Source organism: Diadema antillarum, unplaced genomic scaffold (genome assembly GCF_040938485.1).
Source record: "Diadema antillarum isolate AM-2024a unplaced genomic scaffold, OU_Dant_1.0 scf00000022, whole genome shotgun sequence".
Lineage (NCBI taxonomy): Eukaryota > Metazoa > Echinodermata > Echinoidea > Diadematoida > Diadematidae > Diadema > Diadema antillarum.
The window spans coordinates 3,244,843-3,316,931 of record NW_027270911.1 but is presented as its reverse complement, the minus strand read 5'-3'; the positions used below and the strand labels follow the sequence as shown (position 1 = coordinate 3,316,931).

At 39.7% G+C, this 72,089-nt stretch overlaps 5 protein-coding genes across 6 annotated transcripts in view; all 5 read left to right on the top strand.

The window, feature by feature from the left end:
* The window catches only part of LOC139730545 (L-rhamnose-binding lectin CSL3-like), a 15,034-nt gene extending 5,847 nt beyond the window's left edge, over window positions 1-9,187 (top strand). Inside the window, exons 2-4 of the mRNA XM_071641401.1 lie at window positions 2,028-2,121; window positions 5,008-5,571; window positions 9,068-9,187. Of these exons, the coding sequence (XP_071497502.1) occupies window positions 2,052-2,121; window positions 5,008-5,567 (630 nt within the window). The 5' untranslated portion in view covers window positions 2,028-2,051 and the 3' untranslated portion in view covers window positions 5,568-5,571; window positions 9,068-9,187. The remainder of the gene's footprint in view (window positions 1-2,027; window positions 2,122-5,007; window positions 5,572-9,067) is intronic.
* A 9,455-nt stretch (window positions 9,188-18,642) lies between these two features.
* Window positions 18,643-41,445, top strand: LOC139731205 (calcium-activated chloride channel regulator 1-like). Its single transcript, XM_071642091.1, has 13 exons — window positions 18,643-18,931; window positions 19,362-19,657; window positions 21,944-22,180; window positions 23,446-23,673; window positions 24,665-24,955; window positions 28,503-28,733; window positions 29,703-29,834; window positions 30,668-30,815; window positions 36,578-36,709; window positions 37,246-37,467; window positions 37,958-38,345; window positions 40,286-40,454; window positions 41,152-41,445. Exons 1-13 carry the CDS (start codon window positions 18,643-18,645, stop codon window positions 41,443-41,445), a joined length of 3,057 nt encoding a protein of 1,018 aa, XP_071498192.1.
* A 5,919-nt stretch (window positions 41,446-47,364) lies between these two features.
* Window positions 47,365-49,335, top strand: LOC139731195 (uncharacterized). Its single transcript, XM_071642080.1, has one exon. The coding sequence runs from the start codon at window positions 47,365-47,367 to the stop codon at window positions 49,333-49,335; it is 1,971 nt and encodes a 656-aa protein (XP_071498181.1).
* A 1,754-nt stretch (window positions 49,336-51,089) lies between these two features.
* On the top strand, window positions 51,090-52,951 carry LOC139731185 (calcium-activated chloride channel regulator 1-like). Its single transcript, XM_071642071.1, has 2 exons — window positions 51,090-51,263; window positions 52,646-52,951. Exons 1-2 carry the CDS (start codon window positions 51,090-51,092, stop codon window positions 52,949-52,951), a joined length of 480 nt encoding a protein of 159 aa, XP_071498172.1.
* An 882-nt stretch (window positions 52,952-53,833) lies between these two features.
* On the top strand, window positions 53,834-70,346 carry LOC139730534 (calcium-activated chloride channel regulator 1-like). 2 transcript variants are annotated; one of them, XM_071641397.1, is made up of 10 exons: window positions 53,834-53,929; window positions 56,103-56,339; window positions 59,787-59,945; window positions 60,979-61,269; window positions 62,756-62,980; window positions 64,023-64,154; window positions 64,948-65,095; window positions 65,948-66,082; window positions 67,203-67,421; window positions 68,672-70,346. In XM_071641397.1, the coding sequence occupies exons 1-10, from the start codon at window positions 53,834-53,836 to the stop codon at window positions 69,223-69,225; spliced, it is 2,196 nt and encodes a 731-aa protein (XP_071497498.1). In that variant the 3' UTR covers window positions 69,226-70,346. The 2 variants fall into 2 exon arrangements, with proteins under 2 accessions (XP_071497498.1, XP_071497493.1); XM_071641392.1 differs by having other exon boundaries at window positions 59,718-59,945.
* The last annotated feature ends 1,743 nt before the right edge of the window (window positions 70,347-72,089 follow it).

Below are 72,089 nucleotides of genomic sequence, written 5' to 3'. Positions count from 1 at the left end.
ATGTAATAAGACTGGCGTTGGAAAATGATTAATAAATAATGTGCATTGTATTGTGAAAATGCAGATATCAAATCAAATCAAATCATATCATATCAAATCAAATCTAATCAAGTCAAATCTTCACTTCAACGAAGCGTACACTCATCGGTAACGTTTGACTCCTGTCAAGATTCTTCGGCTGTGTGTGCATACACAGAGATCAGTGATAAAGTTGTACAGATTTGTTACGGAGTCTCTCGAATATATCCGAGCCGGGCCAGCCTTCCCATCCCATGATGTCCCCGTGCTACACACATATGCAGTTTCTTTAAAGATTCACAGAGCCACGCCAATAAACCATTTCAATCACACCACACAGTTTCATAGATAATGAGCTTTAAATCTCCAAGTTATAAAACACTACCGTATGCCCCTCCTCCCCTCCCCCCCCCCAAAAAAAACCAAACAAACAAGCAAACAAACAAAAAACAACGGGACCCTTTGCAATGATAATTTTGAAATAGTGAATCAATTCAAATACAATTTCAGGGTATGAAACTATAACTTGTTATACCCACATCTTTGATAGAGAAAACCCCATCTGTTTTCCTTCAGTGGTCAAAGACATATAAGAGGATCTTTATAGAGCAAGCAAGGAATCCCTTCCCTCCAAGTTTTGTCCATTGCGTTCACTTGTTAAAATTCAGTCCAAATATAAGTTAGTCAGATAACAAAAGAGTAAAATTGTACAAGACCAACGGTAAAAAAATAATAAATGTGTGAAATTGGATGAAATACAAAGAAACTGTGACACTTTGAAGTATTATCAATTTCTGCAAAACAGTACTTGTACAGTGGATATGAACATGCAAATGAGTGGGCTAACCATGTCATAACCTCACATTTTCCAGTGTTCGTGTACAAAAATATGACGAAAATTCAGTGTTTCTGTCATTAAAGTCTGTAACATGATGTTAGTTCTGGTTGAATAACTTCAGAATAGTGATCAGCTAGATATACGAGGATCTGAGCCTCGGGCATAATTGCGTTTGAATGAAAAACTGGGAATTTCAAGATTTTATGTACAAACTATACATATGGCAAGCTGTGAGGGAGTGACGTGCTCACTTTTCTTTTTGAAAATGTCATAACTTCCTTATTTTTCATCTGATTTTGTTCAAAATTATACCGTAGAACTCACAATATTCTACTCTTTCTTATCAGACTAACTTATATTTGGACTGGACTTCGCCTAAAATAAAGGGGATGGCTATTAACTAATCAGTGAGAATCACTGGGAATCGCCCCGTCACTGTACAGGCATGCTTACCTGGAAACATTAAACTGCACATTACTTGAATATGAGACCATTCTGAAGTAAATAATTTTCACACAACAACAGATACATTATGTACTCTTAAATGAATCCCACTAAGATTGGAAAAATCATCCCCCATTAGCATTCCCACTGATCAGTTACTATCTTTTCTATTCAATATAAAGTAATCCAGTTGTAAAACAACAAATGTTCAATGAACATTAATTATCTGACCTTCACATGTTACTACATAGATTTCAGTCTAAATACGTTCACACACTCACACACACACACACACACACACAGTCATTTTGGTATAAATTCCGAAAATTGCTTGTTTGAAGCATTTTGGGGACAAAGTTATCTCTCATTAAAGTGTTCTCAAAGATCATATTGTATTTGGGGGTAATGCTGTTCCACGGTTGTTCCAGGAGCATCCAAGTGCCACACTTGCCGAAGTTTGCGTAAATTTTTCAACGGGGCAATCCGATTGTTTTTTTTTTTGTTTTTTTTTTAGGGGGGTGGGGCATACTGTATTTATTTCAGTTTTCAGTGCAGCAAATGAAATACATGTAAATGAAATGAATGAATGAATGCTCAGTATAAATCATATTATTGAATTTATAACTAAAAGACGAAATAAACGTATATTATCAACGTTTCTTACATTATGCCTTTATCATTCATTTACATTTTTCATTTACTCTTTTTTTCTCTCCCTCTCTCTCAGTCTAGCTACAGATATCGTCTAAAAATGAACGGTCTGACTGGGATTACCTTGTTCTTCTTTCTGGCGACTGTGTGTGTGTCTGCATTACGACGACGTGAGTGAACGGTTCCATGCCGAAACCACACTGCCATTTTCTTTGTCTGCATGTCTGTCTTTCAGTCTGCTCCTTTCAATTTCTGACTTTGTATGTGTGTGTGTGTGTGTGTGTGTGTGTGTGTGTATGTGTGTGTGTGTGTGTGTGTGTGTGTGTGAGCGTATGCACGCGCGTCTAGTTCATGGAGTTCGAAAATACTGAGTTACAACGGGTAACCTGGTATGTAGAAATGTATACACAGGTGCCATGTGCGGTATACAGTTCGTGTTTTTGAAGGTTTGATATTCCGAATTACGTGAAATAAAGTTTCGTTGATTCGAATGTCGAAAGGGAAACAAGCTTCGTTAATTCGAAAACGAAGTAAGGTTGGCTTGTACCAACATCTATAGGTATGAAGGAACTAATTTACAGTGTGTTACGGGATTAACGAACCTGCCGAATGACGAATCTTGTTTCATTTCAGAATTAACGCATCTTTAGAGTTTTGCGGATCACTACTCTATTCTCACCCACTATGTGTATACATGGGTTTATTTCTTGTTTATCATTAGAACGTAAATGGCAGGACAGTGGCTATCATATACAAGGTACGGTTACGGACAGTTGTTGGGAAGGAGGTATGGATAACCCTCTGCAGGGCAAGAAAGAAGGAAAATATTATAACAAACTGTTTTGGTGTATCTTCTGCAAGACGAAAATACTCGGGGGGGGGGATTGTAAGATGCTGCCAAAGTTTTGGGTAGAAGGGAGAAAAAGGAGAAATTTTGAGTGTTATACCCTATAGGTCAAAACTTGGATTATAATCATGAAATGCACTTGATAGGCCTACACAATGCATCTGCTACGGGAAATTGAGTATATGAATATAAGAACGACCCAAGTCCAATTTTTGGCCAAATTCAGTTTGACATGGGAAATTGTAGCTTATGCATGCACTCATCTTGTGTATAAATGATAAATCCTAATTACCCCCGGAAGTACCTGAAATAAATGAGTTAAATCTTATATGAATGTAAGAATGAAGGACTTGGGTCATTCTTACATTCATATTATAGCGCCCTCTCTCGCCCTTCTCTCATCTCTACAGCAGAATATCATTTATATGAATCAAAGAACGACCCAAGTCCATGTGAATAAAAAAACGACCCAAGTCCATCACACAAAATTGCCTCTCCACAATTAATGTTAACGTTAATTGTCATAATAATATATGTTCTAATTTGTATATACAATGTTGCCTTGCCATCACAGTTAAATAGAATATTATTGGACAAACAAAAAAGAGTTTACTCGAAATGGTTTTCCATGGACTTTGGTCGTTCTTATATTCATATACTCAATTACTACTCCAAACATAGGCCCCCTACGCGAATCCAGTGATTGCAGACTTGTTTTTAAGAATACAGTAGTATAAAGCTTAGGAAGAATTCGAAAAGTTATAAATCAACACGAAAGTTAGGTCACATCAAATAAAACGACAAAATATGACGTAAGTACATGTATTTTTCCAACATTCTCCTGAGAAGGTTGCCTTTTTCTATATGTTTTATGTATATTATTTTAATGATAATCTGTCATGATTTTACAGATGTGAAGTTAGTCGGTTGGGGTCATATCTCGTTGTTATTAAGGGTAAAAGTTGAACGTTAATTGCAATATAATTATCGTTATACCATATTGTGACAAAGTCCACAGAGAATTCACTTAACTATTTTAGCATTGCTACAATAGAAACGAGTCAAACAGGAGTAGGTAGTGAAAGCAGAAATTCTATCATAGCGGGACAAGTACAACGAAACCTGCTGCCATTTTGGTGTTGTTTGTTCATGAAGTTTCCTATTGCAATCATTCAATAGTCTTTCATGTTTGACTGTCACCTCAGTTGCGTTTTTGTTTTGTTTTTTTGTTAAGCGCATTCTTTGACATTGATTTATACTTTCATGCAATGGAAAGTGTTCTTTTTGACAGTATACAATGCAGGGGCCGCAGAACATTTTTCGGGGGGGGGGGGGGGCTGCAGGACGGCGGTCAATGGTACCTCCCCCCCCCCCCCTCCTCCGCTTTAGACCGGAAGAATCTCTAAAGGACAGAACCTTTGGAAGTTCATGGGTGCTGTGATTTTGTTTTCCATTTTTATTCCGACTTTATTTTTTTGACGAGCCAAAAAGGTGGGGGGGGGGCTGCATCTCTATCTTAAGCCCTCGCCCCATCCCTTATCTATCGATTATCGATAATCGATTATAGAATATTATGTAGCAACCATCAGCGGATATATTCGCAGATACAATCCTGACGGCGTACCATTTTGGCCAAAACTTGTATTTCGCATTTTCGTCATTACCCAACTGAAATCGTGATATCACACACTTTCTAATGCGTATGTGTCCATTCTGGCGAAAAAAAGGGGTTTGCAGGCGTATGGAAATTTGTTTAAAACCAAAAAAAATGAATATGGTATTTGACAAACCCATGCATTGGATAAGACGCGACATGAGATGAAATTGGTGCACGTCACGAGCTCGACAGCCACGAGTCATACACCCTACGTGTTATACAGTTCACGAGTCATACTGCCTACTACTATTACGGTCCATGAGCTCGACATCAAGGAAAATAGGAGCACGGGCTATACGGTCCACCAGCTCGACACTCGGCGGAAAAAAAGACCGACTTTTTGCCGAGTGTTGATCTCGTGAGCTGTATGCCTCATTGGTGTCGATCTCGTAGGATAACCCCGATGAAAACCTGGCATCCAAACTTACCCAACAAGCCCCCCATATATTTGCATTGATTGTAATGTGCCCTGATCTTGTTGATCTGTGGTGTTTGAACGTTTACATTACACAACCGATGGACAAAGCTCTCTCATTTTCATCTGACTTTCAGATGCACTAGTTTGCGAACATACGACAATGTATCTCAACTGCGGCGCAGGACGAGAGGTATACATACTGAGTGCAAGCTACGGTCGTCGGAGCGATCGCCTTTGCACGACTGGACGAATGTCCAATACCAACTGCCACAGCACGAGGTCTATGTCTGTCGTCTCAAATGCCTGTGATGGACGGTCTTCTTGCAACGTTCGAGCATCCAACTCTTACTTTAGCGACCCTTGCGTTTATACCTTTAAGTATTTGGAAGTCTTGTACACCTGCGCCTCATGGACGCAGAGGCGTGTCTGCGAGCACTCCACTCTCAGCCTGTCCTGCCCCTCTGGGCAGAAGCTCATCATTGGGGACGCCCTCTACGGGCGGCAGGCTGGTAGAAGTGTCTGTCCTCATCGATACATCAGATCGCAAAACTGCAGAGCATCTTCATCGTTGTCTGAAGTGAGGAACAGGTGCGAAGGGCGAAACTCGTGCTCAGTACCTGCCACAAACGGCGTGTTTGGTGACCCGTGCTGGCGCACGTACAAGTATCTTGAGGTGCAATACGACTGTGTGTGATTCGGTAAGTTTCTTTTTTTTTTAATGGAGAATTTCCGAAGCATCGATCTGACGCCTCGCAAAAATGACACATTTTCCAGGTATTTTCACCCGCACTCATTTGCTGCTTGCAGACTGTGTATTGTATTATACACACATGGCAAAAAGGTCCACTGTCATAAGTTTCTTTTGCTCAACAAACTAATAAATGGCATAATAAATGTGCCAAATAACCGTCTGAACAACAAGAACATTAGTTTGTAAATAAAGCGTTTTGGTGTTACGACTACATTCCCAGGATGTAAGTTTCCTTTTGGGGCCTACACCTATACTGATAGCACATTGGAGTGGCCGGCCTACCAGTCTGCAAGCTACATACAATCAGCGACCACTGGTAGCTGACAATGTACCCTAATTATATACGATAAATCAATAACAAAAAGATTGATCCATCTAGTGTTAAGGAGCTTTTTATCAACTTATTTGATAATTCTAGTAACAAACAACATTTTCAAGGCACGATGTTATTTTGAATTGAACGTTTCATGACCTTTCTTGGGAAAATGAAAGTACAATGTATATATAATGTTGAAAGAATAACTCACGGAAGACAGCGCGTATCGCGATTAGTACAATCAGGACAAAGGTTTTGACGATGCATGGGTTGTGCATCAGATATTTTGAATGGTGGCGCTGCTCACATTTCGTGGAGTACGGTTAAGCGCTTCTCAACAAGAATGTGGGGATGTTTCTCACTGGAACTTGTCTTTTTTTGTGTGTGTTTTTTTAGTAGACAAGTTAGAGAATGTTTAAGACGCCATATCTGCGATATACTCTTTTTGTCATTATTAATTATGTCTGGATACGTGCAAAAGTACAGTGTAAAAAAGAAGAGACACAAGGTCTTGCGCTCACCTGAGTGTTGCAAGTATAAAAGTTCACCTTCCATGCATTCTTGCAGACTCCTAATATACCTGAGAATTTTGGGAAACTTGGGGACAGCTTTAAGAGCTGGGGGCATGGTGTCCATTTGCATATTCATCACACTGGTCGCCCAAGAATAGCATGTTGCCCATTCAAACACTTTGAGATTCTGTAGGTAAAGAGTTCTGTAAACACATCCAAAAGTTGATTGTACCTGTGACAGTTTCGACGACGGGCTGCCATCTATCTCAAACGATGGCTAATTGGCAACTTATGATTTGACGCCAATCAGCAATCATCAAGGTGTGACATCCGAGTGATAGCGCCATCATAAATGCCAGACAGTTGGTAATACCGACTGTCTGACATTTACAACGGCACTATCACTCGGATGTCACACCTGGGTGATTGCTGATTGGCGCCAAATCATCAGTTGCCAATTAGCCATCTTTTGAGAAAGATGAAAGCCCGTCGTCGAAACTGTCACGGGTAAATAAACTTATGGATATGTTTAGAGAACTCTTTACCTATATTTATCAACCATCCTTATCAACTTAATTCGCAACTTTGAGATCCTGTTCCTCCAGGAAAGCTACTTGGCAAGTATGGTGGAAATCCATTATGCTGTTTTCAGCAAGACGATGAAAATGTGTGTTAATTTAGGTCTGCATTTTGCCCCCCCCCCCCCCCCCACCGACTCCGGGGGGGGGGGGGGGGGAGGGGGCAGCCCTGGATCTGCAAAGAACAAACTTGAAACTACAGTCATCAATGTATAACAAACTCATACAAATGTAGAAACTTTGATTTATCACTTCTGGTTCTAAAGAAAAATATCTTAATTTGGGGTAGGGGTATTGGGCCCTCTAGGGGCCCCCATGGGGAGCATAACAGTGCCCTGTTGGACAAATTAAGATCTTAACCCACTAGCGTGTTACCTGCCAGGTTTGGTAAATATTCATTACGAGATTTTCAAGAAAAATATATAAATGTACAATTCAAGTCCCCATTTGGGCCCATCCCACCCAACTCCCCTGGGTTCCAAGGGGGGGGGGGGACCATGCAGATTCTGCCATGAACAAACAACAGTCATAGTCATCAATAGACTGACTCATTGTATCAACTTGTTATTACCTCAATCACTTCTGCTTCCAGAGATAATCTTTAAAGATTCCTTGCGAGGGGATGGGTTTCCCTCGGGGGCCCCCTAGGTGGAGCATGTTACCCATTTTTATGGAATTGAGATTCTACGCCAATAGGGATGCTACCTGCCAAATTTGGTGAAAATTCAGAATGGGGTTTTCAAGAAGAAGATGAAAATATACAATTTAGGCCCCATTAGGAACCCCCCTCCCCTGGGTCCCCTGGGTCCCCTGGGTACCCTGGGGCATCCCTGATTCCACAATGAACTTCGGGTTTTGGGTCCCTCTAGGGGCCCCCAGGTGGGGCATGGTGCCCATTTGAGCAAAAGGGTTAATTGAGATCTTATCCCCCTAGGAATGCTACCTGCCAAGTTTGGCGAAAATCGATTATGAGGTTCTCAAGAAGAAGATGAAAATGTAAAAAAGTTTTCGCACTTCGCACGACGGACGACGGACGAAGAGCGATCGCAATAGGTCACTTGAGCCTTTGGCTCATGTGAGCTAAAAAGGAGAATGTTTTCTGATGGAGAGCAAAATTTTCTAAACTAATATCCATAATTGTCTGGATTGTGACCAACAGATACCAAGTTCGAGTATGGCCAGGCAAATGAAAGCATCTTTTGACAAGATGTTCTTTATCAACAATGGCCATTTTTACTCATGTGGAAGAATTCACACCTAGAAAAGCTGTGGTTGTAATAATGAAGGGGCCATCGAAAAAAGAAAATAGCGCGAATGGTGATAAAGAAACTGGTTTGGGAAGATAAAACCGTATTGTTATCATCGCATTTATCGCCATTTTTGATCCATCATCTTCTCTATCATCTCTGATGTCATTTTGATTTGGTAATTTGACATCAAAGAGAAATTAAAAAACAAACAAACAAACAAAAAACAACCCAACAACATTGTAGGGAATCAAGGTTTCATGAAAAACGTAAAATATAATATGATGAACCTCTATGGTTTTACGTTTTCATGTTTCCACAAATGGTGATTTGCCACAATCAATATGATTATAGATATGAACGTTTCTTGAGGTTGTGTCATCGCCTGAACGTAACTCTCACATTGTTTTTTTAATGTATAATATAAGTGAAATTTCTTCGCTTATATTGACCATTAACAAAATGAAAATAAATATTTGTTTCAACTGTAGAAACTTTCCTCCCTCAATCTGAAAACGGCTTCATCGCTTAATAAAGATAAATGTCGAATGATTTATTCCTCAATTTTCTTAAGTGTCATTTTTATCCTAATTTTTCCTTATAAATTAGGTTACTTTTCCTATTCACGAAAATACAGCTTTCACCTGTCGTACATATCTCATTTCCCTTTATCTTATCAATGTCATTATGACTTTAGAGTGGACTGCCACTTTGAAAAGTGATTGCAGAATAATCTGACGGAATACTACATAACCTACATTCTTTGAATCTTGTTTTTGTCTTTCTACAGCCTCCTATAATCGATGCTTTGCCGCACTGAGATGAAGGAATGGAATCTTCTTGACAGTTAAACGGTTTTAGTTCTTTTCTTACCCATGTCTTATATATGCCACTTTCTCCACGAATCGGCAAACTTATTACAGTTTTTAGAGTTAGAGATCGCAGTGCATTGTTGGCTACGGTTTTGGTATGACATGAACACGAACCGTATAATGATTCTCACATGGATTTAGATTAAAAGATCAGAAAGTAGCAGATGTATAGACAAAGTATCCAAAAGATCCTTCCCTTTACGTTGTTGTAAATTTATGATCATTACCAATTATTGCTCATAATTCCACCCGAGTGTCAAAAATAATGTTGCAGCACACACACACACACACACACACACTTACGCCAAAAATATTGCAGTATTTTAAGGTTTGTTTTTTCTCTTTTTCTCTTTTTCTGCAGACACAGCTGAGTATTTGAAATATTCCAAGAGTATTGCAATGTGTCATCGCATAACATAACATGTTTACACATAATTGTTTTAACCTTTTAATTAATTACTGTGAGGAATGTTTACATTTTTAATGAAAAATTATCTATACATCTATAATATAACATCTACAATGAGAACTGAAAATCCTTTGCGACTTCTTTCTCGATTTAGTTAGGCTTACAGTAAAATGAAACTTCATGTTTCCTTTGTTGAATCAAATCTGTTTCAGAAAAATGAAAGTAAAACATTTTTCGCTTAATCCAACTTCTGATAACGAGAAAAGATCATTTTAGTACATGTGACTCAAACTTATGATATACTAACTATCACGTCATGAAACAGTCGTAAATGGAAACAGTTATCAAGACTAGGCTCCAATAAAAACATTACAAATATCGAAAAGTCTGACATCCTCGTTATACTTCGATTTGTGTTCGTTCTCTGAACAAAATGAAATCATCACGCCTACAGTGCATTGTCGGTCATATCTCATTCATGAGTGCATGAAACAATAAATCTTTCAAGTCTATCAGCATACTGAATCTTATGTGTTTCAGGTAGTAACCCAGGGGCAGTCTGTATCAAGCGTTCGAGTTAGGATGTGTCTTGTCTACAGCCAGCTTCTTGAACTGTAGTCCTTACATGTGCACCCAACACATGGAGCCGTGCTACAATTGCATTATAACCCTTCAGTGTTCTTCCGGTTAATTTGGCATACATGTTACGTGTACGTCGGTTCTTAAAAGAAAATGTAGTTTTGCTTTTGCATTACACAGAAAAAGAGGAGAGGGAGAGAGAAAGAGAGAGCGCGAGAGACAGAGCATTAGAAGGACACAAAAATATGAAAATACACTCGCTTGTGTAAACATGAAGCACTGGAAATGCACAATGCATTAAGGCTCGGATTACGCAAGGAGGTATGGCCGGTTCTTATAGTACCTTACGTCACAAATAACGACATTGAGTGGAGTGGACAGAGGAAATTCTTCTGTAAAGAGGAAAGAATTTAAGAGTGTTTTCTTTAATATCTGTTGTACATTGTGAGTGCCTCTTTTGGAAATGGCCGGGGTTGACAAGTGCAAGTCCGATTTGCACGTCAAGAGCTCGACATCTACGAGTCATACAGCCTACGAGCTAGACTACAAGTGAACAAGGCCCACGAGCTCGCCATCAAGAAAAATAAGTCCACGAGCTATACGGTCCATCATCTGGACAAATCGAAAAAAGGGGCCCACTAGCTCGAAAGTTCTGGGGAAACAAGGCCCACGAGGCCGACACAAGGCAAAAAGGTCTATGAGACAGACATTACATCACGAGGCTTTATGTCATGTGTTCGACTCATGGATTTTTTCTACCTATACAGTGTCGAGCTCAAGGGCCTTATTTTTTTTAGTGTCGAACTGTGGTGGGTCTTTTGTCTTGTGTTGAGCTCGTGGAAAGTGTGACTCAAGGACTTCAATGCAGAGCTCGTAGGTTGTATGCTCGTGGGTGTCAAATCCGTGGGGGTGACCCCAAGTAACTGAATGGTATCCCTAATTAACACTGAAGCTACCAAACATATCCCCGCCTCAACACACACACACACACACACACACACACACACACACACACGCACACAAACACATTTTAGAACTGACACTATACATGTATACTCATCTTACAATCAGTCACAAAGAAATCATATTCATTTTCATATGGCGCAATACGTACATGAAAATAAAATCGACCGGACTGAGACTACATTGTATTCTCTCCGTCAACCAAAAGCTAGCCGCGATACATTTTTCATTTTTTGATGACTTTAAGGAATGATAATATTGGTTGAGGTGAGGATTGGGCTTTTAAATTTTTGTAGGATACCCAGAAAGTATTATAATTGTGAAAATAGTACAGAGCATACCACTTTAAGATGAATTCAAAGTTTATTCGATGAAAATCTGTTTTGGAATGGCTGAGACTTCCAGAAAACAAAGCAAAACAAAGGGATCGTAATAAAACGTGGGTCCTACCTTTTATAGGATCGCTCTGTTATGGATATCTCAGCCATTTTAATACCAACTTTCATCAAATAAATAATGAATTCCTCTCGAGTTACATGGTCTTTCATATACTAAAAGAGGTTTCTCATTATCTCACCGAAGAATGGTAAAAACCCGGAGTTAGGTCTCATCAACCAAAGCTATACGATCATAACACAGGGAATGAAATAAAACTCAGGGCAGTCTATAAACTTGATAGGCATCGTTATGGCAACTTATATTATGGTCATTACAGTTCGAAGGATACAAGATATAAGCATAAAACAACATGTATATTATATATTATATATACAGCACAACAGATATAAAAATATGGGAATTGTCATCACACATTTTTTTATGTATCTGTAGGTGAATAAGAAACCACGATCAAAATAGAAATTGTGCTTTTTATTTTGGTTCGTTGCGGTCTACACTTTTCTTTTCTTTACCTTAATTTCCAAATTTATACTTTTTTATGTTCCCCTATGAAAAACAAAACTATAAGATAATCGATATCGTATAGGACTTATGTGCATACATAAAGTAAACTATTTCTACCCAACACGTTCTAAGTATAGAAATCTATAGTAATTTTGTTTTCAATAGCCTTTTGGTATTCCTGCTATACGAACTATCATCAGCACTATAATTCTGTGGTAGAGCGTATGCGCCAGTACCCGACACAACAAGACTACATTATACACCTGCAGTGAATATAAATTCGATTGTCACATTAGCGTTTGATGGTAGTTTTGATTCACTAGTCATCAATTACACTTCTTCAGCCTGTGAGGTTGCTATATATACTAACCACATAATGCCACAGTCACAGAGAAACACACAAACAAACACAACCTTATAATGAAGTTATCAGCAATGATTATAATCGGATATCCTTCTTGGCAAGAACTGCTTACTTTCAGCACTGTCTTTTTTTTTTCTTTTTCTTTTTTTTTCTTTTTTTTTTGGGGGGGGGGGGGGGTGTTGAACCACCATAGTGATGGGGGATATTGATAATTATTCACTAATTGTGACCCTGCAAAAAAAAAGTTTGTACTCAAGCTCATTTGCACATTAGTATATAAAATGACATTTCTTTATGTTCCTCAGGTAGTTGGACTTTTCACTCGATTTTAAAGCAACGTTATATTATATGAGTTTGCCCGACTTTACAATTTGTAGAATTCACGTTCAAACAAAGAAGCAACTTGCATAAAGCATGGTGACCAGAATGGCCCGTCCACACAAATAAGGGGAAGTACATGTATCCCTTTCATTGTTTGCATAGAACGCATGAAAAACCTTTCTTTTCAAGTAGCGGGGTGGCATATACACTGCCACCACAGAACTTGAATATGTTTGCCGGTAGAAATTGAAAATGATCTGGGCCCCGTTTTATGAAAAGATAAAATCGATTTTAAATTTCCTTACCACACAGGCTGCCATAGACTTACAGTTGAAATCAACTATATAGTCAATTTTAACTCTTCATAAAACAAGGCCCTTATGCAATAAAAACATATAAACATGTATATCACACAGCATGAATGCCTAAAAATTAAGATATTTCCCCACGACCAACAAACCCAGAATAACGGCAACTTTTTCTATAGGTGATAAAAGGATTATCGTACAGCTGACTCTTAAATTCAAGACTTGATCATTTTTATTAATCATATTTCTTTCTTCAAAGCCTGCTGTTAAAAAAAGAAACAGCAAGAACAGTGTGTACTTGTAATGACATAACTGCGTAAATAGCAAAGTGTTGTGGTTATTTACTACACAGCGTATGGATAAAATAATACATGTAATTATGTTGACTAACAAAGTCAGCAAGCGCAACGAAAGAGTAGCAGCATTAATATTATATTCCCCTTGAAATGTACGTCAAAAATGACATGGGGAAGAAATACCTTAAGACAAAAGGTTTGCTAAAATGTTAGACACTGCAAACAAAGTGTCACATTAATTTCAATTACAGTATCACGACTAAAGTTCCAGCAAATATTTTCAGCACTTCGACCCATATCTTTTTTTAGCTACACCCCAAAAGCATGGTTAATAGTAACATCACGGCAAATAAAGTTACATTATTTTGTCCAACGTAATTCTCCAGGTCTTCCTAACTCTTCTAAGTATGATTGATTACATATCACATACTTTTTCCTTAGCAAAATTTGTAAGGACAAAAAAAAAAAAAGAAGAGGCTGTATATCACAAAAAACAAAAAGTCGCACGCACTGATTTAATGTGTCAAATGCTTTCAAATAATAAGTGTATAGAACAGAGCAAAAGATTTTCTTGAATTCTTGCATACATCGGAGTTTTGTTTGGCAAGGTAAATACTTGCTGGCAGTTGGACATAAGGTATCTCAACAGATTGATGGTCTGAACACGTCAAGAGCCTGTGGAATATTATAATCAGCCCTCCTTTGCTGTAGACCCGGAATCGGCCGCGATGAAATATAACAATCTTGTCTGGTGACGGAAAGGCATTAGACGGATGGGGATAACATCCTTCGCAAACAAAACTGACAATATTTTGTGGCAGAATGCCTTTTTGTGGCAGAATGCCGCCATTCGAGGACATCGCATCTACGTGACATATATAGAGCCCTGGCTGCCCAGGTACAAAATGAAAATGTGGTCATGTGCCTGATCTACTGCGAAGCTCAAGAATTCAACTCAATTCAATTCGTTTATTCATCTCATTTCTATTAAAACAAAACAACAGTATGGAATTTTACAATACAGAACAAAAAGGTAATCAATCATTTACATAATATATCTGTGAAAATGATAAAAGAGAACTTGAATAAAGCCAAAAAGGCCTTGTTAAGTAAGTTCCCTTATGTACGAGTATGCATAAACAATTGATTTTTACGGTACAAAGTGTAGACATGGACAGAAAACCAACAAATACAAGAACATAACAAACAAAAACATAAGAAAAATGACATCATAGATTGACTATGTGTGGTTTGCTAGAAGGATAATTTCAAAAATTTCTTAGATATGGACAGGCTATTGCGTGAAGAAATATCTGGAGGAATCGATTACCAGATTAATGGAAATTGGTAAGTGAGGTTCACACCTAGGTCCCTTTACCTTAAGGTTTTCTAAACCTCGAGGTTTTGTAAACTACGAGGCACTAAACTCCAAGTTAGCGTAGATGTATACGCATGTAGTTTAGAAAACCACGACAAAACCTTAAAGCGAAGACACCACGACAACACCCTACAGATTTCTTAGGGTGTTGTCGTGGTTTCGTCGTGGTTTTGGGAAGGCCCCCCACAGCGCGCTTAAACTATGACAGATGTGAACGGAGTTTTGTGAACCACGACGCTCAATTTTTTCCACAATAGCGCGCAACCCTATGTGCGAACTAGGCGCCCTTTATTTTCTATTGTAGTTTGCTTTACCTCGAGGTTTTGCTAACTGCATGTAGGTGTGAACGGCATCGAAGTTTTGTCGTGGTTAGGGGAAGGAATTTTTGCGCTCGTAGTTAGTATAACTACAAGTTTTTGGATAGGTGTAGACATGGCTATAGTTTAAGCGCGCTGTGGGGGGCATTCCTAAAACCACGATGAAACTACGACAACACCCTAAGAAATCTTATGGTGTTGTCGTGGTGTCTTCGCCTTAAGGTTTTGTCGTGGTTTTCAAAACTACATGCGTCTACATCTACGCTAACTTGGAGTTAAGTGCCTCGTAGTTTACAAAACCTCGAGGTTTTGAAAACCTTAAGGTAAAGGGATCTAGGTGTGAACCTCACTAAAGAGTGTAGAAGCGCACGCACAGTGCGCAGTGCGCTTCTACGCTCTTTGGTCCTTTATAGAGTTCTCTAGTTCTTCAGAGAATAACTTACAGAGAAGAATTTACGGTGTACAGAGCACTGATTAAGTCTCTTCTCGACATGGCTGTGAAGTCCATGAATCCGCCTCAGACATGTCAGAAAGCTCCAAAACACAACTGGATTCCATTCAATATCAGGCTCTTCGACTGTGTGCTGATGCAGCTGCCGCGACATCTTTAGAATCCTTCCAAGTGCAAATCGGAGAACCCCTCTTATGCATCAGAAGAAAGGTGCTAACCACAAAATACAATGCGTCTTTGTTTTTTGTGATTTTTTTTTTGTAACGCCTGGTATAACAAACACTGATGAGCATAGAGACATTAATCTATTTTTGTGATATGCGCCATATAAATATGGTTTATTATTATTTGAAGACGTATAACACACTTTTGAAAACCAACAGAACTATTGAAGAAAAAAAATACTGTGTCAAATGGTTTGCCTCCGCCATATCTCATTATTCTTCAAATGAAACTACAAAACATCTTACAGAAGACTATAATTTCAAATGACTGATGACAACCAAAAATAACATATTTAGAAATGTGATTGCACAATCCCAAAATATATTAACTAGGTATAAATGGATGGTCTATCAGATGAAAAGAAATATTTGCCAGAAACTTCTTTGTGATATCTGTGCTCATTCTTTATTCTGTTTACTGATCAGGCCATCTGTACCTATAGTCACGATTGATTCTATTTGCATAGTGATAAATTGCTTGTTGTTCCAAAAATTATCGTGGGAGATCGGTCGTTTGCACGACTGGAATCAGTTGCCTCGTATCCACTGTTCTGGGCAATATTTCGAAAGTTGATAACTATGTTGATTTTTTCAAATCAGCCCTCCATTCCCGTTTATTTGAAGCAGCTTTTGGTCTTTTCTTTAACTTAGAACCAGTTAAAGGGATCGTATAGTTTTGGTTGAGCCCTAACTTCAGGCTTCTAACATGTTTGTGTGTGTGAGTGTGTGAGATAATGAGAAACCTCCTATGCAATGTGAAAGAGCATGAAATTCCAAGAGGAATTCAACGTTTATTTGATGAAAATTGGCCGTGAAATAGCTGAGATATCGAAAAGAGACCAACCCTCATAAAAAAAAGACCACCTTTCATTACAATCGCTTTGTTTTACTTTGTTTTTTGATGTCTCAGCCATTCCAAAAACCGATTTTCATAATGAACTTTGAATGCCCTGTACTGTCATGAGGGGTTTCTTGATATCTCAAAAAAAAGTTTATAGCTAAATCCTCACCTCCACCAGTACTATAACTTCATTTCAGCATTTTCTGATTGTGTGCCAATTCTCTTAAATACATGTGAAGAGTACATTGTTTGTTGGTTAGCGATGAACATGATGAAAGTAGAAATGCGTGCATGAAGTGCTGAGTTGGAGCCAACTTCAGCGACTAGCAGCACAGCATAAATTTATACAAGATCCGAATCGCTACAATAGTTAAAAACACTAACAATGAAGACTATAGCAGTTATGAAAATCAAGGTAGAATATAATATCCAAGCCTAATAATTACTCAACCTTTAAAAAAGGTTGCTAATATCAACTGTCTTTTTATAGACAGTTTACTGTCACCTGTTATACAATGGATTTCAAGTGGATTTCGAAATATAATGCTAATGAAATGTCATCGGAAACGATAACTGTGTTTACATATTTACACACACTGTCAAAAGCATGTGCTTTGGATGTCAAGTCTTTAAGATTAAGTAGCATTGAATTGGTTCTTATTCATAACATAACAATTTATTCATTTAACGACCTTTTCTTGTCCTTACAAAAGTGCGTTGCAGAGAATAAAAACACAGCTATAAAAATCACGAAAAGACTTACAATACACTTACATCAGAATTACAGTAAAGCAATGCGAATAACATTTTCCTGGACAAAAAAGAAGAAGGACCGACTTGAATAAATGAGAGTTTAATGATTTTTAATGATTTCTTAAATGTATTTAAGGATTCATATTGGTTGGAGGTTGCGTAGGAGAATATTGAATAGTTTGGAATAACCGATCCACTGAGTATTAATCTTTTCTTTTAAACAGTGTTCACGAGAGTATTTAGATTGTCGTGATAAAAGCATACGTTTGAGTAATTGGGAAAGCACACAAACGAAGGGGTGATTTGCAGTGGTTATGATTATCTTATGCAATGTATGTACATATATATATATATATATCTTATATATCTTATATTACTCTATAGTGATACTATCTTTTCTTATATGATATATCCGTTATCTGAGTTTTCCGCATATTGTCTTGTCATGTCTGTATTGTTTTAATTGAATCGCGTATTGTATCTCCGCTTTTGAAATTTATGACTTTAGTTCGTTCGTTCTCACAAATTCGAATTCTTCATCCCTGTTATTTCTAAATTCAGAGCTTACTTTCTTTTTGTTTTTGCTTGAAGTTTTTCTTGTTGACTGATTGCAAGTTGGACTTCAAAGGCCAAGGAAGTTCGGATATCCATAGCTCCCAACGTACCTTTCTGTTGTGTACAGTTGGCTGATTCCGCATGAAATATCATTGTTCTTTTTTATATCAAGTGATACATTAATTTTAAACCATCAGTATTCATGTTATAACCACATAACCAGTGTTGATCGCTTTCTAGACGGGCTGGATTGTCTCGTGTACCTCATTGGTCTTTCCGGAAGGAGATAAGACTCATAGAATGCTTTGCTCAAAATTTCAATGCGTCACAATCGGATAAAGTCTCTGTAAAAAGTGTGAAACATATGTCACATGCGGTCAATCCTTAATTCCTACCATTCTATTTTTTTTAAATTAATCTCCCGTGTTCTTATACCTGTGGACGAAGGGGTTCTCATGTGATAATGAGCTTGGATAACCACTCGTACTGAGCACATTGTGTATTCGCTATTCTTCTCTACATAATGGTGGCATATTAATATTGTTAAAAACAGTTAATTTGACATATTTTGTCATAATTTGGAACAAAATACGCATCTCTAATAAAGAACAAGATATTCACATATTGCCCTCTACCTCTCGGAGCTGACCATGGGTTGGTCTCAAATCATGTGCCACTTGGTACTTTTGGTTAGATGTTTCCCTATACCTTCAAGCTTCCGTCCATCCATTACTTTTGATAAAGGATTATAGGTTCTCCTCTCCATCTCATTTTCCTGTCCTCTTACTCCTGTCACCTATACTTCAGGGAAACATCATGCTATTGTAGGAGATGTACACTTCGGCTTCAGAACTTCTGTATAACGCCAGCAGACACCACGTGTATTGGAAAGAGATCAAGATCCTCGTTCCCCCGACGTGGTCTCCACAGGAGCACTACGGCGTCGCCAAGACGGAGACACTTGAAACGGCTCACGTCACCGTGCACTCCGGGAGTCCACGAGGCGATGAGCCGTACGTGGATAACCCTTTCGGCTGCGGCCAACAGATCATTCTGACTCACATCTCGCCTGCGTTCATTTCCGACAAATTTTATCGCGAAGAAATATTTGGTCCCACAGGTAGGTGAAAGGTTGGATGTTAGAGTCATATAATTCAAAAGGTTTGTGTAGACCATACTCAAATGATTACCATACAATTACAAACGAATAATCAAATATCAGTTCCCAGGAATAATACACCTGTATCGCTAGAAAGAGAGAAAGGGAAAATATAGGAGATAAAAGTTAAAAATATTAGACAAAGAAAGTCTTGACCCACGGCACGGTAAAATCATGAATAATATTGGGATAAGCGAACTAAATACAATGTATAGGGAAACGCGGTAAAACCATGTGAAAACAAGGCTATTTTGTGAACATGAGTGTGCTGGGATGGGAGGCTTGTGATGTGATGATAGGATAACCACATTTTATTTTGCAATGTTGGTCGCAGCGAATATCGCCGTCAAACCGCTAATGATCACGTACCACGCATGTTTACTTTCTGCAGAGAGCGTCTTGGTGAGAATCTGGGCGTATTTTCGATGGGGTTTGTTCGAGGAACATTACGACGCTGCGCTCAGCGAAGCTGGCGTTGTACCGGCGTATGATGCCGGTGGCCGTTCGATCGGGACGCGTTGTTCGGCGAACATAGAGGGCGAGGTAATGTGGCCGGACTACACTCCATGCAACTATAGAGATGGGAACAACATCGGATATCCAACGGAGTGTCGCTTCATCCCTATTCGCGGACAGACTGTTACGTCATCACTCCTCTTCGGAACCAAGGATTTTCACATTCCCACCGTGAGTGCACATTTGCTAGTATTCTCCCCGTATTTCAAAGATATTCTCATGTATTTCTGGTAGATAATGAGCCTGTAGAGGGATGTTGGTATACACACACACACACACACACACACACACACACACAACAAAGTAGAAATTATTGTACTTGAATGTTCAAATAAACACATATGCAAATATTCACATAATATATTATGTACGTATCAATATATATATTGAAACAAAGAAAGGAAAACTGACCAGAAACAAATAATCGATGAAAACCAAACCCAATTACAAGGACATATTATTTAGGCGTTATATTATAACGCCTAAATAATATGTCGTTGTAATTGGATCATTTAGCCCATTTCACTGTGACGTCATCATCCGTGCAATTGCGGTTACATTTACCGTGCAATTTTGGATCCATAAAGGCCGTGTCACACCTTTCCGGGCAAGCTAAGCGGGCTTGTTGCGAGAAGGGATTTTCCAGCACGTAGGACATTTTTCTGTGGCTGACAAGAATGTTTGTAAGTTTCGCACTTGTGTCTTATCACCTACTAGACACCTGTTGCCTTCTCCTTGCGTGTATTCCGTGTGGCCTGCATAAGAGCTTTGAAACCGATCCATTTTCTGTTACGAGCGACTTGCGGGTACTGCAAAGTACCTGCGTTGGAGTTGCCTGCAAGGTGCTGCCGGTAAGGGTCTCCTACTGGTGTTCTGCTTGTACCTCTGCAGGCAAACCCCGCGTCTCACTCGGAACAAGTTTTGAGCATGTTCAAGGCCTTGTCATACCGTATCTAAGGAAGTTTTGCGGGTTGATATGCTGGGAAACAAATTTGCTACACGGAGCTCTCAGTTGGTCCGCACCTGACAATACTTAGCGCGTATCTCACCCGTAGTTGCCCGGAGGTGCGCACGCGAGTCCGATTTCCCCGCAAAGTTTTGAGCATGACCAAAACTTTTCCGGGTGAGTCGCGGGGATTGCCTGCAGAGGCCCACGCAGAACACCAGTAGGATGCCAGTAGCTGCCGCAAGTCACAAGAAGTTGACCCGCTTGAAGTACGTAGGTTGCCCGCGGATCTATGCATCTATGCATCTATGCAAGATAATGGCATTCTGTTGGAGTTCTGCCATATCAAATACTTTCAGAGGGATTCCTTCACAAAGTTGTCAGCCCTCACTATCCACGTACCCATGCGCCTGACACGCAGGTCACATGGAATGTACTTAGAACGGATCCAGCATGTAGGACGCACGCGAAACTCGCCCAAATTCTTGTCCGTCCGCAAAAATTGTCCAGCGTGCTGGAAAATCCCCATACACAACTGCTCGTATATAGGACCTGCGTGCGTTTAACTACGGTTAATTACGGGTGAGAAGAGTGCTAGGTACTGTCATGTGCGGCTCATCTGCAGGGACTTCCGGATACAAACATTGTTCTTCGCAAGTCGCACGCAAAGCTTGCCCGGAAATGTGTGACACGGCCCTTATGATTAGCTCCATTGCACGCCGAAAGTGCTGCACACTACGCGTGTATAACGCTTGCGTTTGCAGTGTGTGTTTGCGACAACGCGCTAGCGGAAAGCGCTCAGTGAGCACTCTCTCCATTTCATATTCACTCTCGCTTCTAAATCATTAAAACATCATAGGCCTATGACAATGATCTATTTTAGGCGTTATATTAAACAAATAATACATGTTTTTCATTCGCGCAATGGGCAAAATATTTCATTCGGTGCAAGATGAAAACTTTGATCCATTCAACTCATTTCATCTTTCACCTCAGAAAAATAATATATTCTGTCCATTGCACTCATAACCTTCTTTCGTCGTTAGAGGGCGTTAGTACTCCGGAGAAACAAAATAGTACATTCAGGCAGAAGGTATGGAAACCAGACTACACATGGCTGTAGGCGTATATCACCCCCCCCCCCCTCTCTCTCTCTCTCTCTTCCTTTCTTCCTGTGGCAATCTCTATAAAGGTTGACTTTATACCCGTAGAAGTACTAAAGATTTGAAATGGTCCACGCACAGTGCAGAATCTTTTCCCAATTCCAGCGATTACACCTGTCCACAAACCAAACCCCAACGAAGATACTTTATGGATAACCATTAGTATGATGACAATGCATGGTGTTGATACGCCACTAATTTTATTGTTCTTTCTACTACTACTACTACAACCGCTACTACTACTCTACTTCTACTTCTACTACTACTACTACTACTGCCACAACTGCTACTACTACTCTACTTCTACTACTACTCCTACTACTACTATTACTACTACTATTACAATAGATTAACGAATTTTGCGACGATGATCCAGAGAGCCCAAATTTCCACAACGCGGAGGCGTTAAATCTTCAAAACAAGCGATGCGGAAACCTCGCAGCCTGGACGGTGATGAGGGAAAAAACAAGCGATTTCGACAACGGCCCACAGGTGGTGACAAACACTAAGCCCATCTTTACGGTCATCCAAGCTCCGCTGTCTCGCAGCGTCGTTATCGTTCTCGACAAAAGTGGCAGCATGTCGGTGAGTGTAGCGCTTTTTAAATTGAGGTTGACGAAAGACGAATTAATCAGTAAACGAGCACGAACTGATAAAAAGAGGTAGAGAAGGAAGGAACAAAGTTATTGATTCAGTTGACCATCAGTCAATCACTCATTCAGTCCCGGAAAGGATAACATACATGTATAAAATGAATACATTTACGATTGAAATAATATAAAAGAGAGAAGAAAAGGGCACTGAGTTACTGAATCAACAGATAAATAATTGATACATTCGTTCAATAAACATAAAATTAGTCGATTTGATGTGGATAGATTTCTGACAGTCATGTCATTTTCAGGAATCACTTCAAATCGAAATACCAAGTAAAAGAAAAAAAACAACGAATTCAATTACTTACTTTATTTCCATCGAACAAAAGGCGAAACATAATACAAAGAATTCAAGCAAAAAGCGAGGAAGTACAAGCTGAAAAATATTGTTGTTTGTATCTGACAAACTCTTATCTAAGCTATCCCAGAATCTTGGTCCTGTATTTTGAGTATGTACAGTTCTCATTAAGGGGAAATGGAATTAACTGTGTACATGACTATTTCGATGAAATAAATGGTAAAAAATTTTTCGTAATTGATTGTGATTATAATTAAACATAGACTGTCCAAGTTGAAATAAATACAAATATTTTATTTTCAAAATTTTATAATAAAAAAAAGCATCAGTATTTTCTCGGGTACCAAAAAAAGGTAAACCTAAAAATTTAATGAAAGAAACTTCTCCTTAGTGTTGTCAAATGCAATACCATAGTATTGCCTGTGAGGCTGCCAAAAGAATTACTAAAGAGCGTATTATTTAGTCTTTCATAATTTATTCGCTTGAATCGACTGTATAAAATTTCTTAATTCATCATTTACTGTCCTTATCGAAATTTTGGGGGCAAGGTGAGAGTAGAAGAGATTGGAGTCATCCGTGAGTAATATAAATGAGAGATTGTCTGATTCAACCTTGGTAATAACAAACCACTTAAGAATTATGCCATTAATATCTGATATGTTTGCATATTTACATACGAAATGAAATAACGGTGATGCGTGACAAATAAACGCCCACACTCACGTACACGTGTCACATGTCTTATCATGCTATCATAAGGACAATATAAATGTCGAAAATATGTGTGTGTATGTATGTGTGTGTGGGGGGTGTAGGTGCGTCTTTGTGTGTTATCTCCTTTGGAGATGTATTCTCCTGATTGTTTTTTTCTGCTGTATTCTTTTGTACTGCGGTAGGGGAACGAACGTTTCATCAAAGTGATTTCAGCATCTACTGAATACATTCGAAATGTCATTCCGATGAAGAGTCGACTGGGCATCGTCTACTTCGACAGCAGCGCTTCTGTGGGCGCTGAACTCACGCGAATCGTCGACGACCAAACGCGGGAAAGCCTGGTGAATTCTCTGCCCCCGACCGAGGGGGGCGGTACGTCGATCAGCAATGGAATACAAAAGGGCATTGAGGTATTAACAAACAATAGTTACCTCTGCAGCCCAAGTCATTACGGATATATGGTTGAATGTCTCGCTAATGTCTCTTTCAAACTTTATTTCAATATTATGTTAATAAGCTGAGAAAAGTAGAAGGTACAGAGAAGACTGTCCCTTTGTTTCCAGTAAAAAACCGGCGGTCCCATGTTGAGATCAACTAAATGTAATGATACTGATCTCCTCAAAACTTTCTGTCATTCGAATAGTTATAAATCAGAACACTTCTTAATACATTCCAGAAGAGAAACTAGTGATTGATTCCTTTTTGAATAAGTACTTTATGTTTTCAATTCCATTCTTGCTGTCTGAAATGTCTTTACCGCCCGTTAAACTCCCACAAGATAAAACAGAACTGTCAAGAAAACGGAAAATACTGACCCCTCCTAGGCTCCTACAATCCAGATGCGCGTGATGCGACCTATACAGACACGAATTTGATGGGAATTGTGATTGGTACCCAGTATACTGTACTCATTTGGACCCATGTGCTGAGGAACCTTTTTTTTTTCTATTTGTTTGGTGTGAAGGAGCTGCCGGGGGGGGGGGGGGGGGGGGGGTTCATGGCTATAGTGCTCGTGATTGGATCAATGGTCACTAGTTCCCCCTCGCTTCGGCGTTAAGAATTATGATTCTATTTGCAAAACTTCCGGGGGATCAAATAATGAGCAAAACTTACTGTTAGCGAATGAATACCTGAATATAAGAAAGTCCATAAGAGAACATTTTCGAAAACATTACGAAAGAGCTTATTTTGTATTTGTCAGTTATAGCAATGTTATGTACATAAGTTGAGATGTAGACCAGTCATTCAAATGATACTCCGTTTTTTGCATTACTTTGCAAGGGGTCCCCGACGATGATAGCCAAATTTGGACTTGGGCCGTTCTTTATATTCAAGTAATCAAATGGCAAGTCGATGCAAGCATGTTCACTAATACTTAGATTCTCTTATAACCTATACAAGGTACTAGGTGAATATTCTCCTGGCGGCTATATTCTGATTCTCGGCGACGGGGAAGATCAAAGCAACTACGTTGAAGACAACCGACAGTTAATCGAATCATCTGGAGTTATTATCGATACCATCACGGTCAGTAGCTCTGGAGATTCGGATATGAGGATGCTAGCCGATATAACGCTCGGAGAATCATATCACTGTATCGATACTGACAGCGGGAACTGTCTTATTCAGGCCTTTCAGAGCACTATCACCAGCCGCCCAAGTAGTGTTGCTGGGCAAACCACTCCCGTACAGGTAGGTATACGACCTTCTGTCGTATCAAGTCCCTTTGCTTGAAGGCATGAAAAGTTACTTTTTTGTTTTTGGCTCACAGGACCCCTTTTCATAAAACTTGTTATAAAAAACAAGTGACTATAGTTATAAGCTACCGAAATCATTGCATCTGTTTGGCTGAGAGCAAATTTGTCATAAAAAATGTGGCAGTTGTTACTGATAACAAGTTTTATGAAACGGAACACTGAGCCAAAGGCTCAAGTGAGATATTGCGATGAGTCATCGTCCGAAGTGTGTCCTGCGTCGTCCGTTGTACGTAAACTTTTTGTATTTTCGCCTTCTTTTTGAAAACCCCATGGCAGGTTTTCTTTAAACTTTTCAGGTAGCATCCATAGGGGGATATGATCTCAATTTGTTCAATTGGCCAACACGCCCCCACCCCCGACCCCAGGGAAGCCCGAAAGCACCCAAATTGAGAAATCTTTAAAATGTTCTTCTCTCGAACCCTACAGGAGAATCCGGCTGATTTTCAGACTTTTACATTTGAAGAACTGTAAATTGGTTAAACTGGGTACAGAGTTTCAAAACGTATTGTAATTGGAATAAGGAATAAGAATGTTTTCAAAATTTACAAGAAATCACAATGAACAAGGATGATGACATACTAGCTTCACCATAAGAATGCATGAGCGGGGGCTCAAGGAAGTAGAACAACAGCAACAACAACAAAAAAGAGCATGTATAAATTCTAAACAGCTAACCTTGTTATGCAAACGGTATTGTAAAAGAATAACCTTGCTTCATTTTTGAAATATGTAAGCCTCCTGCTCGTGAATTTGTACGGTGTGCCCTGACTCATGCATTCTTATGGTGATGCTGCTATATCAGTGTAATTTGTTCTGGGTTTGTTGAAGTGTTGGTTTCTCTGTTCTAGCACCACAATTAATTCCACAAATCTAAACATGGAGCTGACGATTTATGTACTCTATGATGTAAAATTATGAAAATCGTTTGGACTTCCCCTTTAATTAATACAAGCTAATTGCATTTTATGGGGGGTTAAGTAGATTAGATCAGTACCTGTAATTTCAGGGTTTGTTCGTGGCAACGTGGGTTGAGGGAGGACACGAATTGGGACCCGTGAAGTTTCACATGTTCATCTTCTTATTGTGAACGTATGGGTGCCATGTCCCCACTCCCTGGGGATCCCATCCAGAAGCCCCCAAAATATGAGAATGTGATATATATATATATATCCTAGGTAATATTCTACTCGCCCCCTCCCCACTTTTTTTTTTTTTTTTTTTTTTGGTACTATACATAGGAATATAGGGTGTCACCACTTTGGGCGCCCCCACTTTTTTCTTCTTCTTCTTCTTCTTCTTTTTACCCCGAAAGTGGCACTAGAAATAGAATGAAACCTTGAAGTGTGAGCGCGGTAAGGCCTTTGTTTTTGGACTTTGGACTTTTTTTTTTGGCTTGTTAACTGATGAAACCCGGAAGTGCCCTCCTCACACTTTTGAAAACGTGGCGCCGGTCGTGTTCTGCAACAATGCATAGAAGGTGAACTTACGATAGTCCGGTGAGCGTTAAACCAAATAGTGTCTTGTGTTCTTTTTCTTGTGTTTTTGTGTGCCTTTGCAGTATTATGTTTAACATACAATGTAGTATGAGATGCAACATGCCAATGGCATCAAGTAAACTCAAATTTTAAAGATGCGGCTAGTTACAGGCGGATAGTTGCAGAGTGGTCTGCCCGTGACAGACCGCTAAAGGCCGTGTCACACCTTTCCGGGCAAGCTACACGGGCTTGTTGCGAGGAGGGTTTTTCCAGCACGGAGGAGAATTTTCCGCGTACGTACAAGAATGTTTGCGAGTTTCGCACTTGTGTCTTACCTGCTATACTCGTGCTACTTACATTCTACTTGTGTGTATTCCGTGTGACCTGCGTGAGAGCCTTGAAACCGATCCGTTTTCTGTTACGAGCGACGTACAGGTACTGAGAAGTACCTACGTTGAAGTTGCCTGCGAGGTACTGCCGGTAAGGATCTCCTACTGGTGTTATGCGTGTACCTCTGCGAGCGAACCCCACGACTCACTCGGAACAAGTTTTGAGCATGCTCAAGGCATTGTCATTCTGTAACTGTATGGGGAAGTTTCGCGGCTTGACTTACGGGGAAACAACTTTGCTACCCGGAGCTCTCCGCAGTTAGTCCGCACGTGACAGTACCTAGCGCGTATCTCGCCTGTGTTTGCCCGGAGGTGCCCACGCAAGTCCCATTTAACCGCAGCCAAGTTTTGAGCATGACCATTATTTTTTCCGAGTGAGTCGCGGGGATGCCCGGAGAGGTCCACGCACAACGCCACTAGGAGGTCCGTAGCGGCAACTACTTTTTCTTGGAACCTGCGTTTACAAGCTTTGCTTTTGCGGTTCCATCATATTTCACAACTTATAGAGAATTGTCTTATGTACATTATATATGCTGACACACTTTCTGTTCATGACCCGATTTATATAACATATTTTGTATCTTGCTTGGTTTGTATTCTTTTTTAATGTATCTCGATGAAATGTATCTCAAGTGAAAAATGAAAATAAACGAGCTGGAACTGTTTACTGTGTCTCGAGTGTAAGACCAGTGCAGTTTCAGTTATTCAATCAATTCAATCAAACCTATAGCAGCCAACTCCCATACAGGTACCTCACAGTTCCCGTATGCAGCCAAGATAATGACATTCTGTGGGATTTCTGCCATTCCTTCACTGAGTTGTCAGTACCCACGCGACACTGGTACACAGGTCACACAGTATACCCGCAGGTAGAATTAAAGTGGAACGCGTCCAGCAAGTAAGACACATGCACTGACTCGCCCAAGTCCTTGTGCGTCCTCAAAAATTTCTGGTATCCTCGAAAATCCCCACACACAACAAGCCCGCGTAGCATGCCCGGAAAGGTGTGACAGGGCCTAAACAAGGTTGCGGGTAAAAAGATTTGCGTGCGCACCTCCGGGCGACTACGGGTGAGATACGTGCTAGGTACTGTCATGTACGGCTCGTCTACGGGTACCTCCGGGTAGTCAAAATTATTCTTTGCAAGTCGCACATAAGGCTTGCCCGGAAAGGTGTGACACGGCCTTAAACTTTTCGCGTCTTACCGCGTCTCCCCAATTTTTAATCACTGATTAAAACTTGAACACGGATTATCACGTGTGTTTAACGTGTGTTGCACGTCTTTACCACGTGTGCAACCCGTGGTTGTCCGCGGAATAAAATTTTGAGCAGTTCAAAACTTTTAACCGCGTCCGACACCGTTCCAATTTTTCCCCGCGTCCTGCCACGTCCATAAATCGACCGTAGCTCTTCTTAAACTCGACATCAACTCGAACAATATCGTCTGCTTCACGGGAGACAACTTTTTGACGTGTTTTGGCCGTGATTAAGCCGTAAATCGCTGTGTGACCGGGCTTTAAGCTCTGCTAGCGTTTTCACGATGTATGCAAAGGCAGAGTATAGAAGAAGCGCACCGATCACTCTGAAAAATTACACATTTTTGTTTATGTCGAAAAAGATTTACAGCTCTGACGTTCAGATCCAGCAGAACGTCGAAAGGGAGATCGTTCCCCTTGTCATCGACTCCGCCCTGGGCAATGACACGGTATTCACGGTTACGTGGACAGGAAGTAACCCAGTAAAGGCAGTGGTGACCGGATGGGAGGGTACGCGGATTGACCACAATGATCCAAGATATCACGAGGATGCCACGAACAAGATTATTTCAGTCACATTGCCATCCGCTAAGGTAGGTTGCATTGCCTTGACACTCAGTGCCCATAAGGGATAGCTAACTTCCCACCTCATAAGATACGTCAGGGTGCATGATTGTGCAGTGGATAAGGATCCCGGGTAAGGCTGTCAGGGGTTACCGCCAACCCCCCCCCCCCCCCTTTACCCTCCCCCTTTAATTTTTGTTAAAGAAACTATCTTTGTGAGGCAAAGAGGCACCAGAAAAATGCGCTGAGTTCTTTTGTTGTTGTTGTTGCTTTTCAGTCGATGAAACGCTGAAGTGGCACGAGAAACTGAAAAAATTGCATGGGGAAGCCATTTTTTCTTTTTGCTGCTTAAACCTAAAAGTGGCACCAGAAATATTGTTACGCCCCCAGTGTGTAAAATTATCGAACTGAACATAAACTGGAACTAAAAATCTACACTTTTTCTAATTCTGAACTCTCCTATAAAAATCCTAGTTACAGGCCTGTAGGACCAATACAAGTCATAAGCTTGGATCAGCTGACCCCTTTGAGTAAACAAAAAAACAAACAAACAAAGATACAAAAACAGAACAAAGCAATACAAGAAATAGAGAGAATCAGAAAATCTTGCAGAACCCCCCCCCCCAAAAAAAAAAAAAAACCCAAAAGTAAACAAAACAAAACAGCAATAACCTTGGACAGGTTGATATGAGTACAGCACCAAAATATAACTTCAGAATAGCATTGACCGACTTTTTATTCACCTTTCATACATTTGATAACAAAATGTGAAAGTTATGCCATCAATTTTGATGGTTCTCTGGGAGTGCGTTTAGACAGATTAGTGAGTGTCTGCTGACATTTTGACTTAGTTGTCATGTCTATACAAATTAAAACCTTTTTGATCGCGCTGCGTTTGCTATTACGATGTAATAAATGAATGATTTGTTTACCGCTTTTACAATATTTTGGTTTTGTTCCCCTTAATTGAAATACGTATTTTTTATGCTTCCTTCTAGCCTGGTCAGTGGAATGTGACAATCATAAACACTCAACCGTCCAACCCGGCGTGCGCAAGTGTTGCGGTGACGTCTAAACCATCGTCAAGGGAATATTCACCTGTTACCGTGACAGCCATACTTGGATCTACGGTGAGATACTGAGTGAATGCAGGTGTTTTATCTTTCTGTTTAGTCGCTTAGAAAATAAAAAATGGACAGTCGTCTAAAAGGTAACTTCATAATAAGATAATCGCATCCACTTCACTGGGCAATGAAAAACAAAATCAACAATTCGACAAAAGGGCATGTATGATTTCAAACTTGTGGAGGCTACGGATTTACCAGTTGTGGGAGCACGAACATATTTTTTCTCTGTCGGGGAGGCGGTTTCTTTGAAGGATCTACTTCTTCAATTCTTCAAAGACTTCACTGGATTATTCCCTTCCGTTTCTAGACTTGAGACCAGGAATATCCACATATGTACACATGACATTAATGGCTACTGTGAATACAGTGGTCGTGAACAAGTTTATGACAGCAGAGAAGAAAACAAAACTCAAACAATTCCAATCAAAATTTAGCAGGAATACTGACACGTACTTACATCTACACCTAATTCCTTACGTATTAAGTAAAGGGATTATGATTTATAGAGTGCATAGATGAGGATTCTTTAGTGGTAGTTGTGTCTTATTTTTTCTTGAAATGTTCCATATAGAACTATGAATGAGCTCTTGTTGGATAAACTACTATACCTGCGCGAAAGTCTTGCTCAAAACATTTGTTCCAATGTCAGTTACCTACGCAAAAGCTAACTTTACTAAGGGTGTAATGCGTGTCAAATCAGGAAAGACTGTGTTAAGATTATACAGCATGGATAACACACACTGCTGTCAAGTCCTTTGTCAAGAAGTTTTGCTTACTTTACTTTTTTTTTCTTTTTTGTTATTGTTGTTTTCTGCTGTTCTTTTTTCTTGCCACAGGCTGTCGATTTTTCTACTACGCCAGCACTGGCAATCTATGCCCAGGTTCAGCAGGGTTACGAATCCGTTAGCAATGCCGACGTTGAAGCGATCATCACTGATGAGCAAGGAACGAAGACAACTATCTCATTGCTCGACAACGGTTCAGGTTTGATAAGAAGATGATACTCTATAAAGATTGAGATGCTATATCTCTAGACGATTACTGATGTGTGCAACAATTAGGGGGTTTCTGTGAATCGTTCAATTCTAGTAATCTACTCTCGAAATAGTTGTCCTTTAACAATCAATTGGCATTAATAATAACTTTCATCTCGTAGCAGTAAGAATTTTTCGGAGAGAACACGCTAGAAGCGCTTATTTTGAGTTGGTTTACCCATTTAAGATTACTGATTTATATCGACTTCAGCTGGGTCGTTTTATGTACAATGTAAAAATTAACGTTACCCCTACCTGCATTTATAAGGAAATGTTCCGATAGAAAAGTTATACATAATTACTCAACAAGTCAAGCGAATGATTATCATCTTCGTAAAAATAGAACTAGTTTTGGCGACATGAATTTTATGTATACTGGTCCTAAGCTTTGGAGTTCCTTCGATCATTCATGGAAAAAATGCTTAGCTTTAAGTATAAGGTAAAAAAATATAAACATTTCTTTATAAGTACTAATAATCGATTTCGTGGTAATTAAAAGCCTGTATATTTCATCCAATGTTTTCTAGAAGTACTTTCATTAAGTATACTCGGAAAGTTATCTTCTGTTTCATTCATTACTCTAATGGTATATAAATACACACTGTAAACACGTTGTACATAAACCTGTACTGTGTAACATTACATGTATATCAATACCAGGGTTCATAATTGTGCTCTTGTAAATAATGTATGTATGGTGTTTTCGTTATAGCACTTCGCCTTTTCTTTGATATTATTTTGTATTCTGAAGAGAAACTACATAATAACAAGCAGTGATTGTAAGTAGTCCCCTTCACATTTGTACATGTTGTCATTTTATCTAAAAATATCACGATATTTTTATATACTATACTCTGTATAGTTATGTTATAATGTCCACCATGTGTTATATTCTGTAAATTTATGATATAATATCCACTACGTGGAATATGAATAAATTTCATTTTGTTTCGTTTCATTTCATTTCGTTTCATTTCATTTCATTTATATACAGTTTATTGTTTTGTGTTGGATTACGAATGATACCACTTTATTATCTACCTCAACTCCTACTCAGATTGGTATTTTGTACGGTACTCAAAAGTTCGCTTTAGTTTCATTTTAGTTTCATTCCATTTATTCATTTAAGCACGGCAACAAGATTCATCTGATAGCTGTTATTCAAGATGTCAGTGCACGGATAAAAACACATAGAAATATGCAATACAGTACAAAAAAAAATGAAAAGAAAAAATCAATCAGATACTACAAACAAATACACTACATGGTGAGCATGGTTAGTAACGATATACAATGTGATGATTCAAACAGAAAATAGAAAAAATAGACCATAAAGTCTTACAATGAGTAAAAATATGTACTTAGTTTAGTATTGATAACAAAATAACGGTTTATATGCTCTTCAAAGCTTTCATATCATGTCGGTTTCAGTTTAAGATCAGTTCGTAAATCATCGTCCCGTCGATGCGTTAATGATAATCCAGCGAATGATATCCAGCTAGGAATCCAGCCCGTCACAGCTTTGACGTATAGCAATGTCCAGTGACATAAAATGGAGTCTGTCTCCAATGTAGGCAAATCCGTTCTCTGCAGGCAAAATGCCTTATCTCCACAAATATAGCAGGTTAGCAGGTAACACAAGACTGACTATAACAATTCGCTTCAGAGGCAGAAGTGAAGTAACTCTCAGAACAAAGATATTGGGTACTCTGCCTACTTCCCTGTGGCTTATATACAAGTGTAGGTCCATTCACCCCTTCTTGAATGGTCTATAATTTGCTCCAACCTGAGGTTACACACTTGTACATACTTGTGAGTTCAAGACTCTTCCAGAAATCTTATACTGACTCACTGTCTAACTATGTGCAGAACTACCCATCACATTAGGGTACAAGGACAGCTGTGCATGGATTACATTACATCATCCCCCCTCCCCCCAAAAAAGGAAAAAAAAGTGTACCAATCATATTAGGCTGCAAGTACAGTGCATCCTCAGCCAAATATGTAGGCACTTCCTAGATCATTCTAGATTGGGCGAACTATATTGTATTTCCTGTCACATGCATGTACTGTACAGCTGTAGCTATACCAAATAGAAAGTTCTCCACTAATTTGGTCAACCTGGAAACCTACAAACACTAAAGCAACTAGGCATACAGTACATCATACATTTACATCTACTAGAAGGTACATTCTTGACAATATTCATTATGTTTGTCACAACTGAGAGAGCTATAATAAATACTCCGAGGCATTTACATGTACTAACCTGATCTATGTTTGCGTTACCAATACAAAGATACAACATCTTGCCTCTAATTCTCTTTCTGTGACCAAATCAACATACCTTCACATTTCTTCGCATATAATGCAAGGCGATTACATTACAACCAGTCTGGAATATTCTGTAAATCCCTATTCAATTTTAAATAGACTCAATATCGACAGGTTTGTCACCAGGACAATAATGCACGTGTCGTCTGCATGTACTGCAACACTATAGTGGTTGAGACAATTAGGAAGGTCCTTGATAAAATAAATAGAAGAGGGCCTAGATTAGACCCTTGTGGCATACCGCACTTAATACGTTGAGGGAAAGATTCGACACCATTCACTACTGTGTATTGTTCCCGCATGGTTAAGTAACTTTGAAACCATTTACAGGCATGATCATCTAATCCATTTAGCCTTAGGTTATCAACGAGCATAGAATGATCTACCGTATCAAAGGCCTTTCGGAGATCTATTGTGGCCATACCAATCATTTTACCCATGTCCATGTTATGTAACCAGTCTTCTGTGATTTCCACTAGCGCAGTTAAAGTTGAGTGACCAGGTCTGAACCCGGACTGATTCACACGTATGATATTATTGTCATCAAGGTAAGTATATAATTGGTTAAATACACACTTCTCTAAAATTTTAGCTGTGATCGCAATACAGATATCTAGCAAATTTCACAAATTCGTCATTTGTGACCGATTGCCACTTTTATGAATAGGATGGAATGATACTGGAACCTCGTCGTATTCTATTTACGTATTGTTATTTAAACTAAGGACTTTAATATAGTGTCCACCACTGGTTTTAATTAGGATACAAGTATAATTTGTCTCTTATAACCCCATGATTTTTATCGGGTAAGTTCATCGATATATATTTCGAACATCTTGCTCACACACGGGTTCTGGACGAAATGTTGCCTATTTGCGTTTAACCAAGGAGGTTTAGGAGATGGAGTTCCAACTGGCTGTAATTATTCAAACAGCTGAAACATGGGATCAAACCTCGAGCTGACGTGCTGATATTGGCATGCTGTGATGTCTGCTGTTGAATTAATACTCAAATATCAACAACAAAAAATAAATTCATTAACAATTTCTTGTCTGTCGTTGGTGGACCATTTTCACCTTCAATAGAAATTACTCCGTCTTAGTCTTTTTTTTTTTTGCTTGGCATGAGAGTTTTCAAAGACTTTCAATTTTGTTGATTGTTATTTTTTCCTTAGTTTTAAACCTTTCGTTATGTAATCAACCTTTCCTTGGCGAATCTTTGAAGTTACTTGATTTCTCGACCGTTTGTAATTCTTCCAATCAGCAACCACCTTGAATTTTTTTTTACTGCAAATCTGTTCTTTAAATTTCTCTTGTGAATAAGATCCAGAATTATGTGGCCTGTACCATACTAAAACCAAAATATTTAAAAAAAATAAAAATATTAAAAAAATTTTTATGTGAGAAAACTGTAGGTTAAGTGGCAGCAATTCTAGACCATCAGCCATTAAATCTTGACGAACAATGAAATTTAAATCCCATTTGATATAGGCCGCTGCTCCTCCTACGTGCATTTCTCTATCTTTACGAACAAGATTATATCCTTCTATTTTCAATTCAGAATCAGTAATCGCATCATTGATATGTGTTTCACTCTTTGCAACTCTTTGCTTGGATACATCTCAACTCAGCAATATCTTCAGGAACTATGCGCTATCCAAATGAATGAAGTTTTAACCCTTGCATTCAGAAATCATTTGTATCCCTGTATCAGTATCTACACCATCAATATCATCAATCGCATCAGTAAGATGGAAGTGAGAGTTTGAAGCAGAGTCTGTCTCTCTACATAGAATGTCTCTCAGTTCATAACTGGTTAATGAGTCCACAGTCCTGTCAATACATGAAAACGGTAGCTCTTTAAACCTACAAATATCGCAAATCCAGTCACAGTCTGATCGAAATGAAACTTCTCTGTTTTTGAATACTTTATACATCACAGTAGACATCTTTCCACAAAGTAAGGCGTTCTGATTTGTCCTCTCTGAATGCTGACAAAATAACACTTGGAAAACGAATTGTCATAAAAATTATCTTTACAGTCAAATAATACCTTCACAATAATATAAAGCTGGCAAAGGCTCTCGGTGTCACTCAATGACGACATTCTCCTTTTCTCTTGATGTCACTCGAAGATCTTTCCGTCCTTGGACCAGGTCCACGCTATGGCTTTACTCTTTCTGGCCAAGAACAAGAGCTCCTGACGCCTACAGCTTCGATTACTCCTGGTACACTTTTTTGACGTGCGTTGTACATGGAAAACTTCACAATGATGCTTTTCTCCTTTACCGCTTCGTTGGGTGTTTTGTTTCTCGGCATGATTCTGTGGCTGCGGCCGATGTCACGGGGGTGGTGGGGGGGGGGGGGGGAGAGGTTGATGCCCAGACGATCACTGACGATGTCGCTTACCAATGTATCTGTGTTTTCTCCTTGAGCCTTCTTTATGCCATGGAACCTGAGACAATTTTGGCGACTGTATTGCTCCTGTTCATCTATGTTTCTGTTGATGTCTGATAAGTCTTTCTTGAGATGACTCACTTGCTTTTCTAGCTCTCTCATCTTGCTGTCATTTTGCTGAGTGTCCATTTTGATGGCCTCGTATACTTGTTGCGTCACAGTATGGAGACTGTCACGGCTTTCACTAATGCCTTCAGCACCTCTTCAGAATAAAGGGCCTCCTTAATCTTTGACTCAATGGTCAACGCTAGCTCAGTGTCCTTGTCCATTGACAATCTTTGGTCGGTTGACCAGCACGCACAGCTCTCTCACTTGACATGGACGTTTGACCTGCTGCCCCGTGAACTCTGCGACCGACATTTACTGGGCCTCCGTTCTCACCGTCTTTCTTCACGGTGCTCACTTCGTCATTCAGTTGTCACAAGATATTTCACAAGTTTACTCAAGTAGATAGTCAAATTCAGCTTTATTCAAATGTCCATAAAAGTGTTAGCATGGCGCCTCACCTGACTTGTGCATATCCTCAAAGTGTACAGTCTCACATATAGTACATGTATGAAAAAACTCAAGATTTTTGGAGCCCCGTATCAACGTGTTTATGACACGCCGTCTTTTTATTTAGTTATTTTTATTTATTTATTTATTTTATTTTATTCATTCAGTATTCTTTATCCAGGAAAGCCCCATCCGTGGGTTCTACACTTGAGTTTCAGGAGTTTCGCTTTATTTGAGTTTATGTAAACTTTGTTCTCTTTTTATACCCTCCTGAGTTTTAAAAAAGGAATTTGAATTTCTGCACAAGATAGATATGTCTCTATAATGCTGCTGATGACTGACGTGCAACATTTTGAAATTGAAGACAGTCACTCTTTAAACATTCCATTTCATCCATTTGTTCTTTTTTGTATACCTTTGTTCATAGGATCGGATTTACTGAAAGAGGATGGAGTGTTCTCTGGGTACTTCCTACAGTTTACCTCCAACGGAAGATACAACGTGAAAGTCAATGTAGTCGGATACGAATTAACAGAATCTGGAGACATCATTGGGATAGGTTAGGCCGCGTTACGTAGTATTGGTGTATTTTTACAATCATAATCACAGAAGTCGCAGTATGCAGTAGAAATCAGTGTTACATAATAATGTTACTATTTGACCATAGAGTATTACGCTGCTAAAGATTTGCTCGTGGAAAAAAACACACACCAAAAACCAGGAAGAAGTGTAATAATTATTGTGAAGCATGTGTAACTGAAGACTCATTTTACTGTTGACATAATGATAAAGGAAGTAAATAAAAAGCAATGAAATGGAGGTCACGTGTATGAGGCAATCACGACTCATGCAGGTAAAGATCCCGCTACATTCATTCATCGCAACGAGCAGGGTGCTTACCCGTATGAAGTGGTCCAACTATCCAACAACGGGCGAATGGTGTCGGCCCCTCGATTAGCCCCCAAGTGACTAGCTAGCAATAGTTAGCAAAATGATATCATCCAGGCACATTGTGCCATACAAAAACAGATGACGGCAGTATTTTTTTTAATGCACCTGCAGTAACGACCCCGATTTTCCATTCTTATTTACCAGTAAAACGAGATGTCACAGCCACGGAGGAGGAAAAATCCGTGCCGTCTTTCATGCGCACTGCATCTGGCGGCATGTTCGAAGTGGCGAACTATCAGCCCAACGCCCCTGATAGTATAGCGCCCTCTAGAATCCATGATCTTACCTACACGTCTTTCTCCTACTCCAACACCACCATCTCTCTGACTTGGACCGCTGTAGGGGACGACCTCGATCAGGGGAAAGGTAAATGGAGACTGACCATCATCAAATTTCCGAAGAAGCCTCTTGAGTGATAGCGCAGCTCTTCAAGAGGATTATGTCATGGGGGCAGTGTGATAAGTGGTTAAGGTTTTGGACACATGAACATGAGATTCTTAGATCCAGTGCTGCCAGGTGCTTAGGTGCCTACATCCTTGAATAAGGTGTTTCATCCATTGTGCCCCTCTCAACCCAGATGTATCATTCGGTGCACCACAATGTCTGGAAAATAACATTGGCCTGGACTAATGGGAGAACAATGTAGTAGGTCAAGAAGCTACACGGGATAAGTTAGGCCCAAATCATGTATGGCAATATGGCATTACTTATTTCAGGTTGTACGGTCATGTACCGAATGTGCCACACGATTAAGAATACCTTAGGAGTTGGCATTGAAGACTCTTGTGAATGATGCGTGCATGAGGGTTTTAAACATACATCACAAAACTGGTTTATTTTCTTTCCCATATTCTAGCAAGCAGCTACGAGCTCCGCTACACAACCACCTTCTCCGTGATCCAAAACAATTTCACCATGGCACAAAGCGTCTCCGAGAAGCAAACCATAATTGGGAATCTGTCATCGATCGCCCCCGCCGGAAATACGGAGTCGATCACGATCGAGCTTCCGGCTCGTAGAATGGACATCGTCTACTACTTCGCTATCAGAGCGTGGGACGAGGCGGATAACGTTGGAGATAAATCCAACATCGCATCCGTCTCCATCCGGTACATCCCAGATCCCACTCCACAACAACCTACCCAAACTGAGCCATGGAACATCGAAACGACGTCCAAAGGAGAGCACCAGACCTGTGCCCTCAATGTCGTATTCTTGGCCGCCGCGGTGGCTGTGGCGTGGTGGTGCAGCACGAAGTCCATTTAAAATGCCAACGCAAAGTCGTCCAACGGACATTCAATGGAGACAGACGGGACACGTCAATAATGCTTATTCCATTGAATAAGTGTCTTGGAGAGAGATTAAGAGTGAGAGAAAGGTTCAAACGGATAGCTGCTAAAACGGAAAAAGAGGTTCGATTTGATTATGCAGTACCACTCCATGTTTTCGCAGACCTTGCTAGGCCGACAGTGAATTTGAACAAGCACGATTGCAGAATTCTTCTTTGCATTGCAATGTTATACCGTTTTTCACTTCACACGTTTTGATTAAAAAAAAATCGCAATGATGCAATGTTCTAGTTGCAATAGCGTATTCAATTTTGATAGGTTGATGTTCTTTGACTGTTTGCATAGTGATCCAGAGACTCTTGCTCTATTGACTTGTGGTGAACCCAGTAGTCAGTATCATCATCCTGACAAAGATCAGAATACTGGGCCCCGTTTCATAAAAGATATTAGGAGTTCAACTCTTGCTGGAATAACAACTGCCAATGGCAACAGCCAATCAGGAAACTGGATTCTTGTCGTTACCATGACAATTGCCATTCCAGCAAGAGTTGCTATTATAGCATTTTTTTCATGAAATGGGGCCCGGGTCTCTTTTCAGGACAACACTCCAAGAAAGATACATATAGGGTGCGTCGCAACCTAACACAGCTTGATGAGGTGATATGAATTATATAATATGGACTAACCCCGACGGGGATACGACATTTATTGTCTGAAGTATAGAATCGTATCGTAAGAGGCAAGGGCAACACAATTCTAGTTCAGGCGTCAGACAACAATGTCGTATCTCCCTCAAGGCCAGTCATATCATAATTATCTTCCCCTAAGTCTCCCATCATAATCTACACAATTAATCTTTGTTTCCTTTCCTCTCGTTGAAATGGAGGTAAAATGCTATTTTGCATTCTTTGCATCACGTTATTGCAGTCATGTAGCAGCCAATAGTGATGATAATGATGGTGAGGTGAAGGGGCTGTAGTGGCTGAGTGTGAACGAAACACTGCATTCTATTCAACGAAATTATACTGCGAGAGTCACCGCATTATCTACTGCCATATCTAACTGTTACAAACATCACTGTTTTGTGCAAACACATGAAATTCCTTTTAAAAAAATTATGTCCGATTTTCATGGAACTTGTTGATACTTTAATTTGACTATATAGTCAATGGTTTTAGTTGGAGTGGTATTGCTTTATGTTTACCATGTTTACTAAAAGTCTATACCTTGCATGGCCGTATACCTAAGAAATAGCATGTCACTTACCTTCTTATCTAAAAGGTATTATTTTCTGATCCTTTACATTATCGTTTACTTCTAGTGTTTTGTTGCTGTTTTTTTTTTTACTTCATTTTATATTGTTAAACACGACCTCTGACTGAGACTATGATCTTTTTCCGAACTTTGGATTTGTTGTTGTGATTTTTTAGAACATTGCCTACTCTTCTGCTATTACTAAACCTTATCAATATATCATTTTGTTGCTGTTATGTTTGTACAGAATGTATATAAATGTATTGTGCCAAGATATATAACCGTCATGCTGGAAGAAATAAAGTCACTTGCCATCCAGACACCAAGCGTGTGTGTGCCTCACCCCAGTGTATGCCCGCCTGCACATTTTTTCGATTGCTTCGAAAGCATGGACGCAGCGGGCATCACGAACTCGGCCCGAAATAATTAAAACGCTGCTGCTCCATCCTTGCCGAGTCAGACGTTCAAGATTTGTTTGAGACCCTAACGATCACCCGGAGCATCTGGAACCTACCAGACCGAATACGATTTGGGATTGGCCGCTTTTTCGAAGTACTTCAATCTTCCGCCCAATGTCGCATTCGAACGCACCAATTTACTAAGCAGGAAACTGTGCGAACAACCGTGCCAAAATCGTGCAGCTTTGCCAAGCAAATCGACAACCTCGTTCGTGACAAGTTTATCGATAAGTGTGCGTCAAAGCCACTCCGACAAAGACTTGTGAGGGAGCCCTCTCTCAAACTGGCGGAACTCATGACCATCGCTCGTGCATCAGAGGCTGCCGACAAACAGGCCTCCCTCATGGAGTCTGTATGTACTCCATCCTGCCCAAGCTAATGCACTGACGACGACACACCACCAGCGAGCAGATTGTGGTCGTTTTCCCTCCCGACAGACGAACAAAGGCCCAATTCGCACAAAGATGGAAGAAGGTCTTCACAGGCCTCGGCAAGATTCACCAGCCAGCACGTGGGAACTGTGGTCACACCGGACATCAGGTTCGTAATGATAAAGGATGTCCCGCCCGAGGTCAGGAGTGTAGTAACTGCAACAAAGTTGGACATTACAGCCATGTATACCAGAGTTCAAAAACTGTTCGGGAGAATTCGAAATCACAACGAGCTCCTTTTCGTGCTGTTAGAGCTCGTGAAAGCTAATATCGAGATATATGGCCACAATGTCCTCATGATCGTCGACTCATGCAGGGACATTGATTCTAAAGTGTTTGACTGGATGAGAGGCCATGATCACCGACTACGGTTGACCCCAGCCAGGTGCGTCCATTCACTTACGGGTCGAAAGAGCCACTCCCTGTGAGAGGGGAGTTCAAAGGACACTTACGCTCTCCAGGAGAAAACCATACAGTCCCGCGTCATATCGTCATCGAGGGCGATGGCGGCTGTCTCCTCAGCCGAGATACAGCCATCTTGCTTGGCTTACTCCAGATGCAACTTGGAGTGAATGCAGTATCGTTACCGCGACTAACCTTAGCTCTGGAATTTACCAGGAGTTACTCAAAACCTACCCGACGGTTTTCGAGGGACTAGGCAAGCTCCTCAACTACCAAGTCCACGTCCATGTCGACCCTGGCGTTAGACCAGTCGCCCAACCACCGCGGAGCATCACCACCTTCTCGACAAACCAAGGACTGATGAGGTACAAACTTCTCATCTTCGGCTTGTCATCTGCGTCTGAGATATACCAGCACGCAATCCAGCAGGCTCTTAGCGGTCTTAACGGCGTCCGAAATATCTCGAATGATATCATCGTCTTTGGGAATGACGTCGATCATCAGGAGTAGTACGATCGCCGCCTTCGAGCCGTGATAGAGCGTCTTCGCGATCGCAATCTGACATTGAAAGCGGAAAAGTGCAAGTTCAGTCAGAGAAGCCTGACTTTCTTCGGATTCGGGATTTCGATCACGCGATGGAGTTTTAGCCGACGACACAAAAGTGAACGCGATAAGGATCGCGAAAACGCCTAAAAACGTCCATGAAGTTAGTTTGTTCCTAGGGCTTGTAAACTATGTATGCCGCATGCTATCCGACGTCGAGCGAAGATATAACCAGACCGATCGGAAGGAAGCGCTAGCCGTCGTCTTGGGATGTGAGCGTTTCCACGTGTACCCCATCGGCAGCGAGTTCGATTCGTTGACTGACCACAAACCACTCCAGTACATCATGTACGTTCAAACAGGCAAACTGCCTGCCCGAGTGGAGCGATGGCCACTGCGAATGCAATCATGAAGTTCCGCGTCAAGCATGTCTCTGGGAAAACTTACCCCGCGGACCCGCTCCTCCCCCCCCCCCCCCTCCCCGTACGTAAGCAATGCACCAAACCGTGATCGTAACATATAACAACGGAGGACTATATCGGTGCAGATGTCAACTGACGCATTGCCAAAAGCCATGACCCTAGAGGAAATCAGTGCAGCAACAGAGAAAGACGCTAGCGCTACGCCCACGATTCTGAAAGAGACAATAGCATCAGGTCGCGGGGTGTCAGCCGACCCTGTCATCGCTGATACTACGCGCATTGTCAAAATGAATTTGCCATTAAAGGGATCGTACAGTTTTGGTTGAGCCTAATTTCAGGTTTCTAACATTTTTTGGTGAGATAATGAGAAACCTATGAAAAATGAAAGAGCATGTAATTCTATGAGGAATTCAATATTTATTTGATGAAAATTTGTTTTGAAATGGCTGAGATATCCAAAAAAGAGCGAATCTGACAAAGTGTCGGCCGGACCGACACTTTATTACGATCGCTTTGTTTTACTTTATTTTTGGATGTTTCAGTCATTCCTAACCCGATTTTCATCAAAAAACTTTGAATTTCTCTTAAAATGGTATGCTCTGTACCATATCATAAGTGTTTTCTTGGTATCTTGCGAAAAGTTAAAAGCCCAATTCTCATCTCCACCAATACTGTACCATCCCTTTAAAGACGGCATCGTTTTGCGAGGCACACGAATAGTAAAGCCTTCGAATCTGAGACAACGCACGCTCTCAGTTGCCCATGAGACTCACCAAGGAGACGTGCGCACAAAGCAGATGATGAGAACAAAGGTTTGGTGACCGAAAATCGACCGTGGTTGCCGCAGCTGTCAGATCTAGAGTCGTCAGCCGCCGAGACAAACCATCTATTATGCCACCCGGCCCACCCGTAGCATGGGTCCATGTTGACCTTTGTGGACCGCTCCCCACGGGAGAAACACTCATGTGCGTGAGATTGACAACTCAAGCCGGTGGCCAGAAGTGAAAATACTGTCGCCACGACAACCACAGCGATCACTACCAGCCTAGATCTAATATTTGGCACGCACGGAATCCCAGTTTGCATCGTAACGGATAACAGACCGCAATTCATCTCGGAACAATTCGCTGAATATTGCTCGACCAATGCGGTTCAATGCGACGATAATGAAGGGAATGTACGCGCCGCCATCACCGACAGCCGCGATTGGCGACATGCTGTCCTTGGTGTTCTACTGGCCTACCGTTCGACAACCCATCCTGTGACGGGAAAATTAACCAGCGAAACTTTTGTTCAATCGCAAAATTCGCAATTAACTCCCCGCTGTCGCGAACACGCCACCGTCTCACACATATCGTCGAGCACGCAAGCATGACTCGGAGTACAAGAGAATTCACCGACAGAAAGCTTCGCGCGAGAAACAGCGAGATCAACAAGGGAGACAACCGTCATCATCCTTCAACAACACAGAAACAAATTCGACAGAGAATCGACACTCGCTACGATCCCCGTTCCTAGACCGTGATACGCGTTAAAGGCGACAGTGCTGTGCTCGAATGGCAAGGAACATAGATAACTTACTAGTATCGCAAATCAAAAAGTGCACTCCATCCCGCGACCACCCATGCAACGGTGAATGCGACGACGACAGCGCTGATGTCGCGCCCAACGATCCGCCAGCGAACATCGCCCCCGACGACCCACCAGCGAATGTCGCACCCAAAACAACGAACCAAGCGTTCGCCGCTCAAACCGAGTACGACGAGAGCCGAACAGACTGATGTATTACCGCGAAGGACCCGCGATATTTGTAAATAACAAGATGTGAATACTGAGCTGAGAAAGTAAAACGGACTCGAAAACCGAGAAAAGAACTGAAAGAAGTGAACAAACCGAGCGAAAACAAAGCAAAAGTCAAAATGAAACTCATATTCATATTATGCTCAGCTCAACCAGACACCGTCAGACAAGGTCCGATACATCCATCTTCTGAGACCCCTTGAAACACTGCCACAAAATTACAAAACTCTTGAATGCAACTGTTGATGTTGAAAATTTCTCCATTCTTATCTCAAAATTCACGAATTACTCACGTGAAACTAAATGCTTTGACTATAAGCATGGTACATGTATTGTATATTAGTCCATATGGTGTGAGCTCTCACGTATCGTAAACTAAGCAAAAATTGAGATTTCAAACATTTCAAATCACTGCCGTTACTGAGCGAGCGTATACGATATTTATATCTTAGTGTTCGGTAAGTTGTGAGTTCTGTATGTCAGTGTCGATAGCAAAACATGATAGCTAAATAGATCATGTTCATGATATAGGTCTGAGTATAATACGATGTAGTAAATTCAATATCGAGTTGTCGCTTCGGAATTTGGAGATTGCGTGGTCTCTAGTAGGTACACTGTAGTTATATTATGCCATGACTTGCATATATACATGCATTGCATTTGCTCATGCCTTGTATATACATGCACTTACTTTGTTTCTTCATTGTTTTCGTGCTATCCCTTACCTTCTCTACAGTGCTCCCACTTCTCACTTTTCACTATCGTGTTTCCTACTGATCGTAACCTTTTCACTAAAAAAAGGAGAAGGGAAAGTTGTTTATACGTATAATATGTATAGTAAGAAGCTTTGTGCTTAAGAATGAGCTTTGAAATTGTTCGAAGCTCTGTGGTTTAGAAGCTCTGAAAATAGCTCTGAATAAAGTACGTTCTATCATGCTCTCTGCTCTACGTAGCTGTTTCATAACCTTCAATTACTATCCAATTCACTCTCAGTTACTCTTACTTTCTCCCTTCTCTGCACCTGCTCTTGAGAAAAAAAATAATGACGAATGTTTGCAAAGTCTTGTCTTGTTAAGTATCTAGTAAGCATTTACATACCGCCCTGACGACGAACGTGGGAACAGTAAGTCATGTTTTCTTTTATTATTATAATATGAACCTCCCTGATTTCTTCTGTCTTAATCTCTGACCTTCCTAATTTCTCACTCAATCTTCCGCTAGACTTCTTGACTCTTCGTTCTGATGTACTACACACTTTTTTTTTCAACAAGTGGAGGGATGTTATGTTTGCACAGAGTGCATACAAACTGTGTAAATGTATTATACCAAGGAGCTGAATTGTACCATCACATGCTCTCATTTCACCGTCACTGCTCTGGACACTCTATTCTGTCTTTCTCACGGTCAATATGACATTCCCTTCTCCAGCCACCACCATTCCTCAACACCTTTCATAAACACCACCACCTCTTCATCTCACTCCCTCTCATCCCATGGTTGTAATGTACTGTGTTCTGTATTATTTTGTCAAAATATATAATCGCCATGCTGGCATGCAGAAATAAAATCACTAGCCATAAAGACACTAGGCGTGCAATTCGTGTTATGTGTGTGTGCATTACTACATAAAAGTTGTATTTTCAGAAGTGTTTTTTTTTTCTTTTTCGTTTTTTTGGTTTAGAAAAGCGCTTTGTCAGTACAGTTCCGCAAAAGTGAAAAAAGCGTCAAATTATAATTTAACAAAAAATTGCATACATGTAGTTGCATAGTAGTGCACTTTAACAAACAAAGAATCACTTTTTAGTGTGTGTGGGGTTTTTTTTTTCAATAGACTCGTTACAGGGCACAGCCTATAATCAATAAGTAAACGTTCTCTTTGAAAGAAAAATTCAATCCGTATTCAAATTGACGACAACACAAGAGTTGAGAATAAAAACAAACAGAACAGTCAAGGTTTCTGAAAAAGGAACAAAATGAGAATGAAAATCAATGCGTTTTGGCGAAGCAGTAACAGGCCAATTGGTTAAGTAGTGTCGAACAATTACACCAACTGATTACATGATGAGATACGTACATCACAAATCTCCTTTTGGTCTTTAGTTAGGTATATCTAGTAGAATAATGCGTCATTTGAATAATTCAGTATCTATCAACCCCTCCGTTTTACAGAAGCATCGTTCCCAAATCGTTACAACGTTAGAACAATGATTTGATGTGCGGGATATGAATATTCCTTGTGAAAAAGGAATTTACTAAAGTTTTGTTTACGAGCAGATGACGAGAGACTCAGAGACTTATGAGGTTATTACATCATCACCTAATCAATGTGATGATTGTGATTGATACTTCTTCTAGGAAAAAATGCGTGATCCTTTTATATTAAAATAATTTCATTTTGAATTGAATTGAATTGAACTGAATTGAATTGAATAGGGATGGTACAGTATTGGTGGAGATGAGAATTGGACTTCTAACTTTTTGCGAGATACCAAGAAAACATTTATGAAAAAGTACAGAGAATACCACTTTAAAGGGGATGGCTAGTAACTGATCAGTGGGAATCAGTGGGAATGGTGGGGGATGATTGTTCCAATCTTTGTGGGATTCATTTAGGAGTACATTATATATCTATCGCTATGTGAAAATGATTTGCTTCAGAATGGTCTCATATTCAAGTAATGTGCAGTTTAATGTTTCCAAGTTAGCATGCCTGTACAATGACGGGCCTTGTTTGAAGAGGTCATGGCATCGAACCATTGTGACCTTTATACATACATGGCAAACAAACAAAACAAAACAAACGGAACAAAACATGAACACGTAAAGGGCCGTTAAGATTCCTCTACCTGTATTCGTTGCATTTAGTTATCTTTATTACAATGTCAACAGAGAAAATTCCGTTCTGGGAATTCCAATTTTCATATTATATACTATTGTAAATTACATCACAAGAAACGTGTAAACAAGGAGAGATTTCCCCGGAGGTTCACCATTGTTTCATTCACCTAATTATAGTAAAAGCAGGCTTGTGTAAATACCATGATAGTTCAGTTATATGGCCGGCGGTCTCCATTCTGCACGTTTCAGACGGCGTATATTATCTTTTAATGGGAATCGTGAAAATAAGAGGGTAATCTAATGTTGATAATGAGTCTCTTAGGACCATGGCGTGACGTAAAGGCTCACTTGTCATATGATTTTAGAGGTATTGTTTACCTTTGGGAGCAGTGATTCAAAAATGTTCGAGATATCACATTTGATGCATATGTCTAGGTCAGTTGTATCACAAAACATCCTACCATATATATCGATGTAGATTTTGATTCATCCAGGTAGTATGCTAAAAGCGTGTAAATTAAATCTGTTCGACTGGACTTACTTGTGAAAATCATGGAGAAAACAGTTTCGTGACTCATCCGAGTCACTTCTTCAGCTCTGTCTGGCTGGCGAGCATTCACCCGTGGAGGGTGAATGGGCGATGTTACTGCCTTTATTGTAATAAAGGCAGTAACATCGCCCATTCACCCTCCACGGGTGAATGCTCGCCAGCCAGACAGAGCTGAAGAAGTGACTCGGACGAGTCACGAAACTGTTTTCTCCGTGATTTTCACAAGTAAGTCCAGTCGAACAGATTTAATTTACACGCTTTTAGCATACTACCTGGATGAATCAAAATCTACATCGATATATTGAGACTCATTTCGGCAAGGATTGCCTATCGCTTGTGCGAGATTATGAAAAGACGTCGAGGAAAGTAGCCGACTATCGTAACCATCTCCGGTTTAATCTACGCTGCCTACATTCGGACATCATACCGCGCAGCCTATGGATTAGACCGCCAGTGAAAGGATTTCGCGCCAACAGCATCGTTCACAAAGCACAGCGTGGACTTCTCAACGAGAGGATCAGACAAACGAACTTCACAATCGACATTTTACGAAACAAGTTAGAGGATATACGCCAGCGGTTACGTACAGTATTACCAGCGGACGTTTTCGAGAGAGTTTCGGAGTTCACACAAAACATTCAACTTAGCCAACATGACCGCTCTAAAGCTCGTCAACAATGTAAATACACCCGACTTCTAACTCAGCAAGGCGGTGCGCAACTCTCAGCAGACTCCGACACAAACTGGAGGAATCGTAAGTCGAACCGTGATTCTCATTCTCAGACAGACGTGTGGGTGAAAAACTTATCAGATAAACAGCTTAATAAATCAGAAATCGCAGTGTTAGCTCGGGGCTTAAATTTTGCAGTCTCTCCCGACTCCGTGCCATACGTAGACTACATAACTGCAACGGAATCGGCCATTAGATCTAACAAGGTCGACCAGACCACAGCCGAGGAAGTGAGAGCTAAGGTAACGGCTTGTCTTTCTAGCGCCAAGCCTCCAACATCTAATATATCCAAAGAGGAAAAGAAGGCCCTTCATCAACTTTCAAAGGATAAGGATATTGTCATTTTACCAGCAGACAAAGGTAGATGTACCGTGGTTTTGAATAAGACTGACTATGATAAGAAAGTTAACAGTCTCTTGAGCGACAACAGCACCTATGAACGGCTCAAACGAGATCCGTCAGCAGCCTTCAAGAAGAGAGCACTTGAATGCCTACAACGACTAGAGAAGGGGGGTCACATAGACAAACCACTGTACTACAGTCTCTACCCTGGGGATGACATCCCAGCCTTCTATGGTCTCCCAAAGATCCACAAGACGGATACACCCCTCAGACCTATCGTCAGCAGTATTAATAGTGTCACCTACAACATCGCTAAACAACTAACATCCATCTTGAGCCCATTAGTTGGTTTGTCGGACCATCACATCCAGAACTCAGGGGACTTCATCGAGAAAGTGCGGGACATTAAGGTTGAGGAGAATGAGACCATTGCCTCCTTTGATGTGTCCGCACTGTTCACGAGTGTACCTCCTGACAAAGCTATTGAAGTAGTAAGGGAACGCCTGAGCAGTGACACCAGCTTACATCAAAGGACCAAACTGAGCCCAGAACAAATTTGCCAGCTGTTAGAACTGTGTCTTTCCACAACGTATTTTGTGTACAATGGCGCCTTCTTCAAACAGAAGCATGGCTGTGCCATGGGCTCACCCATATCTCCAGTCCTAGCCAACCTGTACATGGAACACTTTGAAACATCAGCTCTAGACTCATTTAATGGAACAGGGCCCTCCCACTGGTACAGGTACGTTGACGATACATGGGTCAAGATACAGTCTACCGAACTGGACAGTTTCTTTCAGCACATTAACAACTGTGATCCGTTCATTAAGTTCACCGTGGAGAACATCAGGGACAACAGTCTCCCTTTCTTGGATTGCTTGATCACGGTCAACAAGGACGGCACCTTGTGTTCTTCAGTTTATCGCAAACCCACACACACAGACCAGTACTTGTTGTTCGACTCCCACCACCCACTTATTCACAAACTTGGAGTTGTAAGAACTCTGTTTCACAGAGCATCCTACCTCCCTTCCTCTGAAGAGACAAAGGAAAAGGAACATCAACACCTACGAACCGTCCTGAAAAACTGCGGTTACAAACACTGGAGCATTGAGAAAGCCCTTCACCCTCACAAACGGGACGTCAGAGACAGGGCTTCCAGTAGCACAACTTAGCAACGAGGCAGAGGGGTTTCAGTCCCATACTGCCAAGGACTGTCGGAGAAAATCCAACGGATTTTCAGCTTCTACCGAATTCCTGTATATTTCAAGCCGACCAACACTCTTCGACAGAGACTAGTTCATCCTAAAGACAAAATCCCAAAACACAAACGGAACAATGTAATTTACAGGATAAAGTGTCAGGGAAAAGACTGCAAAGAAAACTGCATCGGTGAAACCAAACAACCTCTCCACAAACGTCTCTACCAACATCGTAGATCCAGCTCCGCTGGGAACGAGTCGGCCGTGTTCACCCACCTGAAGAACACGGGGCACCATTTTGAAGACAAAGAGGTCGACATCATTGACAAGGAAACCAGATGGTTTGAAAGAGGAGTCCGTGAAGCTGTGTATGTGAATGCGGAAAATCCTTCACTCAACAGGGGAGGGGGACTCCGACACAACCTTTCACCAACATACAAGTCGGTGATCCGAAAAATTCCTCGACGTACAGACAATAAAGGCAGTAACATCGCCCATTCACCCTCCACGGGTGAATGCTCGCCAGCCAGACAGAGCTGAAGAAGTGACTCGGACGAGTCACGAAACTGTTTTCTCCGTGATTTTCACAAGTAAGTCCAGTCGAACAGATTTAATTTACACGCTTTTATCCTACCATATAAACATTTTACAATAAGCCTCAAATATAAGGAGATATCACTGTTTTTCCCACTAAACCATAATTGCAGACGGCTTAGCCTAGAAACATTCTTATTATAACCATTGTTCACATTTAGTATATATTTAACAATGCTTAATATTGATTATCCTGATTCAAAATTTTAGATTGGTTGTTTCTATCACTAACTCACCTTTTAGAACTTTTTTAGAATTTTGAAGCACTAAAGCTGTGTTTTTTTTTTCATCTGCAAATGGTAAATAATGCCTGTAAATCACTTAAGGTATATTTTGAGTGGAATAAAAATCTTTCCTTTCTAAAATGTAAAACTAGAAACATTCGCATACCATGATTGTGTAATGACATCGAACGCATGATTACCAACTGTTCCAGAAAAATTTGCATTACTATCATGTTCTCAGTTTGGCATATCGATATCTGCAGCATCCTTATTAGAATATTGCTATATAGAAGGCCTTCACTACCTTTACTGTTAGCGACTCAACAACAACAACAACGAAAACATCAAAGCAAAGCAAAAACAAACAATGAAACAAAATAAAACAAACCATAAAATTCCAGGAGAAATAATTATGGCGCAAGAGATCGATTAACAAATAAGAAAGGGGGTTTGATTTATTCTATTTCCTTTAGTGTACAAACACACAAAACAGTTCTTGAACATTGCCCAATAAACGTCTTCACTGGTAATGCTCGGTCTATGGGTGTCGCGCATCTTTCGGTCTCTTGAGAGGCCCTTATGATATCGATGTTTCGCAATACAACAAATAATCACCTTTTATCATTAATCTTATCTCGAATCCAGAGATGATTATTTGACTAAGTTTGGGCAAAGGGCACCGAACAGGACATAGTTGGTTGATGTCCCGCCCAGCATAGTTTTAATCTTTATCAAGAAAATAACTAACAACAACTCGGAATGGGTGCTAAATGAGTCTCACCGACTGGGAATTCGGTCAGACGACACATTGCAGCTGAAGCCAAGAACGTGTGCATCGGACACTGTCTCTAGCCAACTAAAATAGTATAAGCAATAACCGGTGATAACTGTCAGCATTCTGGGGGGAAAATGAAATTCTGTGAAATCTGTGCCATCTGCTTCTTTCTCGGACTGGCTGCAGAAATGGTGGCCAGCCAGGGCGGAAAATTTCCGATCAAACTCGAGAATGGTGGTTACTCTGACGTCCTGATCGCTATCGTCGAAGGTGTCCCGGAAAACCAGACTTTAATCGAAAACATCAAGGTGTGTATTATCCATTATTCAACAAAAGAGACCACTTATCTATTGTCTTTTTCAATGTCATGGTATGCGTGTATGTGTTGTTCTTGTTAATGATAACAATGACGATGATGATGGTGATGATGATTAGCGAAAACATATTTCTCGTGTGCCATGCGAACTGTCGATTTTTGCTCCAAAATGAACACATTCTGTACCTAAGAAGTGTGTGAGAAAACGCTGTCACGACACGATTTCGGTTAGGCGATGACGATAGAAGTCGGCATACTGACTTTTGCTATTTTACAATTGAATCTCAAAATACTACAGAACAACTCATTATCTCGGCAAATCGCATCAGGCAGAAAAGTTTCTTGGTAGAGCTTTCCGATATATTGCAAGCAGCTTTTAGATGGTGGAAAATGCGTTCCTAAGCTATTCCCAGTAGGCTACATCGGATGACTTCAAGTTCGGTGCTAGTGCTAGTGCTAGTGCTAGTGCTAGCCCATGAATAACAGCGATAAATCAAGCTCCAACACTCCAACAGATTAACGAGGCGATACCGATCAAAATTATCGATCATCAGCACTAGGTGTTGAAATCACAGCACCGCGAGCTCCGCGGGAATTGCGCCACGAAAAAAAGTGATTGCGCGTGAGTACAGTAAAATATCAAAAGATGCAGACAAAATTGCTTCATTTTAGGGACATAGTGAGGAAGACAGATCAAAATGCCACAAATTTCATCCACTCCCCAAAATACATCTTAATTTTGCTCCCAAGCTCAGATTTATAAAGCCATGTCGAGAGTGTTCGTGTACGTTACGTGGGCGACCACTGCATTAGACTTTGCACGTAAAACGTGCATCTATTATGGACGTGAATATGAGTCTCGCACGGCAACGCTAACCAGCACCGAACTTGAAATGACGAAAATGTTAATCCCTAGGGGCTAGTGTTAGTCAATGGCGAAAAAGCACGTAAATCGCTAACATAATCGGCGGAGCTCGGTTCAGCAGACGACATTCAACACCGAGCCCAGCACCAGCAAACGGAAATACAACTGTACGTCATAATTTTTGAGGTCAACTCCCAACACCGACGTGATTTCAAGTTCGGTTTTATCGCCGGTGCTAGTACTAGCACTAGCGCTAGCACCGTACTTGCAATCATCCATCGTTTCAGGTTTGATGGTTGCACACTACAAGGTCAGTGATGAGGGCAAAGGTTCGAGCCATGTCATGAGCGAAAATTGGGATAAAAGATGAATAAAAAAAAAAAGATTTTGAAAGATTATGACGTGTGTGTTTGGGTGTGTATGTGTGTGTGTGTGTGTGTGTGTGTGTGCTTTTGGGTGTTTATTCTATTTCGGAGTCACCTACTTCCGGCTACCTCGTGACATTGCAGGAGATGTATACTTCGGCTTCAGAACTTCTTTATAACGCCAGCAGGCAACACGTGTATTGGAAAGAGATCAAGATCCTCGTTCCCCCGACGTGGTCTCCCCAGGAGCACTACGGCGTCGCTAAAACGGAGACATTGGAAACCTCTCACATTGCCGTGCACTCCGACAGTCCACGGGGCGACGAGCCGTACGTGGATAACCCTTTCGGCTGCGGCCAGCAGGGCATTCTGACTCACATCACGCCGCGGTTCATTTCCGACAAGCGTTATCGCGAGGAAAGATTTGGTCCTACAGGTAGGCCTCAGTAAAATACTGGTTATATATATTTCGAACTTAATATTGATATATAGACCATACTTCAACAGATTACCATGAAAACCGTGTGCGTCCCACCTAATAAAAACGCAAAATGGCCCGAAAAGGTGGTACAATGGACCAATGGACCAAAGATAAGGGACAAAGACAAATGTCGCATGGCCTATTTTGTTACAAAATCTGTCATTGCGTCGACGGAATGAGAGAAATGTTACCATTTCGTAATGAAATGGGCCATGCGACGCTTGGCACCCCATACAAAACTACGGTCTTTGTCCATGGTTTAAACCATGGACAAAGTAAATGTACCACCTTCGTGAATTCAGGCCGATGAGTAGGTCATATTTAGAAAGTAATATCGTCAGAAAGAGAGAAATGGGAAAAAATAGCAGAGATGAAAAGTAAGAAAATAAGACGCAAGTTTAATGCCGTGATCAATACGGTGTTATATTGATATTCGAGAATTTATCGTAATGAAACGCGATAAACAAGCCAATTTTTGAAAAATGTGTTTGCTGGTATTTTGGAAAGTTGTGTGTGATGACAGGATAACCTCATTCTATTTGTGATGCTTGTCTCAGGAAATATCGTCGTCAAAACACAAAGTTTAATGATCACGAATTGCTTACAGGATTCCACGTAACGTTGTCGACATCGGGTTTTTTTGCTCTGCAGAGAGCGTCCTGGTGAGAATCTGGGCGTATTTTCGATGGGGCTTGTTCGAGGAACATTACGACGCTGCGCTCAGCGAAGCTGGCGTTGAGCCGGCGTACGATGCCGGTGGCCGTTCTGTCGGGACGAGTTGTTCGGCGAATATAGAGGGCGAGATAATGTGGCCGGACGATACTCCATGCAACTATGGAACTGGCAACAACATGGGATATTCATCTGAGTGTCGCTTCGTCCCTATTGGCGGACAGACTGCTACGTCATCACTTCTTTTCGGAACCAAAGATTTTCATATTCCTACCGTGAGTGCACATCTGCTAGTGAGCTCCCCGTATTTCAATATTCTCATGTATTTCTTATTTACACTCAGAAAACCGCCATTTATTCTAAATACCAGCCATGAACGTGGTGAATGAATGATTATCATACATGATTTGAAAGAATGCTTTATCCAGATAGTTTTTGTGTAGTAGGCATATGTGTTCATGATTGGATGGACAGGAGGGCCTGGCATTATTTGCAAGAGCACAAAAATTGTCAAGAGGCAACTTATCAGAGGAAGAAAATGAGTAAGACATAGGGCTCTTTCTAATAAATTGCATTGCATATTCTGTATTTCACTGATATTGATTGATTTAATTCTCAAAAAAAAAAACATACATACATGAACAAGTTTTCCATTGCTGATACATGTATATTGATGTTACAGTATCCACATGGACCTGCGCAATAACAGTCTCCGAACTAAAGTATATTGCCGTGCTTAAATAGATGAATGAATGAAATGAAATGAAATGAAATAAAATGAAATAAAATGAAATAAAATAAACAAACCGTTTTAGATTCAAAACACTGACATATAAACACAATTTCAGACAAATTGCAGTATTTACAGCCATATTCTCTCACTGTTAAATCAACAATGATGATATATCAATTCAAATCCAACAATTTAACAAAACTATACATGGGTAATGTGCATTCCACTAAAATGATATGCATTATAAATCATTCACTTGAGTGTGTAAACATTATAACTCATATTCCTCCTTTAAGAGAGTACATAATTATACAAATAACTCATTATACAACTAGAATATGAAATATTTCTATAGAATACCTGTCAGCCTCCCTCTTAAAAAAGACAAATCACAGTATTCTAAAAAAAGGTCCTGTTTGCCTTTGGGAGAAGTGATTTAAAAATGTTTCAAGATATGACATTTGATGCATTTGTGTAGGACTGTTGTACCACAAAACATCCTATACCATTTAAAATTTTCTCAATAAAGCTTAAAATATAAGGAGATATCAGTATTATTTTTCGATGAAACATAACTGTAGACGGTTTAGTCTAGAAACATTTTTATCATAACTATTGCTCACATTTGGATTAAAATTATGTAACCTTATTCTCTGTTACCAAAGAAAGTGAAATGTTTATGTTCTCGGAAAATGAAATAAAGTTTGAATTGAATTGAATTGAATTCTGTGCATTTGACAATACTTAACATCGATTATACGGATACAAATTCTTACAGTGGTTGTTTCTATCCCATACTCGCATTTTAGAACCACTTTAAAGCACTAATGCTGAGTTTTTGTTTTATTTGCAAATGTTAAATTATGCCTTTAATCATACGATACAATCATTCCAATTTATCATTATCCTCTCCTCCGGATCAAAATTCAATGCCATCCAAACCGCCCCTATTCAGCCCTAAACCCACGAACATAAACCTAAAACACATATACACACAACAACGCATTGTATTATGACAAAAATTTTATACCCAGATTACATAATGAGTCTCACTGATTTAGTAACAGCAGAGTCAACTGATTTAGTAACAGCAGAGTCAACATCATTGAATCAACTATTATGACACATTGCCGTATAGGGCCTATGCTAAGAGGGACTGATGTTCAAATGACCATACGCGTATCTCATAGGTCAAGTTTTTTGTTTGCTTGTTTTTTTTCCAAGGAGCTACTCACCTAGAGCCTTCCAGTATCGGCTGATTGTTACTTTGCTCATAAACATTTGTTTCATCACTGTTGTGCCCCTCCACATCCTCTCTCACGTTTCCCCCTCTCTTTTCTTTCGTATTCTTTTTCAAAGTTGACTACTCGAATACTTGTATCTGTAGAAGCTCTTGAAAATAATGTAAAATGGCCCAAGAATAGTTGATAATCTTCTTCCAGTTCTAATGACCAAGCCCCTATGAAGATTTGCATAAACATGTTTATGAATGACAATCATATGGTATTACTACGCCACTAATTATTCAATATTGTTCTTACTGATACTACTACTACTACTTGGCGTACTATACTACTACTACTACTATTACTGCTACTACTAAAACTATTACTCTCTGATTACTACTACTACTTTTACGACTACGACGACAATGACGACTACTACTATTACTACTATTACTATTATTACTACTTCTACTTTTACCACTACCTTAGATTAACGAATTTTGCGACGATGATCCAGAGAGTCCAAATTTCCACAACGCGGAGGCGTTAAATCTTCAAAACAAGCGATGCGGAAACCTCGCCGCCTGGACGGTGATGAGGGAAAAAACTAGCGATTTCGACAACGGTACACAGGTGGTGACGAACACTACACCCATCTTTACCGTCATCCAAGCTCCGCTGTCTCGCAGCGTTGTTCTCATTCTCGACAAAAGTGGCAGCATGTCGGTGAGTGTTGCGCAGTGAAGTTGACGAAAATGTAACTAAACACGGATGGATCAATGAATGACCACAAATAGAAGAAAGGAGGGAAGGAGGAAAGAAACAGATTAGATTCAGTAGACAATCAATCAATCACTTATCCGGTCGCGGATGATATTTGTATGAGATATACGAGTGGAATTATTATGAAGGAAGGAAGGAAGGAAAGGAAAAAAATGAATCAAAGATGAATAGCTTCATCGATTGATTGATTGATAATCTCATTAATAAATCAAATGATTAAGTAAGTAAAACTAATAAATTAAACTTGATTAATTATTGATTAAATCAATTAATTACTAATTATAAACTATTTCATTAATAAATCAATTCATTCAATGTACCAAGAATTCTTTGTGTAGATGTGGTTAGATTTGTGCTAGTCATGCTGCTTTCAGGAACTATTTGAAATCAAAATTCCACAAAAAAAAAGTTTGAACTAACAAATTTAATCTTGCATGCTACTAATAAACCGATATGTTTGGGTAGTTTCTTGCGAAAGGAAACGATGACGTGTAGGGTATGCAAATAAACGCCTCCAGTTACGTATACACGCACGGATATCACGTGGCTTATCATAGGATCCTATCGCAAAGACAACATCAATGTGGAAGACAACACATTCAATTTGTGTGCATGTTTGTATGTAAATGTGTATGTTGGGTGCATGTTTAAGGGGGTTTATGTGTGTGGGTGTGTATGTGTATGGGGTGTATGTAAGTGATAAGATTGATGAGAAGAAGAAGGAATAAGAAAAATCATATGACTTTGTGCTCAAGGGGTTAAGGTGAGATCTTGAGCACCATGGTCTGAAGAAGGGGAAAAGAATATAGAGAATTTTGATCAGCTTTTAAAAACTAATGAAAAGAGAAGTGTAATTTGTGAAATTTTATGATATGAATATCATAAAAGATGAAAATAAGATATCAAAATAATAAGGAATTTTTATTGAAAAAAATTACAAGATTCAAAAGAAAATTATGTATATATGAATCAATGTGGATCTTTTAAAGATATGCAAAAATTAAGAGGAGACAGTAAAGTTTTTATTGAAGGTAAAATAACAAATGCATAATGTTGCAATGCTTTAAAAGAATTACAATGTAATAAATCTCGTGGAAATGAACTTTATTGTACATTCTGGCCGGCTTAATTGGGAGGAATATTGGTGAGGGCTTTGAATGAGGCTTTTGATATGGGGAGTTATCAAGTTAACAGAAGCAAGATAAAAACAAATTTTGTATGGTTGGGTAAAGAAACTGAAAAATTTGGAGTTCAGTTCTTGGGAATGTAGCGAAAGACATGAAAATATTAGGGCTATTTTCTGCACTAAATTTGAAACGGAAAGATGACTTAAATTATAAAGAGATATTTAGTACAATAAAAAGACTTGTGGGATGGTGGAAACAGATTCTGAAGGATCTTACTATCAAGGGTAAAGTGCAACTGTTTAAGACTTATATTTTATCCAAGCTTAATATCGTTTCCTCTCTCATTACTGTTCAAAAATATAAAAAGAAAATATTCTAGAGGAGGTAGAACGCATATCTTGTAATTGAATATGGGATGGGAAGGATAGAATAAAGTGGAAGATTTTGTATCAAGATTATGAGTTTGGAGAGATGAGAATAACAAACTATGAAACATTTGATTACGCTCAAAGAGTTATGTAGCGTTTACTTTATGGAGAAAGCTAATGAGGATGGAAGACTTCATGTGATTATTTCGGCAGGAAATTTTGGGGAAGGCTCATTTTTTGTGTGTGATTATGATTTTGATAAAATGAATATGAAAAATTTGGCTCTTTTTATAAGGAAATCCTAAAAGTTTGGCAGGAAATGGATAAATGTAGACATATTGAAGATAATAAAAATAACCCTATTCTTTTTAACAATAGACATATTTGTATATGAAATAAATGATATTTCATTAGGATTTATTAAAGAAGGTGATTATTCAGGTAGATTATAATTACACTGTATGGAATTAGTAGTACATATGAAACCGCATTTTTATTTTTGGAATCTTCGTATGGAAAGCAATGGATTATTGGAAATTATTAATGATATGTTTAAACTTATTCCAAATGATTGGAAAATGAGACCATATGCAGGTTGACGTTCATAATTTTAATTTTAGATTAAAAATGTGGGTTAAATAGGCACATTGTCTGATTTGAATTCTAAGAAAATGTATGATTATTTTATTAGACAATTTCAGGAAGATTATCATTTACATATACGAGAATGATGCATTCAATATTTTTAATTGGTAAGGAAGAAATTAAGGAAATAATTTTTTTGAGAATGAGACATAATTTGTCGTATAAATAGGGAATTTCAATGCAAGTCACCACATGGTGCCTTATATACTAAAGAGCACCGTTATAGATTTGGACTTGCATCTGATGATGATCTTCCTTTTGTAAAAAGGAGGAGAGGAAGTATTGACATATATTTCTGTTTTGTGGGCAAGTTCAAAGAATTTGGCAAGAAATGTTATATATAGATTAGATTTGAGGGAAATAGACATGAGTGACTGGCATTTTTTAATGGGAATCCAAGGAAATTATCGTAGAATAAAAATGTGCAATTAGTTTGTTTTAGTAACAACATATGTTATATCTTCCAGATCAAAAGGAGTGCTTCCTTCAATGGACAAAAATTTAATGATGATTATAGACTGTAAATATCAAGAAAAGGAATTAGCGATTAAAACATAGGGCTACATTTATTGAAATGGGAAGAGTTAGATATTTAGGGAATTTAAGTGTAGTATTTTGTTTTTATTGAACTTTTTTATTATCATTTTGTCTGGCAGAGTGTAGGATGTAATTGTTTGGATTTCGTTGTTGTTTGTGTGTTTTTTTCTACTTTCTTACACACCCATAATTGATAGTTCCCTGACAGTATCAGCACTGTAATTTTGTAATTTAAGCATTTGATTACGTGAGATTGTGAGTGGGTTCACGGATATGGGGTTGGGTGGGAGGGGGATGTCTTGCTCCCTTCTGTTAGATGTGTTTGTTTCTTTTCCTTTTACATACAAAATTCTTTCTTTTTCATTCATGATAATGACAATAAGGGATTCATGTTGTTATAATGAAATTTGTGTTATCTTGCCATGAATTAATTTGTATAAATTGTTGATATGGAAAAAAAAAAGACGGAAAAATGAAAGATCGACAAAAACAAAGAAGTATGTGTGTGGGCGTGTATGTGTATAGGGTGTATGTGTGTGTGTGTGTGTGTGTGTGTGTGTGTGCGTGTGTGCGTGCGCGGTAGAAATCCTTTGGAGATACATTCTTCTGAATTCTTCCCTCTGTTGTCTTTTCATCTGCGGTAGACGAACGAACGTTTTACTAAAGTGATATCAGCATCAACCGAATACATTCGAAATATCATTCCGCTAAAGAGTCAGCTGGGCATCGTGTACTTCGACAGCTATGCATATGAGGGCGCTGAACTCACACCAATCGTCGACGACCAAACGCGGGAAAGCCTTGTGAATTCACTGCCTCCATCCAGTGGGGGCGGTACATCGATCAGCCGTGGAATACAAAAGGGCATTGAGGTACATGTATTAACCTCTGCAGCCCATGTCATTGTGGATATGATATTGTACTTGAATGTCTCTTCGATTCCTGCTTTAAGATTCTTTTCAATATTTTGTCAAAAGGCTGAGAGAAGTAGAAAGTACAGAGGATCGAGTCTTTCAGCCTTTCCATATAGAGCGGCAGCCCAGAGGGTTTTGATTATACGAACGAGGTACCAATATATGAGTAGTGGGGCTTACAGAGGGTGACCTACCAGATATGGATATGTCTGCCGTGTCGTTTCTGCTGCAAGTTGGCCCCAGGGCCCTCTAAAGTGGCCAAAAAATGGCCCTAGCTTAAACATTCTTGGTGCCACATCAAACCAAGTAGAAACTCAAGAGGCCATGCCACCCTACTGAGTACCGAATGGCCCCTGCCAGACAAACAAACAAACAAACAAACAAACAATCTGCTGCAAAGGGCCCGCCAGACGCTCCAAAAGGGGCCCTAAGTTTGCAGGCGTTGGTCGTAAAGACGTTTGCGCCAAGACTAATAATAATAATAATAATAATAATAATAACAATAATGATAATAATAATAATAGTAATTGTGGATTTATATTGCGCAGTTTCTATGAAGCATATATACTCAACTGCGCATAACAATAATCAAAACAAAGAAAGAAAATCAGATTTATAAGTAACACAATCTAATTCTCTACTGAAAATCATACAATATAAAAAAATACAATTAAAGGACTGATAATTGCATAATCATAATTCATTAAAAAATATCTGACATCTGACAATTTCTGCTGCAAAAGGCCCGCAAGACGACCCTTACTGGTGGCCCGGTAGAGCATTATTGTGGAATTAGCAAAACTCTTGAATCATGCTATAATCCATGCAGACGTGATCTACAAGCACAAATTAGGTGGAAATTGTGAAGGGTTTGAAACAAAGTTTAAGAAATACAATAATCAGTTAGTCTGTTGTCAATCAATATAAACAAAAGCCTAAGTCAATGCAAGCATATTCATTAATTATTAGATTCTCTTATAACCTATACAAGGTACTAGGCGAGTATTCTCCTGGCGGCTATCTTCTGATTCTCGGGGACGGACTTGATGGTAGCAACTACGTAGAAGACAACAGACAGTTAATCGAATCATCTGGAGTTATCATCGATACCATCACGATCAGTAGCTCTGCAGATACCGATATGAGGATGCTAGCCGATATAACACTCGGAATATCAGATCATTGTATCGATACTGACAGCGGGAACTGTCTTATTCAGGCCTTTCAGAGCACTATCACCAGCCGCCCAAGTAGTGTTGCTGGGCAAACCACTCCCGTACAGGTAAAAGACCTTCTGTCGTATCAAGTTCATTTGCTTGAATGCAATGGGGTGTTATTTTTTTTTTTTTTTTTTGGGGGGGGGGGGTGGTTGCTCTCCTTTTGTGTGCCTTTCCAGTGTTACACTAGCTTGTATGTTTCACATAATAATGATAATGCATCATGTCAGTCACACAATTTTAAAGGACAAGTCCACCTTCATATACATGTGGATTGATTGATAATATTATTACAACACATCAGTGAAAGTTTGGGGAAAATTAGACAATCCGTTCAAAAGTTATGAATTTTTAAAGTATCTGCACAGTCACTACTGGATGAGAAGACTACTACAGTGTATGATGTCATGTGCGTGCAACAACATAAAGAAAATTAAAAGAGAATTTCACAAAACTTCACTTTTTGAATAAAGTACGCATTTCTTCAACTTGTTACTGACATATGTTAAGGGTAATATTATTATTCCCCCTGCCTTCTGAAAGAGAGAAGTTATGTGTTCTTTTGTTATGCTAGAAAAGTGAAAATATGTTGAATTTTCTTTATTCTTTCTTTATATCGCTGTACGCATTGTGACATCACAAGCTATAGTAGACTTCTCATCCAGCCTCGAGTGAGCAGAAACTTCAAAAATGCATAACGTTTGAACAGATTTTCCGATTTTCCTCAAACTCTCACTGATGTGTTCTACTAATATTGCTGCATTCATTCAGCCCACATGTTTATGAAGGTGAAGTTGTCCTTTAAAATCATGTTTTAGGACAGATTACTTCTGTATGATATCCTTGCTTATATGACCTTGGCCCTGTTTCATAAAGCTGTTCGTAAAGTTACGAACAACTTACGAGCGACTGGTGATCAGTTGTGATGTGCAATGCTTATCAGAACTTCCATAATTCAGCACAAGAACTGATCACCAGTCGCTCGTAAGTTGTTCGTAACTTTACGAACAGCTTTATGAAACACCCCCTTGTTGAATGTTGTGCATTCAGAGTTCAGTGTGTTTACTGTGAAACCTATAAAAAGAAGATGCTGGTCTAAAATTTCTTTATAGGTGGTAACATGAATTCGCTCATTAAAAGGCCTATCACAGTGAGAAAAAAAAAGATGACGCTGCGATTCGAAAGATCCACATCGTCACCGGCAGACGTCTCGCAGACGTCGCTGACAATATTAGTCTCCAAAGCGGAAACGCAATGGAGACGTCGAAAAGACTTCTTGGAGACCAGCTGCAGCCTAATAAAAGTCTCCGGAAAAAAAAAAAACACGAAGATATTACATTCTCTCGCTAGACCAAGCTATAGTTGCGAGGAGACGTCTCCGCGACTATTAGGTCACCACAGTCTTTAGTGTTATACGCCAATGAGATAATCACCAGCATTGAAGTGAGCCCTCCCGCGCTCTTCGTTTGTACAGGTATGACATATGTTCACCGTACAAAAGCCAAAGCAACAAAGTTGACCCTTAACACATTTTTAATCATGTCTAAAAAGATATACAGCTCTGACGTCCAGATCCAGCAGAACCAGGAGATCGTTCCCCTTATCATCGACACCGCCCTGGGCAACGACACGGTATTCACGGTTACGTGGACAGGGAGTAATCCAGTATCCGCGGTGGTGACCGGATGGGAGGGTACTCGGATTGACCACAATGATCCGAGATATCACGCCGACACCACGAACCGGATCATTTCTGTCACGTTGCCATCCGCTGAGGTACATCATCATGGCAGTCAGTGAGAGTGGGAGTATAGATATAACTTCCTTCTTCATAAAAATACCTTGGGCGCATGAGTGTGCAGTGGACCAGGCTAGGGCTGGGCGGGGGTACCAACGATTGTACCCCTTCTCCAATCACGTCAAACATTTAGAAACTATGATTACTCCTCTGAAATGTTATAAATTACAATACAAACAAAGTATTTTTGGGTCAAATTATACTATAAAAATGAAATGATATACATGTACAATGTGCCATCTCGTTGCATAGATTATAGCTTGCATTTAATGCCCGTAAGATTATTAACAATATCACTGCTTATCACCTTATCATTGTAAAATGTACCCGTCATCAATGGAACTTTCTTGGCTTTCATTGTTTTATTGTATAGTCTTTTCAGTAGGTCAACTTCTTGAACTTTAGTTCTGATTTCAGTTACTCTAATTGCAGTGACTACGCACGATCGTATCCAAAACGATTGGTCGTGACCACCGACTTTGTGTGTTCGACCCCATTGTGGTAAATGGACGAATTTCACTGGTCGCATTACATAAAACCAAAATTCGCTAAAATCTGCTAGAAGTTTACAACTGATTTCTGACATTAGCCACTGACGGCAAGGTTTTATGGAATGGGATCTTATATTCATCCGCCCGCGTTTTCCAGAGGGCCAGGATCAATGATCAGCTTGGATCTGCTACCTCTTTAGAACAAACAAACTAAATACATAGCACAACAAAATAATGCAAAGCAAAGCAAGGGAGAACATGAAGAGGCCGGTAATACAAATCCAGAATACAGCTTCAGGATAGCTTTGACGGATTTTTCATTTACCTTTCTTACTTTTGATAACAAAAGGTAAAAGTTATAATAATCATTTTTTGTGGTTTTCCGAGAGTGCTTTGCACAATTAGGTAAAATGGTTGATGACATTTTAATGCTATTATGATAAATATGATAAATTAATAAAAAAAGAATGTTCACGCTTTTACAATTTCTTTGTTTTATTCCCGTTTATCAAAACGATATTGCTTCTAGCCCGGTCCGTGGAATGTGACAATCATAAACACTCAACCTTCCAGTCCGGCTTACGCAAGTGTTGCGGTGACGTCTAAACCAGCGTCAAGCGAATATTCACCTGTAACCGTGACAGTCATACTTGGGTCTACGGTGAGATACTGAGTGAACACAGGTGTTTTAGGCTTCTGTTCAGTCGCTTAGAAATTAAAAAAGGACAGTCGTCTAAAATGTAACTTTAGATCGCATTCACTTCAGTATAGGCAATGAAAAAAAAAATCAACAAATCAACAAAACTAGTTGTTTTCAAACTTGTGGAGGGTACAGTTTTACCAGTTGTGGGAGCATGAACATAATTTTCTCTAGCAGGGAGGCGGTTTCTTTGGAGCATCCATTATTTCTTCAGTTGCTCCAAATCTTCACTGGATTATTCCCCCCCTCCCCCCCCCCCCCGTTTCTAGGAATGACTGACTTGAGACTAGGGATATCTACAGACGACATTAATGGCTACTGTGAATAAAGTGGCCGTGAACAAGCTTATGTCAACAGAGAGGAAAATAAAATCAAACAATTCCAACCAAAATTTAGCAGGGACTATTGACACATACCTGCATCTACACCTAATTCTTTACGTACTAAAGTAAATGAATTATAATTCACAGAGTGCATCGCTGAGGTTTCTTGAGTGCTATTTTACTTGAAATGTTCTATAAAGAACTATGAATGAGCTCTTGTTGGATAAGCTAAATATCGTTGCATGTCAGTTTTGCTCCAAGCGTTCTATTCTAATACCGGATACCTACGCTATTCACATACAGAAGCCCAATGCATGTCATCAGGAAAGACTGCTGTCAAGTCCTTTGTCACAAAGTTTTGCTTGTTTTACTTTGTTTGTTTGTTTTTTTTTTCAATTTGTTGTCTGTTGTCCTTTCTTTTTTTGCCACAGGCTATCGATTTTTCTACTACGCCAGCGCTGGCAATCTATGCCCAGGTTCAGCAGGGTTACGAATCCGTTGGCGATGCTGACGTTGAAGCGATCATCACTGATGAGCAAGGAACGAAGACAACTATCTCATTGCTCGACAACGGTTCAGGTTTGATAGGAAGGCTCAATACTCATGATACACTGTTAACATTGAGATGCTACATCTTTAGACGATTAGTGATGTTATCTCAGAGAAAGAACAAAACAATCATCATCATCATGAATATATGACAGCAATAATGATTATGTGGTGTGGTGTGGTGTGGTGGTGACATCATAGTGATGTAGCCTAGAGTAACTAACAATTTTATATATTAATTATATATAAATCAAATCTTCGAGATCCGAACATTTCTTCTATCTTCGCTCTGATCGTTTTGTTCGGAATGAAGATAGATTTTTAACCGGTTCAACCGTTTCTACTGATTAATAATCATCATGGTCATCAACGTGAAAATAATTGCTCTGATAAAACTTGTCGTTTAATTAGCATTTGATAATAACATCCTCCTAGCAGTAGGTAATGATTTTTCAAAAAGAGCTTATTTTGAGTTGGCTTACACATTTATTCACGGTTTTTATGTTGAATTACGAATGATACCATTTTGTAGTGTAATTCAATTCCTATTTGCATTGGTATTTTTACGGTAATAAACGTTTCGCAAGAAATGTTCTACACTTTATTTTTATTCATGTCATTTATTCAGTATTCTTTACCCAGCGTTGCCCCACTAGTGGTTATAACACGAAAGTTTCAGGGTTTGCGTTTCATTTGACTTTATGCAATCTTTGTTCTCTTTTTATGCCCTGATTTTTTTTTAAGGGACTTAAACTTCTGCGCGAGACAACTATCAAATGTCATTAAATATTGCTGATGACGTACAAGATTTTAAAATTGAAGATAGTTCCTCCTTTAGCATCTCAGTTCATCCATTCGTTCTTTTTGTGTTTTTGTTCATAGGATCGGATTTAATGAGGGCGGATGGAGTATTCTCTGCGTACTTCTTACAGTTTACCTCCGACGGAAGATACAACGTGAAAGTCAATGTAGTCGGATACGAATCGGTAGAAACTGGAGACACCATCATTGGAATAGGTTAGTCCGCGTTACATACTTAACATTGTCTATATGGGTATGAATTTACAAATATAATTATAGAATAAATTCGCAGTATTAGAAATAATCGCTGCATTATAATGCCAATGTGTGATCATAAATAGCTGTGCTGCTACCGATTTGCTTGTGGAAAAAAGAAAAACAAAATCCAGTACCAGAGTTGTTATGAAGCAGTGTAATTGATTCATTCTACGGCGGACATAAGATAAAGTGAGCAAATAAGATAATTTATCCCCTTGTTTGTTTGTTTGTTTGTTTGTTTGTTTGTTTGCATTCATTTTCGGATCATATAAAAAAGCACATGTAAAATATATAAAGTATCATCATCATGTGCATCAAAGTAATACGGAGGATAGCCCAAATTCAGTCATATTTTCAGAATACTGTTCTTCCTTGGAGTCGTTAAACAGTACAGTTTACACTTCATGGTATGTCTCCCTTTCGGTCGAGATTCTGCTCTTCCTTCACCTATTAGATTACATTTTGTGCTCATCAGTATTCGCCCCTATGTATACGGTCCTTCACTTACATAGGCACCCTCCCCCTCCCCCCCCCCCCAAAAAAAAAAAATACTTAAAGCAAGAACAAAGCAAAAAACAACAACAGAAACAAAAAGTGCGTCACTCGTGCGTCAGACCTCATGACCGATCTTTTCGCAAACTGCCATAATATATTAGTGGATGTTGTCCTTGGTGTGTTATGACGGTAGGCATGGTAGGGTGGTATAATGGCTCAGTCGGTAGCGCGCCAGCCTCGCAATCCAAATGGCTAATAGGGTTCATGTCACCAATGTTGTATGTGCTCATGCCCACTCCGTATTTTTTTTTTATTAGTTAGCCAACACATATCTTTTTTTTATTTTACTTCGAGAATTTCATGATGAAGGATAAAAATCAAATATGCCATGCATTCTTTTCGAGATACCAGCTGAAATTACAGATTCTTCGGTGACTGGCATTACACTTGTTTTCTTTCAGGGGCTGCACCCCTCAGAAAATAATGCAATGCCAGTCACCTCATAATCCATAATTTCAACGGGAACCTCTCTCTGCATGGCATATTTGATTACTATGTACTTGACCCTCCTTCTACCTCCCAGCAAAACGAGATGTAACATCGGAAGAGGAAGAAGCCGTGCCGTCCTTTATGCGCACTGCATCTGGTGGTCTGTTCGAAGTGGCGAACTATCAGCCCAACGCACCTGATAGTATAGCGCCCTCTAGAATCCATGATCTTGCCTACACGTCTTTCTCCTATGCCAACAGCACCATCTCTCTGACTTGGACCGCTGTAGGGGACGACCTCGATCAAGGGACTGGTAAGGAACACTGACCATCGTCAGTATGGTAAATGATCTTAAATTTCCCAAGTTTGTAGCCGCTTCAGCAGTGTCAGCGCTGCTCTTCAAGGGGATTATGTCATGGGGTGGGGGCAGTATGATAAGTGGTTTAACCCTAACTAGGCCGGGCTTTTTGGCCTGTTCTGTGGCCAGGGGAGGGTTGATTCAACCCCCCCCCCCCCCCCGAGATCTTGGCCGTCGATGGCGCAATCGCCCTGAAAATTTTTCATTTTTTATATTCTATATTGATTATTATGCGTGAAATCATAAATTTTGCTCTGATTCAGAAAATAAAGCTAATGGCATCTTACCTTTTGGTGACATTATTCCTTGTAGCATTCCTAACAATGTACTTGAAAAAAATCTGGTATTATTATTAATATCTTATGTATTCTATTATTTTATGAATTACTTATGTATTTCTTTGTTTTTCGACCTTTCGTTCTTTTCGTTTTTTATTCCACAAAATTTATTACGAAACCTATTTCAAGCATGATTATGCTAAGATAAGTTGATTTCGGCCGTTGAAAGTGAAAAATAATCATTTTTTTTAATAAGGTGAGAAAACTCTATTTCCATAGACTTTGTACACAAAATCACGTTTTTGAGCCATTTTCGGTCTGACAAGCATGTATAAAAGGTCGTGCAGCGTCGTAAAGGTATGTCGGATTTTCGCGGAGATGATGTCATAAGATTTGCGAGACTTAAAAGTAAAAAGTCAGCGCGGGGCGGTCAAAAAAATTTCGCGCGGCAGATTGGTCACGCAAAATGTCGGGGGGGGGGGGGGGGGTGTTGATTCAACCCCCCCCCCCCCCCGGCCCTTTTAGGGTTAAGCTGTTGGGCAGTTGATCAGGAGAATCTGAGATCGAGACGCTGCCGGTTGAATAGGTGCCTACATCCTTGAACAGGACGTTTCATCCAATTTGCCCCTTTCGACCCAGATGTATCAATCGGTTCATTACAATGAATGCATGTCAAATAACATTGACTTGGACTAGTGGGAGAGGCTACACCGAGTTGGTCCTAAATTAGACCAAAAATCAGGTGTGGCAGTCATGGTAGTGTCTGTACTTTATTTCAGTTTGCTGGGTCATATATGGTAGTTTGACTCAATACAAAGTGTAGTACCTTTTCGAATTAGCATTGAATATTCTTAAGAAGAATGCATGCATATAGGGTTTTATATTATAGATCATACAACTTGCCTTTTTTTCTTTCACATATTCCAGCAAGCAGCTACGAGCTCCGCTACACAACCACCTTCTCCGTGATCCAAAACAATTTCACCATGGCACAAATCGTCTCCGAGAACCAAACCATAGTTGGTAATCTGTCATCGATCTCCCCCGCCGGAAGTACCGAGTCGATCACGATCGAGCTTCCGGCTCGTGGGATGGACATCGTCTACTACTTTGCTATCAGAGCGTGGGACGAGGCGGATAACGTTGGAGATAAATCCAACATCGCATCCGTCTCCATCCGATACATCCCAGATCCCACTCCACAACAACCTACCCAAACTGAACCATGGAACATCGAAACGACGTCTGAAGGAGAGGCCGAGACAACAGAACCTTCTCCGACGTCGGAGCCTCCAAATATCGCTCTCATCGTCGGTTGTTCCTGTGCCCTCGGTGTCGTTCTCTTGGCCGCGGCGGTGGCTGTGGCGTGGTGGTGCAGCGCGAAGTCCGTTAAAAATGCCAACGCAAAGTCATGCAAAGGGCCCTCAATGGAGAAAGAAGTGACACAATACGATAATAATGCTTATTCCAAGGAATGTTAATCTGAATGACACAGTTATTGAAGAAGTCTCTTCAATCAAAATTTTAGGTTTATTGACCGTAAACTCACTTGGAATCTACATATTGATTCCATAAGCCGTATTATTTCAAGAAATATAGGTGTTATAAGTAAAGTTAAATTCTATTCACCCAAAAACGTTCTTTTAATGTTATATTCATCTCTGATTTTACCTTATTAGAATTATGGTATACTCGCCTGGGGAAACACACATTCTTCTCATTTGGAAAGACTACCTTTGTTACAGAACAAAGCTCTTCGTATTATTTGCCATGAATCGTGGAGAAGTCACACTGATGTGTTATTTCAAGAAAACAAAATCTTAAAGGTAAAGGATTTGTATTTTCTACACCTAGGACAATTTATGTACAAACTTACCAATAATTCTCTCCCATTTGTGTTTGAGTCCATGTTCACTAAAAATAGATCTGTTCATCTTTATCCTACCCGGCAATCCACTCATTTCATTTGCAATTAACTTGGACTATGTTTGCTAAATCTATATTTTCTTCTACTGGCCCCAAATTTTGGAACTCTCTCGATAATAGTATGAAGCAAGTTCTAAGTTTAAATACATTCACATTCAAACTGAAGAAGTTGTTCATAAATTCCTATATATTTGAATGAGTTATATTTTAGTTACCCTTAATTTTGAGCTTTCTTCTTTTATTCGTTATACTCATTCTTTTCTTTTATCTATTACTTTCCTACATTATGTACATATAACTCAGTGATCCATCGCACCATGTTCCTCGCATGTGCTGGTATAGACCCTTCGTCTCTTCTCCTTTCTCGCCTTTTTCCTGTCCTCTTGTCTCTTTCTGTTTCTTCTTTCAAAATAATTTCCTCTTTTCCTCTTTTTCCTTCACTGTGTTTTGTTTTTCTCTCCCTATCTTTCTCTTTACAAGAGAGGTTGCTTGTGTTTGTTTGTCCGTCTGTTCGTTTGTTTGTGCACCGTTTATATTATGTCTAGCTAATTGCCTTTTGATGTTATTTAGTCTTTTTGTCCACGAGGAGACTGCAAAATACAAGCTTAGCTTTTTAGCATGTTTCCTCCCTTTCCTGCAACTTTAGTTTTAATTCAATTTTCTTTCTTTTTTTCATTCGTAGTATTGTTAAACTCATATATTTTTCTTTGTTACGACATTGTACACACTAAGAAAAAAAGGTTCAATAAGGGAGCTAGAAGGGTTCGAAGTCGCGAAAATGGGTGCAAACTACACGATTTGAGAAAATGGTGGAACTTTGCTTCTTATATGGTTCATTTTGGGTTCGATCTTGCCACGGTCATTGACGGTGCAATATTACGCCCCAAACTAGTCTCAAAACAAAGGCCATCCTACGGTGTTGCTCGGCACTAAAATGCAATATTACATATCCTTGTGCTGATATTATGAACATATATTTTTTGATATCAGGAAACTTAAATATCTTTCATATTCTATAATCATTCATCGAGAGTATATTTTCAAATTAAGTTGAGTCCATGATGAAAGGGGTCTACTAAAAAAACAAAAGTAGAATACCTGATTGCTTGTCTGGTATTGACCAATCACATTGTACACATAACCTAGGAGGTTTAACAGATGAAGTTCCAACTGGATGTAATTATTCAAATAGTCGTCAGATTTCTATTGCTGTACAAAACAATTCCACAGGTGCATTTGTGCCTTCGCTGATCGGGATTCGATGCCGTCGTCTCACTGAGCAATCTGAAGATTCATTTTGGACGTTTACATAATTTTGGCTATATTTTGCTTCAAATGAAATCCTATACTTTAAGATAAAAACATATAAAACAAAAGTCAATTCTGAACAGAAATAGTATTGTGTATTAAAGTGTTAATCAGAGCTGTTTCATGTGAAAGTGTTTAAACTGTACCCTGGATAGCCGGTTTATTTTATCACTTTTCCTCATGATTCTGACAAAGCAAACTGATATGAATCTTCAAATAGAATTCTCTATCAATAGAAACATCAGAATACTGCCAAGGCATGCCTATTAGAATAATGTTCGTTTTATTTCATTTTTTTTTTTGGAGCAATTTCTATTCGTGTATCCCCGTGTCTTTAACATTCACCTAACCTATCTCTTATTGGTTGGGATGTCGAAACGTAATTACCATTACAAAGACATATCTTCCTGTTTGTGGTTCATTCTTGCTAAGGTGCAATATTGAGCCCATAACAAGTCTCAAAGAAAGACCCATATGGTGTTCATTGACACTTGAATACAATATTGCATACCGTCGTGGTGCTACTATATGTACATGTTTTTTTAAAGACATCATAAAACTTGATGTTCTCCCATAATTTCATAATCATTCATCGGAGCATCTTTAAATGAAGTTGAGTCTTTGATGAAAGGGTCTGCGAACAAGCTAACGAAGAATACTTGACTGCTCGTCTGGTATTGACCAATCGAAATGGAATATGTCACAGCATTCCCTGCATGCTTACTGTGCGATGATGGAATCAAACCCCACTACACGCTAAAGATTTTCGTTGCGACTCGATCTCGGGACAGAAAAAAAAAGTTAATATTTTTTCAAGGCCCTCAAATCTGGAATTCCATCCACTCTGATGTGAAATGTAAGAAAACGGTACAAAGTTTTAAGGAAGCTTTAAAACGTACTTTACTTGAAAGGTTTTCTGGAAGTTACATATATCATTTTACGAATTTATAAGAGACTAGCAAGATAGGGTGTGTTTGTGAAAATGACATCTTGTGTATTGCTAATATGCACTGGTCCATGTTTTTGTCTGTGTATGCATGTGTGTGTATGTGTGAGTGTGTGTGTGTGTTTGTGTGTGTGTGTGTGCCAATGTTTTTCTCTGTCTATACAA

Excerpts from the sequence above, each read along its gene's own strand:
- LOC139731205 (XM_071642091.1), top strand. The coding sequence starts at position 18,643 with ATGTACACTTCGGCTTCAGAACTTCTGTATAACGCCAGCAGACACCAC. Across the intron at positions 29,835-30,667 it reads CAGCCATACTTGGATCTACG|GCTGTCGATTTTTCTACTAC; the intron begins GTGAGATACTGA and ends TTCTTGCCACAG. Across the intron at positions 38,346-40,285 it reads GCGGTGGCTGTGGCGTGGTG|CTTTGCCAAGCAAATCGACA; the intron begins GTGCAGCACGAA and ends AAAATCGTGCAG.
- LOC139731195 (XM_071642080.1), top strand. The coding sequence starts at position 47,365 with ATGAATCAAAATCTACATCGATATATTGAGACTCATTTCGGCAAGGAT.
- LOC139731185 (XM_071642071.1), top strand. The coding sequence starts at position 51,090 with ATGAAATTCTGTGAAATCTGTGCCATCTGCTTCTTTCTCGGACTGGCT. Across the intron at positions 51,264-52,645 it reads CTTTAATCGAAAACATCAAG|GAGATGTATACTTCGGCTTC; the intron begins GTGTGTATTATC and ends GTGACATTGCAG.
- LOC139730534 (XM_071641392.1), top strand. The coding sequence starts at position 53,834 with ATGGGATATTCATCTGAGTGTCGCTTCGTCCCTATTGGCGGACAGACT. Across the intron at positions 64,155-64,947 it reads CAGTCATACTTGGGTCTACG|GCTATCGATTTTTCTACTAC; the intron begins GTGAGATACTGA and ends TTTTTGCCACAG. Across the intron at positions 67,422-68,671 it reads CGACCTCGATCAAGGGACTG|CAAGCAGCTACGAGCTCCGC; the intron begins GTAAGGAACACT and ends CACATATTCCAG.